The 72,089-nt window shown below is 37.1% G+C and overlaps 2 protein-coding genes and 2 pseudogenes across 3 annotated transcripts; 2 read left to right on the plus strand and 2 right to left on the minus strand.

Moving 5' to 3' along the window:
• The first annotated feature begins 11,397 nt into the window (after positions 1 to 11,397).
• LOC143529669 (uncharacterized) lies at positions 11,398 to 14,893 on the plus strand. The gene is made up of 4 exons (XM_077025411.1): positions 11,398 to 11,829; positions 12,709 to 12,799; positions 13,821 to 14,079; positions 14,656 to 14,893. The coding sequence occupies exons 1-4, from the start codon at positions 11,722 to 11,724 to the stop codon at positions 14,735 to 14,737; spliced, it is 540 nt and encodes a 179-aa protein (XP_076881526.1). The 5' UTR covers positions 11,398 to 11,721; the 3' UTR covers positions 14,738 to 14,893.
• Positions 14,894 to 22,279: 7,386 nt separating this feature from the next.
• On the plus strand, positions 22,280 to 23,661 carry LOC143529683 (uncharacterized; annotated as a pseudogene).
• A 2,568-nt stretch (positions 23,662 to 26,229) lies between these two features.
• LOC143529685 (microtubule-associated protein 70-5-like) lies at positions 26,230 to 32,112 on the minus strand (annotated as a pseudogene). Its single transcript, XR_013134710.1, has 10 exons — positions 32,016 to 32,112; positions 31,842 to 31,927; positions 28,843 to 28,908; positions 28,588 to 28,758; positions 28,308 to 28,478; positions 27,870 to 28,025; positions 27,633 to 27,779; positions 26,927 to 27,479; positions 26,385 to 26,533; positions 26,230 to 26,320 (listed from the first exon to the last, which is right to left on the minus strand). The product of XR_013134710.1 is annotated as a microtubule-associated protein 70-5-like (transcript).
• A 22,585-nt stretch (positions 32,113 to 54,697) lies between these two features.
• On the minus strand, positions 54,698 to 58,674 carry LOC143529686 (hsp70 nucleotide exchange factor fes1-like). The gene is made up of 8 exons (XM_077025422.1): positions 58,485 to 58,674; positions 57,624 to 57,715; positions 57,346 to 57,496; positions 57,106 to 57,233; positions 56,352 to 56,510; positions 56,082 to 56,267; positions 55,005 to 55,202; positions 54,698 to 54,930 (listed from the first exon to the last, which is right to left on the minus strand). Exons 1-8 carry the CDS (start codon positions 58,672 to 58,674, stop codon positions 54,910 to 54,912), a joined length of 1,125 nt encoding a protein of 374 aa, XP_076881537.1. The 3' UTR covers positions 54,698 to 54,909.
• Between the last annotated feature and the right edge of the window lie 13,415 nt (positions 58,675 to 72,089).

The raw sequence follows: 72,089 nt of genomic DNA on the forward strand, positions 1-72,089 counted from the left end.
TTTTCGTATTTCCATTTAAATGTGTTAGTTTGTTTTTATCTTGAAACTTTGTTGGGATATTTAAACTTTGGGAATAATGAAGGCTGGATAGTTTTTGGAGTTTAAAAATTAAACTTGTGTGTGTTTATCCACATCTCTCGGCTAAGGGGAAGTCTTGACCGGTTTTCTCTCCTTTGATCGACCAAAGGGAGGTACCAAGCTAGGGTCTCTAGCTTCCGTTTGTACGAATCCGTATCAAGTGGTATCAGCAGCTTCAGGTTCGCAGGATGTCTGATTTCCGGAGAGATCGTCGTCAGCTTCACCGCAGATTCGCCGCCGGAGGCAGCGGCCCTGATCAACGTGATCCGAAAGACATCGATATTGAACGTTTGCAGGATCGGATTCGTGATCTAGAGTTCAAAAACGAGTTTTTGCAGCGTGCCGACCAGCGCGGTGAGGAGGAACGAACCGTTACCGACTCCGTAGGCTGGGACGGGTATGATCGTCAGGATGATTTCCACAATGTCTTCGCTAGACAACCTCGACGCACAGCATCCCCTCCCCGAACACCTGTTGATCCGTTACGGGCTCTAGGGTTACGTACGGAAATCCCGGAATTCGAAGGTCGATTACATGCTGATGATTTTATTGACTGGTTACACACAGTCAATCGGGTCTTTGACCAACGTGACATTCCAGAAAATCTGAAGGTAAAAATTGTGGCTATTCGCTTTCGTAAATACGCTTCATTGTGGTGGGAAAACTTACATAAACAATGTCAACGGGAGGGTAAACAGAAAGTAGTAACATGGGAAAAAATGAGACGGTTGTTGAAGAATAAATTCTTACCCGTTAATCACAAACAGGATTCCTTTTTAGATTATCATAATCTAAAACAGGGTTCTTTAACGGTCGAAGAATTTATTAACTCTTTTGAACAACATCTCCTTAGATGTGGCATTGACGAGGACGACGAACAGGTCATTGCACGGTTTCTGGGGGCTCTTAGGCCGGAAATTTTAGATGTTGTCAGTTTACAGCAATATTGGTCGTTTGCGGATGTTTGTTTGTTAGCACATCGGGTCGAAAAGCAGTTAGCATTAAAAGGTAAATCCTTCACCCGCTTGCCCATCAATTGGACCGTAATAGCCCCTCCCAACTCCATTAAAACAGAGCCCACTAAACAGCCAGCCCAAAACCCGCCCGTAATCCCTTCTTCGGCTCAAACCCAGGCCAGCGGTGTTACAAATGTCATGGGCTTGGACACCTGAAAAGGGACTGCCCCAATAAACAAGTGGTTGCCCTCATTGACGACCCCAAACCGGTTTATGACTCCGAACCGGAAGTCGATAACCTCGACACCACCCACCTAGTTTTACCCGATACCGGGGAAGCGTTGGTCATTCAACGCGTCCTAAACACTGTCATGGCCGATCCCTCCGACGACACCTCCTGGCGTCGTAACACTATTTTTAGAACCAAGTGTACCGCAAAAGGCAAAGTTTGTACGATTATTATCGATGGCGGCAGTTGTGAAAATATTGTGTCCTCCACTATGGTTGAAAAATTCAGTTTACCGCTTCATGACCACCCGGACCCTTACCAAGTGACATGGCTGAAAAAAGGGAATCTTCTCAAAGTCACGCATCGATGCCTTGTTCAGTTTTCGATTGGAGATAAGTACGCCGATGAGGTTTGGTGTGAGGTCTTGCCTATGGATGCGTGCCATCTTTTACTTGGTAGACCTTGGCAATATGATCGTAGGGCCAAACATGATGGGTTTCACAATACGTACTCGTTCAAAAAAGACGGTATTAATATCACCCTAGCCCCTTGCGACCCACGTATAGAACCCGGCCACTCCACGGTTGTCTCAAAATCGATCTTCACTACACTTTTAAAAACAAAAACACCCCAAGTTATTTTCGGTTTGCTCCTGGCCGAACAGAACCACGCCACTGCCCCCATCCCACCTACGGTTGCCCCTTTGATGGCCGAATATGCCGATGTTTTCCCCGATGAAATACCCTCCGGTCTCCCATTGCTGCGGGATATCCAACATTGTATCGACTTTATACCTGGGGCGAGTATACCTAACAAACCAACTTACCGTATGAACCCGACCGAATTTAATGAGTTGAACCGTCAAGTGAAGGAGTTGTTGGAAAAAGGGTTGATCCGAGAAAGTATGAGTCTGTGCACCGTGCCTGCTTTGTTAGTGCCGACACCAAATGGCACATTTCGTATGTGTGTCGACAGTCGCGCGGTAAACAAGATTACAGTCAAATACCGTTTTCCCATTCCGAGGTTCGACGATTTACTCGATTATTTACATAGGGCAAAATTTTTTTCTAAAATCGACTTGCGGAGTGGTTACCACCAAATCAGAATGCAGGAAGGTGATGAGTGGAAAACGGCTTTCAAAACACGAGACGGCCTCTATGAGTGGATGGTAATGCCGTTCGGTCTATCGAATGCACCGAGCACGTTCATGCGCCTCATGAACCATATCTTCAAACCTGTGTGTTGTTGTTTACTTCGATGATATTCTTGTTTATATTCATAACGTTGAACAGCACTTGGGCCACCTCCGAAATATTTTTGACGTTTTACGCAACCAAAAACTATTTGCAAACAAAGAAAAGTGCCACTTTTTGCAAACGGAAGTTATTTTTTTGGGTTTTTTTATTTCGGGAGGAAGCTTACGTATGATTGAGTCGAAGTTTACCGCCATTACAACGTGGCCCGTTCCTAAGTCGTTACACGATATACGGAGTTTTCACGGTCTCGCGTCTTTTTATCGCCGGTTCATAAGTAACTTCAGTTCGATCGTGGCCCCGATTACCAGTGCTTGAAGAGTTCAAAGTTTATATGGACAACCGGGGCCCAAAAGGCTTTCGATACACTCAAAACCGCGGTCACGCAAGCCCCGGTTCTGGCTATTCCGGATTTTACACAGGTATTTCAGGTGGAATGTGATGCTTCGGGTCTCGGTATTGGGGGTGTTTTATCACAAAATAACCGACCCATCGCTTTTTTTAGCGAGAAATTTAGTGACGCCCGGAAACGATACGGCACCTATGATAAGGAATTTTATGCGATTGTCCGAAGTTTGGAATACTGGCGCCATTATTTATTACCAAACGAGTTCGTTCTCTTTTCGGATCATCAGGCACTAAAATTCATCCAAGGGCAGGCTAAGCTAAACCCGAGACACGCGAAATGGGTCGAAACGCTTCAGGATTTTAACTTTGTCATTCGTCACAAAGCCGGCACCGCTAATTCCGTAGCCGATGCTTTAAGCCGACGCCCACTGTTGGTTACCACGGCTCAGTTTCATCTTCGGGGATTTGACTCTTTCTCGGCCCTCTACCCTGACGATCTTGATTTTCACAATGTTTGGCAACTCATGACTACCGGGTCTTACAAATCGTTTGTTCGGCACAATGGGTTATTGTTTCACGGGTCTAGAATCCGTGTTCCTTTATCGTCGTTTCGTGAGTCGATCGTGTTGGAATATCATCAAGGTGCCTTGGCTGGCCATTTTGGTAGAGATAAGACCGTAGCACTTGTGAAGGAACGTTTTTACTGGCCGCACTTATCAAAAACAGTTTCCATGGTCGTCAAACGTTGTCGTACATGCCACCTTGCCAAAGCCAGACATTCGAACCAAGGCCTTTACACCCCACTACCGGTTCCGCAACACCCATGGGAGGACGTTAGCTTGGATTTCGTTGTGGGACTACTAATGACGCAACGAAAAAGAGATTCAATTATGGACGTCGTCGATCGCTTCTCCAAAATGGCACATTTTGTACCATGTGCTAAAACCTTTGATGCATATCAAGTGGCAAAGTTGTATTTTAGTGAGATTGTTCGGCTACATGGGGTTCCTAAAACCATCACATCGGATCGGGATGTTAAGTTCGTAAGTCATTTTTGGCGTACGTTATGGAAGCGTTTGGGTGCGAAGTTACAATTCAGCACATCTCACCATCCTCAAACAGACGGCCAAACGGAGGTAACCAATCGATCTTTGGGTAATTTATTGCGCAGTCTAGTTGGCGATCACCCAAAACAGTGGGATCTAGTGCTGCCACAGGCAGAATTTGCTTATAACCGCTCGAATAATCAAACTACGGGTTGCAGCACATTTTTTATTGTCTACGGTCGCCAACCGTTTACCCCGTTGGATCTCGCACCTTTCCCGGAGACGGAACATGTTAGTGTGGAAGGTCAACAACAAGCCGATCAAATAAAAGAATTGCATGAAAAGGTTCGTGATCAGATTGTCAAACACAACTTGCAATACTAGTCAAGAGCCAACGAACATCGGAAGCGAGTGGTTTTCAACGAGGGTGACCTAGTGTGGATATTTTTGAGGAAAGATCGATTTCCGCCGGGTCGTTTTGGTAAGTTACAACCTCGTGCAGATGGGCCTTTTCGAGTACTCAAGCGTATAAGTGACAACGCCTACAAGATTGACTTGCCGGGCCACTATAACGTGTCAGCCACATTTAACGTTGCGAATTTGTCCCCCTACGAAGGCGACGATTTACCGGACTCGCGGGCAAGTCGTTTTTTAGAGGGGGAGGATGATACGGATCCGGCCCACTACAACCAACCTCCACTCGGCCCAGATTTGGTATCAACAACAAATGGTGGCTAATGGGCCGAGCCTACACTACAAGAAATTCAGCTATTAGCGGCGACACCAATAGCGGCGACGGCCACAACCGTTGTCGCTATTGCCTTGAGTCGCCACTATTGGTGTCGTCGCTAATAGCTCAATCCTTGTGAATAAAGTGAGATTCATTCATGTCCATTGATTAAATCATCATCCAAGGGCCACAAAACCCCCCACCCAATCTTTATCTTACCTACCTCTCAACCCATTTCCTCTCAACCTTCATCATCCCTTCTTCATCTTCTCAACACAAACCAACACAACACAATCAACCGCCATTGCCGTTGAAGCCTTGCCACCTTGAAAGTAGCTGAAGCTTTGACACCGCTGAACCTCCGTCGCCATTGCAACCGGCTTATTTTGAAAGCTCCGACAATCTTCCGTCGCCGTATCCTACCACGGCGAACAACCACCGACACTCCTTTGTCGCCGTCAAGATCTTCAAGATACAACATTCAAGATTCAAAACCCTCAAGACCTTCAAGATCCAAGACCTTCAAGATAAAAGTTCCGTCAAGATTTTCAACCACAGCCACCATCTTCATCATCAAGCCACTGTTAACCACCATGGAAATTTTTTATAAATTATTTAGAAATTATGTAAATGAACAGATTTAATGAGAAATTAATCGTGTGGTGTTGTCATTTTAAAGCTTTATACGATTGATAATGTGTTTTTTCCGTTTAACACCAAGAAATCCGTCTTTGGCAAATTTTCTGGCAAAGTCTCCGGCGACCCAATAGCGGCGACGCGCTGCACTTTAGCGGCGACAACTGGAGCTTCAGCGGTGAGGAAACAGCGGCAACAAGGTAGCGGCGACATGTCGCCGTTATTACCTTTAGCGGCGACAATCGGGGGTAATAACGGCGACTTATGTCGCCGCTAAAAGCTAAATTTCTTGTAGTGCTAGTTCGAGAAGTCCTATCCAGCCGAAGTCGAGCCTGCCTCATCTTTTATTTATTTTATTTTCGTATTTCCATTTAAATGTGTTAGTTTGTTTTTATCTTGAAACTTTGTTGGGATATTTAAACTTTGGGAATAATGAAGGCTGGATAGTTTTTGGAGTTTAAAAATTAAACTTGTGTGTGTTTATCCACATCTCTCGGCCAATGGGAAGTCTTGACCGGTTTTCTCTCCTTTGATCGACCAAAGGGAGGTACCAAGCTAGGGTTTCTAGCTTCCGTTTGTATGAATCCGTGTCAATGAAATATTATAAATATAAAGGAAATGTAAAACTATTTTAATGTAATTTTGTAAATATCTTAATCATGCTAACCAAGATTTTAGCGGGATTATTTAAAAAAAAATACTTGTGTGGTCTTTTTATTAATCATATATATATATATATATATATATATATATATATATATATATATATATATATATATATATATATATATATATATATATATATATATTACAACCTTTCATCTTTCATCTATCTCTCATGCACTCTCTTGGCAGCAACTATCTCTCCCGGCAAAGACATCATTGAAGGCATCCGGCAGCATTCAAGCCATCCGTTACACCCTCAACCATCATTCATTTCAAGAAATCATTGAAAGATTATCACATGACAAGTGCATCTAGTTTCCTCAATTTAGGTAACAGGCTACGTTAACCTGAAATCCCAGTTGTTCATCAAGAGGCTGTTGCGTGAGGTATGTTATGTTCTTGTGTAGAGAACTTAGATGAATGCCAAGATTGGAACTTTTAACAGTTTTCTTTTACCTAAATTGATACCTGATTATTAATTTAATTGGTTGTTAATATTCATCTGGCTAGCATTCTGTTATTATAGTTAATGTTTATATTTTTAAATAATAACATGATATATTTAGTTAATTTTTAATGTCTAGACGATGTTGTTTACCCAGATCGACTCCTTCACTTGCTCTAACAACTGAACTTACTTGCTAGATGCTGAGGTATACCTTTTGATCAATTTGGTTTTCTTAATTATTATATTTTTGTTGACACTGATTCCAATTAATTCAAAAATATGAATATAGTTAATAAAGAATATAAGTAATGTTTCCTGAATTATGTGCATTTGTTGGATGGCATCACTTTTGTGTCACAAATGCGCGCTCGCAGATCACATTGTCGGTGACCTACAAGTTCAAAGGTAATACGATCAGTTGGTAGACGGTACACCGGATTGACTCAGATGTGTAACATCTGGTTGTGTTCTCGATGTGGTTTCGAAAAGATTGGATTCGCAAGCTAAACTCACCCTTGTACAAAGCCTTTGGTCAGGTTGTTGGTTTTGTAGCCGGTGATGGTGACTCCAAGTTTGTATCAGGGTTGGCCTCTTTACTTACATGTTATGCCTCTGATTCTTTAAAGAGTCGAGACAATGGACTCAAATGGGCTTTAGTTGAGCTTCTGAATGAAGTTTTACCATCAGTTCTTTGTGTTTTTATAAATTTTGATTTGTTATAAAAGAAGGTATGGTTGGATATAAGGATGACAAAATAATTTTGGATGCAAAGTGTGCTTATCAATTATTTCAATCAGGTTGCCTGAATATGCTATATTTCGGTTGGTGTTTAGGTATGATTGTTTCATCCGCACTAATTTTATGAAAGTTTCTGAAGCGTGTTCTGGTAGAATAACGAGTATGCGTTTTGTTGAGCCCCATCAAGGTATCTCCTTCAGTTCTTTCTTGATTTTTTTCCTTTGTTTAAACTAACCTGATACAAAATAACATTCTTCTGTGTTGCAGGTTTGAATTTTAGCTGCTTTTTCACACATTAACGGGCATACATATGTTGTGTTTAACTTGTTAAAATGGGTCATTTTAAAAAATTATCGACTTGGTTTGGGTCACAACGTGTTATTTTGAAAAGGTATAGATTTAGTCTGGGTCAAAACGGGCCATTTTAAAAATGTGTTGGTTTGGTTCAGGTCAAAACGGGCCATTTTTTTAAAAAGGTATCGGTTTGGTTCGGGTCATTATAAAAATGTATCAATTCGGTTCATTTAAAATGGGGTCATTTTAAAAAGATATCGATCCGGTTTGGGTCACGCTATTTAAAAAAGGTATTGATTTAGTTCGGGTCAAAATGGGCTATTTTAAAAAGGTATCGGTTTGGTTTGGGTCAAAACAGGCCATTCTAGAAATGTATCAGTTTGATTCGGGGCCAAAAGAGGCCAATTTATAATGGTATCACGGTTGTATCACAGCTGCTCGCTCGTCACATATGCAGATCTCATTGTTGTTTGGTTTTAACAACTTAGTATACTTCTCTCTCATTTACCTTGGTTTCTCATGCAATCGAGGGTCGGATGCCTCATGTATTTTTAGATATCATTCTTGCCTAATCCAATTGTTGGTGTCTATCAACCATATCATTCTAGCTAAAAAAAAGTTGAAGAAATTATGTGTAACTTCATCCCTCGTCTAAACAGGAAATCTGAATCAAAGACCTTATTGTTCACCCTAATTATTTCTTAGGACTTGAGGTTTCTTACTTGAACAACGCCTTCTGTTTATTGGTTGTGTTCTTTGGGCTGATCGGGTTGATAAACTTTGAGCATTAGATTAGATTTAGCATTTATGACTTATCTTGTAATTAGAAAATTTTTAAGATATTGTTTAAGCTTTGTATAGTAGAATGCCAATATCAACTTACTTAAGTTTAAAAGATAAGATTAAGATAACTTAAACTTATCACCGTATCGTAAATTAATTAAAACAAACTATTATGAATATAGATATTACTGTGTTTATTATTATGATTATCAACTACTAAATATAGATTAGCTTATTCTTTAAGCCCCCCCCCCCCCCTCTCCCTTATAAATACCTATTGGTATTTTATTGTGTGAGACAACAATTAATAATACAAACTTATTATCTCTCTAATTCTCTTCTCACTTCTTGCAAGTAGGCTTGTTACGAAAACACGTTATCCGTACGAGGTGCTTTTAGACTTGAGTCATTGTAAGGTACGCCACATAAATTAATACCTGTTTCTATCTCTCAACCTAATCTATGTTGTAATTCATACAATTTTGGGATTAAAGAGATTTATATTTATGTATTTAATATGCTTACTAATTTGATTAATCAGGCTTTCTTTTTCGTTAATAAAGTTACTATGAAAGTTGAAAACAAGTTTTACATGGATATTGGTGATTTTACTAATGATGATAGAAGTGTTGATATCCCGGTGGTTAAAAAGACCTTAATAAAGAAACTCACATGGATATTGGAAGTGTTGATATCCAGGTGGTCAAAAAGACCTAAATGAAGAAACTCATATGGATATTGCTGATTTTACTAATGATGCAACTAAATTGGATTATGATGATTTTCTTACTAATCCAGCCAATTTAAGTTATGTTATTTGCTTGATGTTTCTTTCAGACTTTATGTTTGAGATTATGATTTTGTTTCACATTATGTTTTGGGATTTCTTTTTATGCATGAAGTATCTTAAATGTTTTATTTATGCAAATTCATTTTATTTTATTTTGAAGCATATGGAGCGGTTAACTAAACTCTCTATTAATGGTGAATATATATTTAATAGACAGTGCAACTACACATACAATTCTAAAAAAAAGTAACTATTTTTCTAATTTAGTTAAAAAAGAGGCAAACGTTAGTACCATATCTGGTAGAACAAAATTAATTGAGGGTATTAGAGAAGCTTATATTGTGTTACATGGTGGAACCCAATTTAAATTTAAGAATGCTATATTTTCCCCATTGTCTCAAAGAAATCAAATAAGCTTTAAATATATTCGTCTAAATAGGTATCATGTTGAGACAATAAGTGAGGGGTATAATGAGTACCTTCAAATCATAAGTATGAAATCGGATGAAAAGCATGTATTAGAAAAGCTACCCGTACTTGCCTCCAGTTTGTATTGCACTAAAATTATTGCAATTGAATCTAATATGGTCATAAACAAGAAGTTTATGGACAAAGAAAATTTTTATGATTTGGCATGACTGGTTAGGCCATCCCGGTTATGCAAAAAATTACAGAAGATTCATGTGGGCATTCTTTAAAGAACCAAATGGTTCTTCAGACTAAGGACATTACATGTGTTGCATGCTCAAAAGGGAAGTTGATTACTCATCCATCACCAATTAAGGTGGGGACTGAATCCCTTAGGGGGTGTTTGGTACAGAGAATGGAAAAGGAGAGAAAATAGAAATGGAAATGGAATTGTAGAGAAAGAGAATTGGTATGGAGAATGAGAATCATTTCTCTTGTTTGGTACACGAGAAAATAAACAGAGAACTCTACCATACCCAACCCCACCTCCACCCAACTTGACACCACTCAACACCGCAGCCCCACCACCACAGCCCCACCACCACAGCCCCACCACCACCAGCCCCACCACCACAGCCCCACACCACAGCCCTTTCTTCAACCACAGCCCACCACCACCGGCTGCTGCCACCAAATCCCCTTCTTCAACCACAGTACACAAGAAATTAAAAAGATTCAAATTTTTGGAACATAAGATATAGAAAAAGGAGGCTCAGATCTGTCATCACTGCCTCTTTGGAGATTTTGTGGTGGTGGTTGTGGTGGCGATGATGATGATGATAATCAGAAGCCACCTGCGACCACCGCCGATTTCCACCACCACTGTCACCCACCTGCGACCACAATCACCCGACCATCTGAAAACCCTAACCTACCACGAACCACCACTTGAAACCCTAATCTCCGTTCACCCGTACCACCTGCAACCTACAACCGGTTACCATCTCTGTGTTCACCACTGCGAACAGCGGAGACGGGGTGGTGGTTGCAGACTTGGAGACGAGGTGGCGGTTGCAGACTTGGAGACGAGGTGGCGGCCGGAGACGAGGTGGTGGCCGGAGACGAGGTGGTGACATGCTATGAGGAGGCTGCTGAGAAATGGATTTCCTTTTGTTTTAAAGAGAAATGGAATTCTCTAGTTTTAGAGAAATAGAAAGAGAAATAGAAATGAAAAGTGGAAAACAAACAAAAGAAATATTTCTAATTCCATTTATCCCTAATCAAATCCCTCTACCAAACACCCCCTTACTTTATTGGAAAGAATACATGGGGATATATGTGGGCCCATACACCCTTCTAGTGGATCATTTAGATATTCTATGGTTCTAATTGATGCATCAATTAAATGGTCACATGTGTGCTTACTATCAAGTCGTAATATGCCATTTGCACGACTACTTGCCCAGTTGATAAGGCTAAGAGCATATTTTCCAAATCACCCCATTAAGAAAAATCGATTGGATAAAGTTGGTGAATTTATATCCCAATCATTTAATGATTATTACATGTCTATTGGTGTTTCATTGTATGAGACACTAATTAATAATATAAACTTACTCTCCCTAATTCCCTTCACATCTTCTTGCTAGTATGCTTGTTACAAAACACAAACTGCTATATAGGGATGAACGTTTTTGGTACGGGTACCGATTGGTACCGGTACCGAATTCGGTACCAAGTTTTGACTTTTCGGTATCGGTACAATACCAGTACCGAACCGATACCGGTACCGAACCGAACATTTCGGTACAGGTACCGATACCAACTATTTCCGAATTTCGAGATCAGGATTTTCGAAATCGGTACGATATCTATATTTTCGTTATAGAATTGTCATATCACGCGCGTGCTATATATATCTTTCCTCTTTGAGCAACCAATTATATAAAAAAGCAAATTAAAATAATATGGTACCTATAGAATAGAAATGGTCAATATTTTCTTGTAACTCTCTCCATAAAACTAGCCCCCATACTTTATAAATTCGACCCAAAAAAAATAAATCTATTAAAAATACTCAAACCACCCAAACCCATCCTCATCATAACTTGTGAATTGGGCCTTCTGTTCCTCCACTATATATTAAAAACCTTGTATTCTATGACCGCCCTATTTCACTTTCTATATATCACCACCAACACTTTCTTCCTTCATATTCGTTATCATCGAGTTCTTGTGTCACATATAATCTCTTTGTGCTTGCTTACTTACCTGGTCAGCTAAATTCTGGGATTCTTAGATTCTACAAAAATAAATTCATGCAAGGAGAATTATTAAGAAATATGAAAGCTGATAGCTTCACAGTGGATATGGAACCTTTCTCCCATCTCAGCCACAAAGATCTCATCCTTAGTTCAAGAATTATTGTAAGTCATTTGGGTTCTTATCTAGTTATCTAATAACATGGTTGTAGAAGTCGTTAAGCGCGAGTTAGAAGTACTCAGGAATTACTCTTCGAGTAATCGACCTAGACAGGAGTACTCGGGGATTACTGGTCGAGTACTTGGTGCTAGGCTCAATTATTGCAACCATGTCTAAGAAGATACAATTTGTGTTTTTACCAAAATTGTTGGAAAGGGTTGTGTTTAAGTCATCTTTATTTGAACTTTGCTGTTTTTGCAATCAAGGTAGGTCTTTCTTCCAAAATCCAAGGTTTAGTATTTTGATAAAAATTTAAGAAGATTTTGATTGTTACTTAATATAATAATATTTTAAAACTGAGAAAACCTAAAATAACAATGAAACAAGTCAACAACCAATTAACTACCTGACTACCAAGAACACCACAAAGATTATTATTTTCTAATGTGTACCCTATTCAAAGTCCTTGATTAGGTGTGTGTTAGGTTCTTTGATGGTGTTATGTCTCCTACGTGTTTTTAATATATCTGATATTTTTTTAATAACAAAATTCTTTAAGTTATTTGTCTTTACCAATAGACATCACCCTATCACCCTATTATAATATTTCTGATTATGTTTTGAAGTTTAAAAAAGTTATTCAATTACACTAGTTTTCATTTAAAATATTTGTTTTAGATGAAACTTATAACAAAGATATATATCATTAAAGACGACTTTTAGAGTAGTACACAAGTTAACCAAATCCTTCAAATACCATATTTACTTTTTCTTTAAATAACTTCAGACTTAATTTAAAGTAGATAACACGTTAATAAAAAAAATCTTTTTTCAAATGGTTTTACTTATTGTTTACTCAACATGTGGATATTTTCTAATTGCAGAGGAGTCCATCAAGAAAAGGAAGTGATAAGAAGATGATATCGAATTATGCAATGCATGACGGCGATGGAGATACTATCCATTCACCTAAAGGTTCTTCAAGAATATCTTTTTAATTATTATCGTTATTATATAATTAATTATATTTTGCTTTGTCGTTAATTAATAATAACGAGGCACGTTTATTGACTAGCAATTTGGCTTATCTTTCGAGTTTCATCACGTTCCAAAACTAACAAGAAAATTTTGTTTGACCAAAGGAATTTGATAAAGACTTATCGAATCCGAAAATTTTGTTTGACCAAAGAGAATGGTTCAAGCTAGCCATGAAAAGAGTAGTAAAATAATTTTACACGTGGGTTAGTGTATTAAGATTATATTATGAAATTAATATGAATTAAATTTCTTATGTGAGGTTGTGGTTTGAGTCTCACATTAAGTCAGGGGACTTTTCAATTATGGGTTTCATCTGAGTGGACGGAACAGGTCATCTTGTTTTGATCATGACCATGAAAAGAAAAGTAAAATAATTTTACATGTGGGTTAATCTATCGGGCTTATATTATGAAATTAATATGAACCGGACTTTTCTGGTCTGGGGTCGTGTGTTTGAGACTCGGCTAGAACATTTTGTTCTATGTTTAGTCAGGGGGGTTTATAGTTGTGGGTTTTCTTCTAAGTGGTTGAATCAGGTCACCATATTTTAATTATGTCAAGTCATGAATAGAATAGTAAAGTAATTGCACATGGGTTAATATATCGGGTATTATATTAAGAAATTGAAAGGAAAAAGAAGGCAAAGTTCATATTTGAAAGGAAGTCCACAATTACGACAAAATGCATGAGCAAAATGTACATAGATTGATTGTATAACTATTAGAAAGTAAATAATACTTAGTATGAAATGAACACATGTTTACTTTTGAAATAAAGTTTACGTAAATTGAACTGGATTTTTTTTGTAATTACTAGCTAATTAACGTCATAAAAAGATTAATTATAACCGCCTTTACGAATAACTATGATTGTAAAAGTTTAGTTTATATAGTTGAGATAAAAGAACACTGTAATTACTTTTTGTTTCTAAATACAATTTTTATTTTACAATGGCCAGCTTTTTTGATGGCGGGAACCATGCCAGAAAAGTTGATGTTGTTGGATCACACCGCCAACCACATCAACAGCCCACAAGTCCACCATCAAATTGCCATCATGACCGGTGGCACCACGCCAACCACCGCCACCTCAGTGGCCCCAACCAAAGCTCCCCCCGGACCACCAACCAAAAGCAGTGCTTTTTGGAAGAGATCAAGAAGTTTTAAGCAATCATCCATAATTAACCCCAGAAGAATTCTCATTTTCTTTGCCACCTTGTAAGTACAATATTCAATTTTTGATCAGTATAAAAAGTTAGCTCATTCTACGTACCTTTTTACTTATATTTTCAAGGCAATTTGGATTTTAATATTTCAAACCTAATAATTCATGCTAACGATATGACTAAAGACACTACTAATTTTCATTTTGGTTCATAGAGACACGCTAATTCTACATGCATAGTGTTTTACTCATATCTTCAAGCCAATTTACATTTTAATATTTCAAACTATTAGGCAATAGCTAATATAATAATCCATACTGATAATGTGACTAATAGCATTCATCACTTTCGCTTTTGCTGATAAAGACATTATCACTCTCACTAATAAGTAACTTTGTTAGTGCCTTGACTGATGGGTGATAAGTGGCACATGGAGTTATTTATTCGTTAATGAAAATGCAGAATTGATTGTTGAGCAACACTTCGTAGTTTGAATTATTAAGATCTATTTTCTTTCAATTTTCAAACAAAGAAGTAAAATTGATTATTTTTGTGTAATAAAATTTAAACTTTGAACATCTTTTCAGTAATAAAATTTATACGTGCTTTTTGTGATTATATTTGACAGGTCAAGCATTGGAACCGTCCTACTGATATGCCTAACTCTATCAGTGTCAAGGTACAATGAAGATGACAACTCGCACGCCTAAATCTAACAGACCAACACTAGTGACTGAGTGCTGGCAGTTTTTCTCTTTTTGTTTATAGAAAAAGAAGACAAGGATAAAGAGCACTATGAGTATAAAATGCTAAAATATACATGGGCCGGTTAGGATACCTTTAATTTGTGGCCAGAAATTGCAATATTTTTTGTACATCCATTTCTGCTTTATGAATATGCGGTTTTAACTAGTTTGTATCTCTCCTTTTTTCTCTTGCATATTGTGAGTTTTAATATGAATTAGATCTTAACTGAATCGCTTCTATATTGAATAAAAAATTGAGTGAGTGGGCTATAGGCAATAAAGCTTAATGGGTGATGACTGCATAAATCTAACCCTAATGGGGCTCACAAGTCACAACTCACTATATATAGTCTGCACATAAGAGTATCTTCAACGGATGCTATAAAGACTCTACCACGGCAAAAATTGTTTCACTCACCCCCCCCCCCCCACCCCCCAACTTGATGTCACATTCTGAAAGACGTCCAAAAGCTCTCTTGCTGATGCTATATCTCAAAAAACAAAAACCTATTAGGACCGAAATCATTATTTACCTGTTCTTATATTATCTCCTAAACTTAGGGATAATTTCTAACCTTCTTCTCACAATTATCTTTTGTTATCGATGTCAATCTCTATCATTCTTCATGTGATAAAAAGAATAAAATTAAAGCTTCATCAAATATATATAAAAGATAAAATCATCATGCCCTAAAATATGATAATAGTTGGTAAATAATGCATAAAACATGAATTTTTGTGCTCACCTAAATTCCCAAGCACAGCCACATGACAATAAAGCACATATTTGAGTCCAAATAGGTTAAACATGATGCACGATTCCTAGGCAACTTTAGAAAGACGATTTTTTATGAATGTCACTTTTGTAACCCCTACCAATCAAAGAGGACCTCCACTTTTCATATTCAACTTTCTATAGTAACCCTTTTCATATTAGTTGTCACATCCGCAATATTCTTGTAGCATTAATTTTTTTTAATAGAAGGCCATGGTTACTTTAGCACGCCAATGTGCTTAGTGATTGTTGCAAAACTCTCTAGGGTTGGAGTGCCATACTCAAATTAGACACCCACACCTACAAAAGGTGTAGCCCACTCACTAACTTAATGATTAGGTCGGTTCATAGAGAGATTGCAACCAGTCTTCATGATCAGAATGTCACTTTCGTAACCCCTACCAATCAACACATTTCTAAAAATACACTTCTTAAATTGTTGTTGCATCCCAATATTATTCTCCCAACTTTAATTTGATGTACATTAGGGATTCTGATCTTATTGTACAGTGTCTTCTCACGGATTTTACGTTTCTTTTTACTTGAATCTTGACGTATAGACATGATCAGTGGAGGATGCAGCAGACAAGCAGAGGTATCCCGGAATACCCATCAATTTTCTTAATGAAAAGCAAAATTAGTGGAAAATCATTTTTCTTCTTCGTTTTAATACACCCGAGTAAATATTATGATACCCTTAATCTAAATAAGATATTGTATGTAGCAAGTGTTAGAAAAAAGTAAGAATGATAGAAATGAGTTTACTAAATATTTCTCATATTTTGAGACTTTTGTCTTTTGGCAAGTTGTTGGGTTTCCCTTGACGAGAGGGCAAGAGATGGGCCATACGCTAGAGTTGAAATGGACTTTAAACTGCATGCTAAGAAAGCCTCCGTTTTCTTTCTACCTTTGATCAAAGTCCATCAACAAAAGTTTGATTTTTCATTGTAATAAAAACCATAAATAAACAAACTAAATAAATAGCAACAATAAACTTGAAAGACGATTATGGATGCCATGTTGAACATGATTGTTAGTGAACTTCGTTCTACCATCACTTCGAAAAATCTCAGCTTGCATTCAAATTGTGTAGTCACAAAGGGTAAAAAGGTCACCAAAACATTATAAAATCTGATTTTACTTTAAGTAGCTAGATAAAACCAAGTGAACCATGAGTCAGCATCTATAAAAGTGGGCACAACATGAGTAACCATCCATCTAACACCCCAAAGTTTCTAATAATCAAACGGATTCTAATTATTATGACTATTTATATTCTTGTAATGGGTTATTCGTTTAACGGGTTTATGAGTTCGGTTATGGATTAAGCAAATATAAAAACACAAGGGGCACAAGAGGTGATTATGTGAAAAAGGAATAAACCCTACAATTTACAACCACCCTCCCTCATTCCATTCAACTTATCTTTCAAGAAACCTTAGGAGAGAAAGAGAGGCTGGTCGGGTTAACATTTTGGGCTTGGATTTGGTATTTGAGCACACCATCATGTAGGAAATCACATTCATGAAGATTGGCTGGTGGAAATCGACAGCAATAAACTCCAACATCCTCAAATTGGTCGAGAAAGAGTCGAGCTTATTTAAAGGTAACAAACTTGTTTAAAGCTTGTTTTTTGCTAAAATACTTGCATGAGGACTCAAGTGTTGCTAATCGGAACCTAGGGATCTTTAAACTCTCCAACTTAAATCATTACAGGCATTAGATCGAGAAATATCAAAAATCAAATCTGGACGTCAATTTGATGATTAACAGCAGGTAGTTTTCGCTTTGCATGATTTTCGTTTAATGACCTAGTTCTTGCTTTGAGAATGGTTTTCGCAGAGGAGCACAGTTTTTGCATTATGATATAATTTTCACTTGGATCAAGATAGCATGTAATTATAGTTTTCGCATTTATGAAGTTTTTGCAAATGCCATATGTAAACTAAGAAATGCAAAAACTATGATAACACAATAACTAGGTAGGGGCTAGTGTAAATTAGTAACTCTCATGCGAAACCTATAAATTGTTGGTCCCGTTTGATATATTGTTAGGTTTTTGTATTAGATTGCTTTTGTAATATGTTTTATTCATATGTTTATGTTTAGCTTTGGTTGTAACTGGGCATGAGGCCATAGACAATGTTATTGTCTTGATGGGCCGGCCGAAGTGACCCATTATGTAATAACCTAGATATGGGTATAAATACACATGTACTCCATATTCTAGGTAAGCTTTTGGAAATAACAATTCTTTTCTTCTCCTAATTTCTCTCTCTATAGTGTGTTATGTGTTTCTTGACCCGAGATCCGAATATTCTTGGTGATTTTTCGCTCACCAAGTCTACGGTTTTATCTGAGATTAGTTATTAGATCCATAACGAGACCTACAATTGGTACCATAGCTTTCGCTCAACTATTGAGATTCTTGGGCCTTCCATCTTCGGGTTTTGATCAAGAAAGTCAGTGTTTGTTAATACATCTATTGTCGTCTCGTTCTTTGTGTTTAGTTTAGTAATTTATAATAGTCTGAGGACTAGTTTTGACAATAATCTAAGTTCATTCACTAAGCGATGTTAGCTAATGAACAGTTTTGGTTCCTCATACACTATAGGAGGTTAGCGCATGAGATGTTAATATATCAGGCCATTCGCTAGGGGAATGTCTAGCGAATGTGACTCATTCGCTAAGTCTGTTTAGAGAATGAGTCGTCATCTATATATACCCCTGTAACCTTATTATAATTAACAATCTGATTATTTTGTTTAATCCCGCTCGTTACTCTGCCCGGTTGTTCTCTCAATACATGCACAAACACACACCATAACCCTAATCGTTGATAATCGATCAAATCATAAGACTAGATCCTTCAATATACGAATCATGATGAACATCGTGGTCTCTCAAGTGATATTAGAGCTTTCTGGATGTTTTGATTGATCAATTTGTTAACTGATTAGTAACTAAAGTCTAATTGAATCAAGGATTGTGCGAATCAATTGGAATTAGGTATGGATTGATTGAATTGGACTGTTATGATCAATTTGGTTTGATTTGGATTTGGATTTGAACGGGAGTATACAGTATTTTGAACTTTGGTTTTGATTTTAATTAGTCAAAATTATATGAGTTATTGACTTATTTGTGGTTGGTCGTGCACAGATTGTGATTCAGAGTGTTTGTGGTTTGGTTTCGAGTGAATTGTTGATTTGATTTGGCGTGGTTTGTGCTTGGTAAGGTTATTGGGTTTTGAACTTGAGGATATGAGTTCATTCGCAAATTTCTTGAGCTTTGGTGAGTTCATACGCTATCAAACATGAGTTCATTCACTAAGCAGTTGTAAGTTTGTTACAACTGTTCTAACAGCTCATTCGTTATTTTCTAACCCATTCATTACCAGATTTCATTAAATCCATTCACCATTCGTTACTCATTCGCTATATCCATTCGTTCATCTGTTCATTTCACTCATTCGTTAAGTACATTCACTAAACACTTCATTTGTTATATCCTGACATCGGGATGTGGTACCCCAAGGACGATAGTTTCGAGCTTACTGCTTATACAGATTCGGACTATGGATGTTGTAAGATTAATTTCAAGTCTACCACTGCGGGTTGATAATCGGTCTTCATCAGACCAGTCAAAGATAAAAAGGAATTGTGCTCCTAATCATCTTAAACTAGTTAGGGTAAGAAAGGTGTCAAACCACGAAGAGTTTGTGTCGGTGATCTAAATTTATTTGATTAATAATTATGAAGTTTTTTAGGTAATCGTACAGAATAAATATGATTGGATTTGAAATAATTATTTTTAAGTTTTAATGAAAACAAGTAACGATTTTTAAGAAATATAATTGAGTTGTAAGCAATGATTATGAAACAAATCACACCTGGGTTTCAAGTTCTATAAGCATTAGGGTTACACACTATAAAAACGAGTTCATGCAATCACCATGGTTATTTAGGTTCAATAAATAATTTCCCAACAAAAAGTATCAATGCTCGTCTATCCTAGGCAAATGGTGCAAGAAAATCTCACACAAAGAATCTTGGATAGGTATATTCAATATATATTAAGAACATTAATTAACCCTCGCACACATCATGGACACTAGCAATTATCATCTTATGAGGTCAGTGGTGAAAGAAATACCTAACAACATATGTTCATAATAATGAGAAGTCACACAATTCGTGTTCAAACCAAACAATTACATAAAATATTATCTTAATTCGTAGATGTGAGAAATCCTAAAAATTACAGAACTCTACACCCAGGAATGATTACGGATGGATTAGCCTCATGGTTGTGGAGACCACCTTCAGTTTTCTTTTACAATCTTATCTTCAATTGGATGTCAAGTGATGACCTCTAATGGTGTTGAATGTTCCCCCCCAAAAAATAATTGTTCTTCCTTCCCTGATGTCGTCTACTTTTCGCCCGTGCCTAATAATGTCATTTTATAATTGGAGTCCTCCACCCTTTTTATTAACTAGGGACAAAAGAAAAACTCCTAAAATAATGTGGAGTTAAAGAAATAATTGTTTGGAGTCAATACTCTTCCGTTTTCCTTGTTAACCATCCCCTAAATTATTTAGCATCCAAAACTCTCATAAGATAGTTGGAGTCAAACCCCTCTCTACCGTATCTGGTCCTTTGTTTCCGTCTTCCATTCATTAAATCAAATTAACATAAATGCATTCAAAGGCAACAAACAAAATTTGATTTAAATTGGATGTCATTTAATAATATTGTTTCCTTGCGAAACATTTTTCTTAGTTTTATTAATTAAATACTAAAACAAATAATACTAAAAAGCAATATACTTCTAACAACATTAAATGTATATCAAGACTAGAAATAGGTAATTAACTATGATAAATACGAGTAATACACAAACCCATCACATCCTCTTACTTATTATTTGCCTGTCCTCAAGCAAACTCTTATGCAACACATCCGCCTCTATCATAGATACATCAATTAACTTCGTTAATGTTAGTAAGGTTCATGGTCATGCTTGATTTCCAAGGCTTACACTTTCTAGATTGACAGCCCAACAAATACATTTTGTGATGCGTTAAAACAATAGGATCCGCTCAAACAAGTTTCTTTGATTCCAGTTAAGGCACACATGATCACACCCCTCACAAATATATCACTCCTCTCGGTTTAATATCTGGACCAACATAAAATGTGCTAGCATCTCTCTGCCCTCAATACCAAGTATGAACACAAAGTAATAAGCTTGTAAGCCAGTCATATCTCCACCCATTAACCATTGGTTGCATAATGACGAGGACTGAAGGTTTTGCTGTGGCTATGACTCGGGTGTGGAATATGAATTATTTAGTAACTTATGGTGGATGAAATCCAATTGATTCAATCTAAACAAACAATCAAAACTAATGAACTAACTGCTATTTATAACAAATATTGACTCTTTTTGAGTTTTTCTGATTTTTTAACTTTTTTTTTCTTTTCTTCTTCTTTTTTTTTTGACAAGCAATATGATGCATAACAAATACAAGATAACTGAGACATATGTACATTGTGTAATATGTTCTACAAATTGAATGTAAACTATCCTAACGTAACGTACCAGATTTCATTAAACATGGTTAAAATAAAAGGCTTAGGCTAACATGGCTAGTAATGTAGGGTTCAAATAAACGAAAGGGAAATTGGCTCAAGATGGGCTCCTAAGGGATAATATAGGGTAAGGAGTTTTATTTAAGTAAAGCCTTAATGTGTGGGGTTTCTACAATTATAGTTCTCCATACAAGTGGTAGTATTAAGATCTCGACATACAAATGACAAACAAGTTCTAGATATCATGAACATACTGGTTACACTCATATGACATGTGTATTCATGTATATAATAATATGTGTATTAAATATGGCTAACTCACGCACACATGGGAGGAAATGGGCTGCTGATATGAAACATGTGTACATGTCCCCTTGACTTGTTATCTCCGTCTAAACGATCTCATTTTAATTTTTTCTTTTGAAAAACATTTGATGAGAAAACTTTCGAGAAGCTCAAAACAGACCATGACCAAAGACCTATAATTTGTGCACTAACAACAGTAATTAACAGTTAACAACTTCGGTTTTCGTGCACCGTCGACCTACCTAAAAGACAATAAAAATTTTTAATTTTCCACCGTCCCCACCCTTGAGGTTGTGCACTACCTAGACAATCAATTTTTTGTCTTGAAACACCATCTTCTCGTCGTTTATTTTTCGGGCGGGCGCCCGAACCTGCAAATTCGCAAACAACACAAATAAGTACCAAATACAACGAATTTGCATGAAGTTTCCAATAAGTATGGGGTTAATTCGATGCTAAAAGATGTACATTTTGTTTTACATCAACGGGTTTTGTTCAAAAGTTGTCTGAGCCAACAAATTTGGAACACGTGACCGGTTTTTGTTGGCTTAAATGAGACCTGCCAGATTTGGTTCAAAACTTATCTTTTCCGATAGTTTTGGATAGACATTTATAGAATTATTTCAATATTTTTAGACCATTTGAGATTTCTGTCTTACAAATGGGCTATTTAGGAGGCTAAACCCTGTCAATTATACACTTCTGTCTGTGTCGACCAAATAATACTCGATAAGGTTTGTGAAAATGGCTTACACATACGGCTTCTGTTCTTCACCTTCCACTCCACTCACCCAATCCTCCTTCAATCCAGAACAGCCCCTTAACTCCGAATCACCCAAATTTCACAACAAGATTCAGTTTCAGAAGTAACCCACAATTTATCAGACCCTCAGACTTCTAAAAAGAAAAATTACATCTGGGTTAACCCCAATAGCCCCAAAGCTTCAATCTTTAAGCAAAAGTCTTACGATTCCAGGTACACTAATCTTACCCATGTAGCGGAAGCCTTGAATTCTTGTTTACCAGTTCAAGAAGATGTTTTTAGTGTGCTGGATAGTAATTTAGGTGGTAGGTTGGTTGAGCAAGATGGTGTTATCATTCTTAATCATATGTCCAACCCGATAACTGCGAGGATTGTGGTCTTTGCCCGGTAAGGCGGTGGAGTGGTTTGAGAAGATGCTCGTTTTTGGTGTTCAGCCGGATGATGTGACTTACGCGGTGATGATTTATTGTTACGGGAGAGTCGGGAATTTTGACATGGCGTTGAGGTTGTATGACCGTTCGAGAACGGAAAAATGGCGGCTTGATGCGGTGACGTTTATGACGATAATTAAAATTTATGGGACGAGTGGGAATTTTGACGGGTGTTTGACGGTTTTTGAAGAAATGAAGGCTCTTGGTGTTAAACCGAACTTAGTTTGTTACAATACTTTGTTGGATGCTATGGGACGGGCTAAAAGACCGTGGCAGGTGAAGTCGATTTATCAGCAAATTTTGAGTAGTGGGTTAACACCTGGTTGGGCAACGTATGCTGCACTTATACGTGCGTATGCTAAAGCGCGATATGGTGATCCGTTCAAAAAGTTAACCCAAGGCTTGGTAACTTAATTGAGGTTGTAATGGATTCCAACATTGAAGATGAAGCTTTCAAGAATGAAGCTAAAGAAGTAATTAGTGAAGTGGGATTGGATGTAAGGAAAGCATATTGCAATTGCTTGATTGATTTATGTATAAATCTTGATCAACTGGAAAAAGCTTATGACTTGTTGGCTTTGGGGATTAATCTTGATATATATAGTGACATACAGTCGAAACGCCTACAAATTGGTCTTTGCATTTGAAGAGCCTTTCATTAGGGGCAGCATTGACCGCGTTACATATATGGATAAATGATTTGACCAAGGCTTTGGAAGAAGGAGAAGAGCTTCCACTGTTGCTCGGGGTCAATACGGGCCATGGGAAACACAAGTATTTGGATAAGGGTCTGGCGGGCGGGCTTGAGGCCCATTTGAAGGAGCTAAATGCTCCTTTTCATGAGGCTCCTGAAAAGGCTGGATGGTTTTTGACCACGAAAGTTGCTGCCAAGTCATGGTTGGAAGGTAGACGCGATGACGTGGCGGTTGCATCTTGAGTGCTGACTAGACCGAGTATGAATCACTATTCTATTTCTTAACCAGCTTAAGTTTTGGATGATTCTACTGTTGAGCTTTATTTTTTATTAGTGGATGTTGATTGAGGCTCAGACTGATTGTCTTATAATTAATAATATTGTGAAGTCTTTAAGGGGGTGTTTATATTTGCGGATTAATAATCTTATTAAGTTTTTTATTATTGTATGTTTGAGGTTTTTTTTTCTTTACTATTGCAACTAGGGGTGTAAACGAGCTTGAGTTCGGATCGGTTCGAGCTCTATTTCTAAAGCTCGAAGTCGCAAGCCTAAGCCAAGAAGGTACGAACGAAGTGATGGGCCCTTTCAGAGATAGGGGGCGGCTTTCATGTGCACAGTTTGCTTGTGCCTTAGGCAAATCTATCTTTCTTAGTTTCACGCTTGCCTAATAAATTGAACTAGTAACCGTCCCCGGGCGTTGCTGTTGCTGTGCCGGTCATCGTTGATATCAAATGATAAAACAACACGTACATAATATTCAAATGCATTACACGTTAGACAGAATTTTATATAAAACACAATAAGGTGACCAATAAGCATCTAGTCGAGAGTGTCGCCAAAAACAACACACACCCCTTCAAACCTCTTTTATGCTTTAACATCAAAAGGGTCTACATAAAGTAGTGCTATACTGTGGGAAGACAATAAATTTGTTTCATACAGTAATATTAAGATGCAATAAATAAATTCATATACAGGATAAAACTTAGCATATTTTCTTGTTGTAGACTGAAAACGCTTAAGGCTGTGATTGACTATATTGCTGCTACCATCCCCCATGTTGTCACCGAATGTGAGTTAACACTGTCATGAGTTCATGTGCATTTGATACTTGTTAGTAACTAATCCAATTCTCGATTCAATAGCAATACTTCAAATATATATATGTATATAAGTAATTTTTGGTAATTAGCTTACTGTTCAGTGCCTCCACTGTAATCCACATGGGCCATAAACGACAAAAATAACCACGAAAGGTACAGAACACACTCCAAAAGATGTGGACTAAAACTAAACTAATTATAACTAATTAATACAACAGAACATAAGCCAAACAACCTAACGTGTAGTCCTAATTATGTGTACGAAAACAAAATAAACAGAGCGTACCTCAAGCGACCTAATCTTCACGACAAAGCGCGAGAGATGAATTTAAATACCTGTACAACAGAAAAAATGTTTGAATTCATTGTTCCGTCCAACCTTGCAGCATAATCTGCTAGGAATACCAGGTTAGCGCAGTGACAATCAAACGTACTGATTATCTTGTAATATGTTAAAGTACCTGTTAGTGGTTGATCATGTTAGTGTGTGCTGCCAAGTCTTCATAGTTGCATAAGTTGAAGTACCAACAAAGGACAAATTTCCAGGAAAAATGACCCAGAAGTTGGTTCATAGGATACAGGGCCCAATCACAAAATTTACGTGTTAACTGTGAGAATCAAATAATGTAATTATATATACAACATAGTGTAATTATAGTGTAGTGTAATTACAGAGTAGTGTAGTTACACCACTTGATTCTCAAATTTAGCACTCTAATTTAATTTGGACGTTAACTTTCCCCAATATATTAAATAAAAATTAATTAAATACTAGGCTCAAGCTTGTTTCTTAAGCAAACTTATTTTTAGGCTAGAGCTCATTTAAGATGAGCTTGTTTTGAGCATCTAACGAATCGATCTCGAGCACTTGGCTTATTCGCACTCCTAATTGTAAGTTATAGTTGCATTTAAAACATGCATCCAAAACTCCCCTAATAGTGATTGTAATTTCTTAGGCAAATTCCAGTTAAACTTTTAAGTGGCTTTACTTTCATTGAAAGCATATTATACCTTGACGATAGACCGCCCAACCATATATAATTTGCTTGCTTCATGTTTGACCTTCAATATATATAACTAATATAAGTCCCCTTTATAAGAAGTCAACCTATAGGTTTATGCATTTTCAATTTAAACTGGAATTATTATCTGGTGATTGACTATTATATTTGTTATATAAAATCAAGAGAAACTAAAAGTCAACAGGTGATTTATTTATAAACCCCATGCGAGGTTCTTATGCTAATAAATTTGACTCATGAAAGTCAACCTTATCCTTGAAAACTAATAAGCTAGGAGTCAGATTGAAATTACTAAACAATTTGTAAGATGCTCTGCACGTTTGTTGCCTTAAGCTTTGACCTCTTTACTACATATATGCATATATATAGCAGCTATAGATGCATATATATATATGAAGTAAGAGTATTGAGGTGTAGCATCAGTTTTGCATCATGGGTAATTGCATTAATCTTATGCAATCTTCACAAAAGAAAATTAGTGTTCTTGAGTTTAACGGAGGAGAAGAATATATAAATCTTGATATACAATCGAAATCGAGGAAATCAGAGGTTAAACACGTTGGATGTAGGTAACGACAGAAAGTTAAGGTTGTGCTTACTAACACATTAAGGATAAGGATAATACCAAACATCATAAATTAACTCACTCCAAATTACAAAACAACAACCTTAAATGTTCAAATAATATATACATATATTTCCATATAACATGGATTGTTATAACTTATAACTTATAATCTGATGGTAATATGCGTAGGGTATAATTATCACAATAAGTCTTCAAGCCCCAATGAGTCACACATCACCCCCTTCACACTAAGATGCTTTTGCTGCCCTGAAAACTGTACAGTGAATACTCTATTCGTATATAATTAAAACTAATAATAAGTTAATTTTAATCGCGTTCAACGATTAATCATACCTCTTGGAGGCGTTTAAGTTCCTGACTGGTTTCTGTTCATCTGTCTTTATGGATGCTACATTCTTATCTTTTGTGGCTGCTTCTCTTTTCCATTTCTTTGACTCTACTTCTAGTGCTTTTAGCAAGTTTTCAACCTTCTTCATCAACACCTGTTTTTTGTTTGCTTTTAGAGATTTATACGTTCATTACGTAACACTAAATTATTGCGTAAACAAAACAAACAAAACAAAAAAAAAAAGCAAACATAAATCGTGTAATTATTTGATAATCAGTTTATTTTTCAAAATTTCTACTTTTTAAATACAAATTTGTATGTTATATGCCTAAAAAACGTACCATCAAACTAATTTGTACATGTGTTTTTAAAAGTTTTTTAACTGTACACCTACATGTGTGTAGATATGTGTAGGTAACATAACCTACACGTTACCTAACGCATGTGTTGTTTCTATATATAAACGAGAAGTTTGTTCACACACACATATATATATGTGTGTGTGTGTAGTGAGAGAGAGAGAGAGAGAGAGAGAGAGAGGGAGAACCTTGTTTTCTTCATCTTTTGCATTCAAAGTGGTGTCTTTCATCTCACAAAACTTCCTTAAACTAATAACCTCTTTCTGAAGTTTATCATACAAAAACCCTGAGACAACATCATCACCATCATCTGTGAAAGTTTTGGCAGTTATCCTGTCTTCATCCTTAAACTTATCAAACTTCAAACCACTAGCATTTTCAACAACCATTTCATTGTTTTCCTTTTCATCTCTGTCAACAACCTTACTTCTAGAAGCCCATCAACCTTTTCTAACCATATTATTATTATTAATATGTTTTGTTTCAGATTCAACGTCTGGTTTTCGTGAGCCCAACGACGAACCCCGTGGCTGTGATGTTGATCTCTTCCTTCCACCGTTGCTTGACAAAATCCCCAACATTTGAGTAAACTTTTCTGACTTTTGGTGATCCACAAGTTGACTGCTTTAATCCGTCTTCAAGTGTTTTGAGTCTTAGCTTCACTTTTTCTTTAAGTTGTGCTTCGCTCTTTGAAGTTCTTTCTGATATTGTCAATTTGTCCCTTTGCCGTTGCATTTCCTCCTGCATGAAACAGAAATAACTGATCTGTAACCAAAATAACTATTTGTTTTTTTGTTTTTAAAACTGAAACCGAACCAAACCAACAAAACTCTTTTAAGACTTTTCAATTCTTAACATATTTAACTTGATATAAAATAATAGTTTGGTATGTGCCTGCATAAGCCTCCTTTCTTCCAACCATTGTTTTACAGGCATAACTTTATCTTTCCCATCTTTCCATTCATTAGCAACTGTAGTTGCAACGCGATTGGCTGAAACATTTGCTCTTGCTAACTCCCTTTCCAGTGTTCTTTTCTCCTCCTAAATAAAAGATTAAGAAAACTCGTGATAAGTTATATAACCTAAAGGTAAGTGAGTTTGTAACGGTTTCTATCAAGTAAATTTTAGTACTTGAAGTTCAGAAATCTGACGCTTGTAGTCACGAATAGTGTTTGCAGCCGTTCCGCCTGCAAGAATAGCTTCCTCAAGTTCTTTGATCGTTTCACTCAGTTTTTCGACCTCTAAAACTTTTTGGCGGTTTGCTTTTTCTAAGATCTTGTTTTCCTCCTGTATATGTAGAATCTATATATTAAAACTTGCTCCATGTACAACTAAATAAGCTTTATTTACAACTAGAAGTTGCGTATCTCTTCTTTGTTTTACATATCAACCGTTTATAATTTTTTAATCCCTTATGTCAGTTTTATGTTAGAACCAGTTCTGGCTTTGGTCAACAAAAGTCAAAACCGGTTTTTGTTGTAAAGAAAATCAAAATTCTTAGCAGAACTATTCTGAGTTGACCCGAACCAATGTTTTGACCCGTTACGTGTAATAAAAATTCATCATTGCCTGGCAAATCTCGATTCGTCTTTGCAGCTCAATATTCTGATTCTGAACCTCTTCAACAATCAAAGCTCTTTCCAAAGCACTTGTTAGTATTCTCTCTGCTTCCAGCAAGGCTGCTTCTTTTGACTTTGTATGTCTTTCTAGTGTCTTTTTATCTTCCTGTAGGACTGCAATCTAGTATACAGCATACAAACACAAACCTTTAATAAAACGAAAAGAAAAGACAATGGCTACGGCTACGCTATATTTATTTGTTTTATACGAAGTATGCGAGTTGTTGTACCTCGTGTTTGTACATTCTAATATCGGCCTCGAGAGGAGCCATAATGGATTCGATTGGCACTGAATCGTCATCCTTTTGATTCGCGTGCACCCTACGAAGTGTTGCTTCGGCTGCAAATTGTGCTGCTAGTGCTTCTTTCTTCTCTGTTACTAGTTTCTTGATGTCTAAATTCTGAATATTTTATAAAAAGTAATGTAATTTAATTGATTATGGAATTTTAAAAGCATCATACAAAGATGATGGATGATAATTCACCTTTTGTTCAAGAAGGCTTTCGGTGTTCCGAATCTTGTTGTCTAGTTTTTCTACCATATTTCCCATCTGCAAACAACACAAGTATTCGGACCATGTTATATATTACTTGTAACATCCTAAAATTTATAATGTTGAATAAAGAAAGTTACGTTTAGTGATTTCGCGTTATTAATTAATTAATATCGAGTAAAGAACGGATCATGGACTTAGATTAATTGAGATGGGTTAAATGAGAATGGGCCTTAGGTCCATGGGCTTTAAGGGATATAAATATCCCCTAAACCAAGCTAAAACCCTAAACCCTCATTTCATTTCCATCTTATTCTCTAACACACTCCAAACACATACACTACACCATATTCGGCCGAGAGAGAGAGAGACGTCCAAGACCAAAATCGAGCCAACCATTATTAAATCTTCTATATACGAGATAACCAAGCAAACCGCGACCACACCGAACGTATAAAAGGTATGTTCTTGACCTTTAAAGTTTACGTTTTATTGAACGTTTAGCCTTTTGAATGTCCTTAAGCTTAAAGATCCAAGCTTTATAGTATATACGGGATATATATACGACCGAAAATGGTTAGGGAACGTTAGTGGGTGATGTCGAACCATAACAAGGGTATTAAAATCGCCAAAATGCTTGATAAAAACCAAAACCCGTAGCTGAACTGGGCAACTTCGCCTGCGAACTGGGCAACTTCGCCTGCAAACTGATAACTTCGCCTGCAAAAGCTTAACTTCGCCTTCAAAGCTTAACTTCGCCTTCAAAGCTTAACTTCGCCTACGGCCAAGTTCGCCTAACTGGTAACTTCGCCTAAGGCCAAGTTCACCTAATTGATAACTTCGCCTAAGGCCAAGTTCGCCTAATTGATAACTTCGCCTACGGCCAAGTTCGCCTAACTGATAACTTCGCCTAAAGCTAAGTTCGCTTAAGGTTTAACTTCGCCTAAAGCTAAGTTCGCTTAGAAAATAAGTTAAAAACCTAATGGAAAATGTGTTAAGACAGTTAATGGAAATAAAATTTTTCCAAGCTGACCTGGCAGCTCGACCCCAGCCAGGGGCTCTGCCCCTTGGACCCTACTAGGGGCTGCCGCCCCTAGACCCCGCTGCCAGGGGCGCTGCCCCCGGACCCCCGTTCGTTGTGGGTCATATAAAGATAGAAATACAACATGGGTAGTAGTAGTTAATTGATACGTGTAAATATTATACAGTTAGCCGTGCACAGCTCAAGAAGGGAATAACTATTAACGGAGAGCGTAACAGGATTCAGGTGAGTTTCTAGCCCCATTTATGTGTTATGTTTTCCGGGCTGTGTGCATACTCGATATGTTTGTTAATACGCTTATCCTAAGAGATAAGTGTATGCCTTATGTGAATAATGTGATATGTATGAATGATGGCTTGACGGTACGTGAACGATCTTTGGATATTGCACGTACTGTCAGGTTGTAACGCTAAGTATAAGGTAAGTATGATATGTATGCTTATGTGTACGAATGTGATAAAGTTAATAAAAGAAGGAAAGGATGGTTGTATGGTTACAAAGAGGGTACCGGGCCCTAATAATACGCGAGGTATGATGTATGGTTGTATGGTAACGAAGAGGGAATCGAACCCTACTAATATTCGAGAACTAGGGAACCGAACCCTACTAATATTCGAGGAAAGAGGGTACCGAGCCCTAATAATACTCGAGGAAAGAGGGTACCGAGCCCTAATAATACTCGAGGAAGGAGGGTACCGAGCCCTAATAATACTCGAGGAAGGAGGGTACCGAGCCCTAATAATACTCGAGGAATGTAGGGCGTAATGCTCTTTATAACGTAAGATATGAAAGTAAGTTAATACAAAAGAAAGTATGAAAGTATGAATGAAAGAAAATAAGTTTATGTGTATTGTATAATGTATGATTAACTAGAACTCACTCAGCGTAGCTGACTTTTAGTATGCACGCAGGTGAGTAGGATGAGGCAGCTCGCTTGAGAAGACACGTGGCACTGAATAAGAGGCTGGCATCGGAAGACTCAAGACGTTTAAGTTTAATGTTTCGTTTATTTTGAAAGACAAAATGATGATTTAAGACAAGACGTGTTTTGTTATGAAATGTTTTATGAAAGCTTTTATATTCCGCGAATGTTTTAATTAACTATGATATTTAGAACTGCGTTTATGAGTAAATCCAACACGAAAGTAGGGCTACCGGTAACGGGGCCTTACATTACTTAATAGTGTTCGTAAATCATTGAAACCGGCCAAAGCCAGTTTGAGATTTATGCAGATCGATTTACGGTTCGGTTTTGACTGTTTGACTGTTCTGAACATTTTATCATTTTTGGGATATGCAACTATATATGTGTATTATATTCATTAAACACTATTTTTAAACTTTAATAGAAACTAAATTTTTTGAAAAAAAATCAAAACCACCATAACGGACTTGTCAAAACTGCTAAAACCAGCCGGTCCTACCAACCCTACATGTTGTGTTAATTGTTCTTTAGGAATTGCATCATTTTTAAATTTTTATTACAAACTAACAATTTTATTAGAAAAAAAAAGTAATAAAGTTTGGGAGCTGTTAAAAAAGTAATTTATACAAAATATTGTAATTCAAGTATTTTAGTTTGAATGTGCAAAAATGAATTAAATTCATAATTAACAAAAAGATTTAGCCACAAATTTTTTATTTTGGACCAAATTTATTTCAACCCAAAACTTTAAAGCCCAAATAATAAAACCGAAAAAAATTGGCCCAAACAATGTTCAAAAACTTAAAAAATGATTTTTTTTTTGTTTTTTGTCCGGTTGTGCTTAAAACGAACTAAGTGCACCGCTAGTCAAAACGGATCCCTCAAAATGCTAACCGGCCGGTCCAGCACCCAACCCAACATGTTTGTTTATCGCTTTTGAAACCATATCTAGCAGTTTGTCCTATTATTTTCGTCATAACTGGCCAAACCAGACCGTGAACAAACGCTCAAATGCATTCGCACCTCTTCAAGTGATTTTTCTTTCAAGGCATCAGCAGCTTTCATGGCCTTGATTTCACTATGAGCAAGCCCCAACTCCCTATCTTTCTCTGCAATACAAACCAACCAAAAAAACATCAATTCGCAATCGTCGTTCTCGACCAACTTTTCTAAACAAAACACAATAGACTCACTCACCTTTAAGCAAGTTGTGCAACCTGTTGAGCTCCAGCACAACAGGGTCAGGTTGAGCAAGAAGCACACGCTCATGACCAAACTCTTCAAATCCCACCATTTTTTTGTTTTTTTTCAAAATGCAAGATGAAGAAACACTAATCGACCCCGGGCAGATTACGGATAATCTGGGGGTTAAATAGATGTTTCCCACGAGGGTTAGTTCCGGCAAAGATGGTTGTTCTTCTGATGACCTGCAAAACAGACACCGTGAGCTCGTCACTGAGAAGGGGGGGTACCTCCTTGTGACCACCCTCCGGCGTGAGAATCAGACTAGATTGCTCTTGAATATAAGTGTATATTTAGAGAAATGACTAGAGAGAAGATGATAATATATGAAGATATCAGATGTGATCAGATATGATACCGTTCCAAGGTATTGGAGTATTTATAGCCGAAGGTAGGTTTCCAAGCAGGTACAGCCGGCTGAATAGTATTCCTGTTCTACCAACTGTGGGCTACGCACGTGCCATGCTGATGGTTGGTGGGTAGGCAGCGGCTGATAGTGACCAGGCCGGCTGTGTACTATTCCTTTTCCACCAACTGCAGGCTATGGACGTGCCCCGACAGGGGTTGGTGAGTAGGCAGCGGCTGATAGTGACTTTAAGTACTAGAGCGTGCTGCCCGTCGTACTGTTGTCAGTGAGCTGTCGTAGCTTTAGTCAGATCTTTTGTCCATACCTTGGCAGGTACAGTACAAAAGATCCTCCAGTATCGTACGGACTGGCTCATTTGGGCGGGAGTATTCCCGGCTTTGGGCGGGAGTGTTCCCGGCTTGCTCATTCCTTCTTCAGGTGACTACTGAATTATTTGAGTTAGTGCCTTGTGCGTGTAGCCTTGCTGTGCGGGTTGCCTTCCCTGATGGCTAGTATCCGTAGCTGCGGGAACAGGCGGAGTACGTCGACCATTGGGAGGCGTTTCCTGCGAGAGCAGCTTGCGTACTGCGCGTAAGGACGTCGCGTCTCTGAGCATGGTTGGTCCTGCGGATCCAGTTGGTCTTTGCGCAGACGTCCCTCGAGTCTTGCGAGTTCAACTGCGCAGACGTCTCTTCGAGGTGAGTCTTGCGGGTCCAACTGCGCAGACGTCCCTGTTTAAGGAGTCTTGCGGGTCCAACCGCGCAGACGTCCCTGTTCAAGGTGAGTCTTGCGGGTCCAACTGGGCTCTGCTGGGACCTACCTCTTCAAGTCCCCCCAGTCCAATGTTATTCTCATGAATTGTTAATAAGTGAGGTGAACTTTTGGACTTAAGCAAGGGGTTTTGAAAAGGGTTTAGTTTTAAGGTTTTCCATGGGGATTCTTCCCGCGGAAGTCCTAATGTCACGTGCAGAAATTCCCGACTTTTCTGCTTGATCTTTGGGTATGATGCGGGTAGGTCTGTAACCTCCTCGCAAGTCAGGAGCGTTGAGTTCCACTTGTGTAGATTCTCCATGAGGTTTTGGTAGTTTTGAACATAGTGATCAATTATGTTAAACAACCAATTCCATCTTGGAGCTTCAAACAATCTAGTTCCCAACGTTCCCGCTATGCGGGGATGTTATTTCCGTTTCCGCAAGCATGGCCCAGAAGATCCTTCTTGGTTTCAATTCCCTGCGGAGTGCTAAGTATGTGAAGGGTTTTGCCTTGACACTGTACCCGCACTCGTCTTATAGTTACTTTACTTCCAATGTATTCCTGGCGTCAATTCCCTGCAGGTGCTAAGTATGTGAAGGGTTTTGCCTTGACACTGTACCCGTACCCGTCTTATAGTTAGTTGGTTGCCGAGGTATTCTTGGCTTCAATTTCCTGCAGGTGCTAAGTATGTGAAGGGTTTTGCCTTGACACTGTACCCGCACCTGTCTTATAGTTACTTGGTTGCCAAGGTAAGGGGCATAGTCCCGCTTACTTTTGAATCTTTTTGAATCTTTTTGAAATTCGAAGAGTTGGTGAAAGGATAAGAACAGTCCAACTGTTGAAGGGACGTCAGCGTGGTCTGACGGTTTCTTCTGACAGTTTCAGGACGTGCATGAAGTTATGGCGACGTGACAGTATATGGTCATTCCAGACGCTTTTTCAGGCGCGTGGGCGCGAGTTTTCGGGCGCGTGGCCGCGAAGTTTACGGCGCACGTCCTGTCGACAGCTGTTGTCAGCTTGCTTTTTCCACGTGTCATAGTTTCATTGCACCTGCGCTTTTCCGTCTCTCCCGCATTAAATTCATCGCATTCATTGCGATGAGTATATAAAGGGAGGAGAGGATGCATCTCAATTCGCAGTTTCACTTCTTCTTCTAAGCGATTTCCGGCGAATACTCTAACTTTTGTCGAGCATTCTCCCGAAATCGTTCTTCTTTCCATCTTCCAAAACATGTCTTCCATTCGTGATCCTGAGGCTATTGCCGAGGAGTCCGACGTGTACATCGAGAACCCGACGTCTGACAAGGACGATAAGAGTACTGCTGGGGAGTGCCAGTGTGCTCTTTCCGTCGACGTTTATCAGTACATCGTCAGGAATTTCATGCTTGAGCCTTTCGAGCCTGAGTTTCCTGAGCCTCATCAGACGGTGTACGATGCCCCCAAGGGCAAGATAGGGGTATATGCTGCATTCTTCGTCTATGGGAATATCAGGTTCCCATTGACGAAGTTTGTATACCGTGTTTTGGAAAGACACGGTGTGCACCTGACGGAGGTACACCCAATGGCGATCGCCAAGATCCGCCATTTTGAATGGGTGTGTCTCATTCTGGGTGTGGAGCCCCATGTCGACCGCCTGATGACCTTCTACTCCTGGAGGTGCATCCAAGGCTTGTACACCTTGGTCACCCGGATCAAGGGTTTGAAGATCTGTGCTACCGAGCGCAGTCTTCGGTCTTGGAAGCGGGAGTTCTTCTACATCTATGCCCGTGTCGTCCCCATAGCGATGACATTCAAGAACGGGAGAGCACTTCCGAGCCTTCACGCCTCCAACTACCAGGAGGCGGAATGGTTTTCCAAGATTTCCCGGATCCAGACTCCGGTTTACCGCTTTGCGGAGTCCGGGATGGTTATGCTTGGGATGAGTCGGGTGTGGAAGGATGCCGGGGCAGAGGCGCCACAGATTCCTATCGTCCTCGAATACGGTTTGAACTCTATCCCTTACGGTATGCTTCATATCTTTTTGCTGATTTAGGGTTTTTCTTCTAACTATTTCTGTTTATTTTAAGAGGGGAACAATTTGCAGTCGCTTCTGCAACCGCGTGAGAGCGGTGGTCCCGCTCGGCTGGGTACTCGTGCTCTCGACGAGAACGAGTTGCCCATCTTGGAGCAAACGGCGGATCGGTTTGTGGAGGTCTACCCGCCGGGCCACGAGATTCTGAGCGCCAGGCGGCCAGGTAAGGGATTATTTAACCCTCGCCCACTCAATGCTCAAACCTCTGCTGGAATTCCTCTAATTTTGTCATCTTCTGATGAGGAATCCGCAGATGGTCCTTTCTTCGCGAGGAAGAAGAAGGCTGCTGGCGGGAAAGGCAAGGCGAAGGTTGCCTCCGCCGATCAGGGCAACCGGTCTGACTCGGAGACCGAGAGCGAGGAGGCGGCGGGGAACCCTGGTGGTGGTAAGACCACTGTTCCGGAGGTTGAGACAGCTATTACCTCCGGGCAGCCCAGTGCGACGACGGTGACCGGCGTGAAGAGGCCGGCTCCATCGGGTTCGTCCCCGCCTGTCAGAACCTTCAAGCTCAAGAAAACTCGTAAGTGTAAATTAATCTTACCCGCAATTCTTTCCGCCATTGTTTTTAATAACTTGTCTTCATGCAGGCGTGGATGGTACTGCATTCCAAAGTGATGCGGGGAGGAGCAGTTCTGGACCCATGACGGTAGGTTTGGTCAACCTACCCGAGGCGATAACCCAGGCGGCTACGCCTGTTTGCAGTATTGGTTCAGTTGCTCATCCTGTTGAGGCAACTGTTCCAACTGTAACATCATCCCCGCCGGCTGTCAGTGCGATCTTCACGGAATCCTTCACTGAGCCGGCGGTGATTGTTTCCGCGGGCTCCTCCGCAGCGGCGGCCACGGTTGTGAGTTCACCTCCAGTGAGTTCACCTCCGATGGTCTCTACCGCGGCGGCTTCAACCGTGCCTCCGGCACCGGCGACTACCTCGTCCCCGGCCGGTTCAGCAGGTATGTTCGGGGCTTCTAGCCAATCTCTGTCTCCTTCCCATCTGCCTGACCTCTTGGATGGTTATCCGTTAGGTTCGGGTGATGGGTTTGGCAGCTACCGGCCTGTTGTCGACCCTACAGGTGCGTAGGGTTATTTTGGCCTTTTTATATTTTTATCATCTTTTCCTAACTGCCTTTTTGTTTTTGCAGTGTCGGATTCGAATGAGGTGTATGTTCCACGGTGGAACATCCGCCGGGGAACAACCCTTCGGACGGCTGTGGACTGCGTCGAGTGGGCGCGTCACGCGGCCCCAAGTGGCGCGTTGGTGGAAGCCATGTTTAGCTACCAGGAGGGTAGGCTGATAAATGAGCTTCGGATTCTCCTTGCCCGGATGCAGCCGCGCGTCGAGTTGCTTTGTCGTGAAAACGACAAGTTAAAGGCTGCGCGTATGCAAGAAGTGGCTCAGGCGCGGGCTATCCGGGAGGAGAACAGGAGACTTTCCGCAATTGCTGCGGAGAAGGAAAAGGCCTTCAAGGCCCCCGAGGTTGAAGTGCAGGCCCGGCTCGAGGCCCGTTCCAAGGCTACCCAAGCTGTTAACGAACAGCTTCGGTTGGCTAAGGAAACTGCGCGGAACGCGACCGAGAGGGCCACCAAGGTTGAAGCCGTTGCTGAACCTCTGCGCGCCGAAAATGAGGAGCTTAAAGCCAACAAACTAGAGAGGCTTCAGCAGGCTCATGATGCTTTGGCTATGGAAGACGCCAAGAAGCTTCAAGAGATCTTGGATCAGAGGGGTATGCTTGACCATACTGAGCGTAAGCTGAAGGGCGTTGAAGAGGCTGCTGCTAAGGAAGTGTTGCTTGCCAACCTTAACAAGAATGAAGCCGAACGCGCCCGTGACCTAGCTCAAGCTGCCCTCCAAGAAGCTCTGATTACCAAGGAATGGCTTCTACGAGAAGCGTTGTCGCAGGTATGCGTAGCATCATAATATCTTTACGCTTTTCTTTGTGCTTAGAAAAGGTTTTGATACTTTGTATTTTTTTCTTGTAGGTTGTGCATCGAGTCTTCACGAATACATCTTATGAGATGCCATGAGCGCAGCCCTCAACGCTTCTCATGAGGATGGGGAAAAGGCTGGCTTCCTGCTTGGTCTAGGGTTTGTTGAGAAGGGCATCCCGCCTTCCAACTTCCCTCTATATGATGTGGATACTGAAGCTGCCTATGACCAAGCAGTGAACCAGTATGCTGCCTTCCCGCATCCGGTGGTGGAGAAGGTGAACGAGATTGCTGCTGCTGATGATGGGCTAACCATTCTCAAGACTTTCCTTGAACCGCCACAGCCAACTGATGGTGCTGGTACAAGTGGGTTTGGAGGGAGTGGTCCTGAAGTTTGAACCTTGAGATCCCTTCCCACCGTTAGGATAGATTTATATTTCTGTAGGCGGGTAGATACCCAGCCATTCTTGTAATGTTTGAATTTTTTATGAAATATAAATGTTTGTGCGGGTAGGACCGCCAATTTCACTGGATGACTTGCTTTATAAACGTTTTATGACTTGCTCATGCATATTATAGGTTAATTTGGCACTTGTTTTGCCGCATAAACAATATATGATTCGCTTGTGCATACTTTAGTTTAACTTAGCAATTTTCCAAGTGTTTTGAATAAGTTAACCGTTCGACGCGTGGTTGTCAATAGGTTAGTGTTCAGTTTCCTTTATCATGATTGTGCGGGTAGGACCGTCACTTTCATTTAGTGGGATGACCAGTCTTCACCTATAACTGACCTGCGTGAAGGTTTGCCGTTTTTTGTGTTTATGCGGGTTTTGCCGCCGTCCACACGCAACGACGTCTCCACTTATTTATGCGGTGAATACCGGCATATCAGTGTTTTGAATAAGTTAACCGTTCGACGCGCGGTTGTCAATATGTTAGTGTTCAGTTTCCTCTATCATGATTGTGCGGGTAGGACCGTCACTTTCATTTAGTGGGATGACCGAACTTCACCTATAACTGACCTGCGTGAAGGTTGTCCTTATCTGTTATAAATTTTTATCGTTTTTTGTGCTTATGCGGGTTTTGCCGCCGTCCACACGCAACGACTTCCCCACTTATTTATGCGGTGAAAACCGGCATATCAGTGTTGAATAAGTTAACCGTTCGACGCGCGGTTGTCAATAGGTCAGTGTTCAGTTTCCTCTATCATGATTGTGCGGGTAGGACCGTCACTTTCATTTAGTGGGATGACCAAACTTTACCTATAACTGACCTGCGTGAAGGTTTGCCGTTTTTTGTGTTTATGCGGGTTTTGCCGCCGTCCACACGCAACGACGTCTCCACTTATTTATGCGGTGAATACCTGCATATCAGTGTTTTGAATAAGTTAACCGTTCGACGCGCGGTTGTCAATAGGTTAAAGTTCAGTTTCCTCTATCATGATTGTGCGGATAGGACCGGCACTTTCATTTAGTTGGATGACCAAACTTTACCTATAACTGACCTGCGTGAAGGTTGTCATCTGTGAAATTTTTGCCGTTTTTTGTGTTTATGCGGGTTTTGCCGCCGTCCACACGCAACGACTTCCCCACTTATTTATGCGGTGAATACCGGCATCAGTGTGGAAAGTTTATAAGTATAAATGTAAGATCATCAGCGTCAATGTGATAAGGAGAATCATTTCCATTAGAAGTGGCTCTAGGCCTTTTCTTTACAAGTTTGGAATTGATCTACATGCAGCCTGTGTAATTGAGCTCCCTTCCATGTTCTTGGGATGGGAGTGTCATCGAGCCTTTCGAGCCGATATGCACTTGGTTCGGAATCTCGTTGTTTACGCAGTATGTAGTCTCCAAAATTGAAGCTGCAGTTTTATTCGTGTTTTTCCCAACTGGGGTTCAACACGCATTAGCCTGCTCAGCGTTCATTACGCCACGAGGTGCGTGAACGTCCCATCTCTGACAAACGCTTCGATGATGTCCTTCAAGTCTAAGCATTCCTCGGTGGTGTGGCCTCTTGTCCTGTGGAAGTCACAGAATTTGCTTTGATCAGCGTTTGGACGCTGTCGGATAATTGGAGCCTCTGGCCATGGGAGCCTCTCAGTGGCGAATATCTCGGTGACGCTTTTGGTGAGTGGCGTCCATATTGAGTTCCGGTTCGACGACTGCATGTTGTCCTTTCCGCCTAACCGAGGGTGCGAGCCGGATGAGGTGTCAAAGTTTACCCTTGACTGCCAAATACCTAGCTTCCTCTTTTTGTTTAGTCGGGCGGTAAGGACGTTGTTTTCTCTTGTTTTCTGGGTGTAGAGGTTTGTACTTTGGGGAAGATCTCTACCCAGTTGCTTTTCCGTTTCCGCGAAGCGTTTAGCTGCTGTCATGATGGCATCCCATGTGGATGGCATGCCGTCTTTACCTGTTAAGGTGCGGATGAGCTCTGGATCTTTCGCGCCCTGGATGAAAGCAGCGCGAACAAGATCTTCGCTAATAGCGCCCAGACTCAGCTTCTTTGAGTTGAAGCGAGTGATGAAGTCTAGCAAAGATTCATCTTCCTCTCGGATGCAGTTGAGGATCGTCCATTGTTCTTCAGTGTACTTTCTTTATTGACTGAAGTGTTGGCTGAACTTCTGTTGGAAGTCTGCCCAATCGTAGATGTGGTGGACCGGTAGACGGTCAAACCACGCTCTAGCCGCTCCAACCAGCGTCATCTGGAACATATAACACCACGTGGGTTCCGTCCAGTTGCTGACGGTTGCCCCCGCTATGAATCTGTTCAAATGATCGTCTGGGTCAGATATACCATCATAAGTGCCGATGTTGGACATCTGTTTGGCACTTCTCGGGGCGATTGCTTCCGCAATGTCCCTTGCAAACTTGGATGTTCCCGCATTTGCAGCAGTTGTTCTAAAGGTTTTGAAGAAGTCGCGTGGGTTTCCCCCCGCGTTCCTTGGTTTGAAGGTTTCTTCGAAATTCCTTCTCGGTTGGAAGTCCGTTTCCTTACGCTTCCCTTTCGCTCTATGGCTAGGGTTTGTGTCGGTGTCGGATTCCTCCCGACCATCGTCGGAGTATTCGCACTCACTGCTCATGTTGAGCTGTTGTCGAGTGCTTCCAAATTCGTCAGCCTGTTGGATGGAACGTAGGCGTTCGTCCAACTCAGCTTGGAATTCCTTCTGACGTGCTTCCGCCCACGATTTAACTTGTTCAAGTGTTTGGCGGGGGAGCCTCGTCTGTTGTCTTTCCACCTGGGTATCAATGAATCCCAGGGGATGATTGTTTACTGCACTTGCCCCGGCTTGGGTAACCGGGGTAGTGTTCGTAAAATTTACTGCACTTGCCCTGGCTTGGGTAACCGGGGTAGTGTTCGTAAAATTTGTGTACTCGCCGGTGTTCCACCCAGTAGCTGGGGTTGTGGTTACAGGGGTTTCTTGGTCACTCGCTGGCTTTGGGACCGGAGTAACGTTAACCATCTTTCCAGAAGTTTTGAAAAAAACTGAAAAAGATTCAAGTTCTAACTTTTATGCACGGATGGCGCCAATGAAGAAACACTAATCGACCCCGGGCAGATTACGGATAATCTGGGGGTTAAATAGATGTTTCCCACGAGGGTTAGTTCCGGCAAAGATGGTTGTTCTTCTGATGACCTGCAAAACAGACACCATGAGCTCGTCACTGAGAAGGGGGGGTACCTCCTTGTGACCACCCTCCGGCGTGAGAATCAGACTAGATTGCTCTTGAATATAAGTGTATATTAAGAGAAATGACTAGAGAGAAGATGATAATATATGAAGATATCAGATGTGATCAGATATGATACCGTTCCAAGGTGTTGGAGTATTTATAGCCGAAGGTAGGTTTCCAAGCAGGTACAGCCGGCTGAATAGTATTCCTGTTCTACCAACTGTGGGCTACGCACGTGCCATGCTGATGGTTGGTGGGTAGGCAGCGGCTGATAGTGACCAGGCCGGCTGTGTACTATTCCTTTTCCACAAACTGCAGGCTATGGACGTGCCCCGACAGGGGTTGGTGAGTAGGCAGCGGCTGATAGTGACTTTAAGTACTAGAGCGTGCTGCCCGTCGTACTGTTGTCAGTGAGCTGTCGTAGCTTTGGTCAGATCTTTTGTCCATACCTTGGCAGGTACAGTACAAAAGATCCTCCAGTATCGTACGGACTGGCTCATTTGGGCGGGAGTATTCCCGGCTTTGGGCGGGAGTGTTCCCGGCTTGCTCATTCCTTCTTCAGGTGACTACTGAATTATTTGAGTTAGTGCCTTGTGCGTGTAGCCTTGCTGTGCGGGTTGCCTTCCCTGATGGCTAGTATCCGTAGCTGCGGGAACAGGCGGAGTACGTCGACCATTGGGAGGCGTTTCCTGCGAGAGCAGCTTGCGTACTGCGCGTAAGGACGTCGCGTCTCTGAGCATGGTTGGTCCTGCGGATCCAGTTGGTCTTTGCGCAGACGTCCCTCGAGTCTTGCGAGTTCAACTGCGCAGACGTCTCTTCGAGGTGAGTCTTGCGGTTCCAACTGCGCAGACGTCCCTGTTTAAGGAGTCTTGCGAGTCCAACCGCGCAGACGTCCCTGTTCAAGGTGAGTCTAGCAGTTTGTCCTATTATTTTCGTCATAACTGGCCAAACCAGACCGTGAACAAACGCTCAAATTCATTCGCACCTCTTCAAGTGATTTTTCTTTCAAGGCATCAGCAGCTTTCATGGCCTTGATTTCACTATGAGCAAGCCCCAACTCCCTATCTTTCTCTGCAATACAAACCAACCAAAAAAACATCAATTCGCAATCGTCGTTCTCGACCAACTTTTCTAAACAAAACACCATAGACTCACTCACCTTTAAGCAAGTTGTGCAACCTGTTGAGCTCCAGCACAACAGGGTCAGGTTGAGCAAGAAGCACACGCTCATGACCAAACTCTTCGAATCCCACCATTTTTTGTTTTTTTTCAAAATGCAAGAGGATGTTGTAAAGATGATATTTTAGGATATGGGTATTGAAAGAAAGAAAGAGTTGGGTTTTGTAAGGAAGAGAAAGTAAGGATGATATTTTGCCATAGTTTGAAGCAAACGCCATGAAAGGAACAAACCATGAAAGCCGGCTGGCATCTTGATGGTAATGTATCCATTTGTTTCATTTTCACCATATCTTTATTATTTTAATGCTAAGTTTATATTTAACCTTTTTTTAACATCTTTAATTATTATCTGTATGATGAACTGGAATCTTATTTGCTAGCTAGTGTGAAAGTAAGAAAGAAATAATATAAGGTGGTAGTACATGAACCAGCTTTTAATATCCAGTTCATTTCATCTAAGGTAAAACGCTATTTTTGTGCTGGATAGGATAGGGTGACGCCATCATCAATTTGCCGGCAATAGTTGAGCTTGCTATAGGCTACAGCATACTTTGACTAAACAGATTACAACCATGTAAATACAAAGCTAAATCTCCTATAGTTGTGGAGATGAAATCAATATTAAAATTATACAAATCATTCAATCAATCAATCATACCCGGTATAAAATCCCATCAGTAGCAAAGTTATAAGTAGGGTCTGGAGAGGATGGGATGTGGAAACACCGTACATTTATTCAACAGAATAGAGAGGTGGCTTTCAAAGAGACCCTCAGCTCTAAATATCATATGTATGAAAGAATATAAAAATAATCAAAGTTCAACAGTAATATAATTAATAATAACAGTTAGTAATAATAATGATATATATATAGATATAGATATATTGAAAAAAAACTACATAATATATAAAAAGAAAATAACATAATGACGTGTGATCAAAACAAAGTAAAGAGAAGCCCCTAAGGTATTACTTTCTTCCTAAAAATCATTAACCTTAATTCTACGTCTCTAAGAATTCCTTTCATCAACCATGTCTTCAGAGAGGTTTAGGTCTAGCAAATCATGCATAATTCTTTCATCCCAAGTCAATTTAGGTCGGCATCTACCACTCCTCCCCTCTATATAAATATGATTTGTATAATTATCAGTCATTAGACTTGAATATGGTATATGTTAAAGATATAAAATTTCAATGTTAGACTATGTATGGGCTAACTTGAATATGGTATATGATAAAGAGTCACGTCATTGTTATGTAGATATTGAGACTTTTACTAGCTCACCCTTAACTATGGTGTTGTGATTTAACTAAAAATCAATTGTTTCCTAATTATTGTTTTCAATTTTAATTTAAATATATTTTTTATTAAAAAATAATTTTTTATCATCGTCATTGGGCTCGTAATTCAACCATAGATGCTCTACTAAATCCGATAAACGATTTAAATTTGTGTCCATATGTCGTATTTTCATTAGAATACCTAGTTTTTCATCGTCATTTAGTTGTGTGGTCGGCGGTTGGACATCAACGTAATGGCCTTGAAATGGATTTTTCCAAGTCCTCAAATATGATATTATGTAAAATAATGCAATTATAAATAATGTTTCTTAATCTTTTCTTTGGTTGTACATGTGTTGGTTGAGCAATGACACTCCATTGTTTCTTAATACCTTGAATGTCAGTTCGATATCCTTTCTTGTCGACTCATGTTTTTTTCTTGAAACATATATGTTAATCATCATCCCAGCATGAAAAACTACTCACCAATGTAGATCACTCAGATAAATACCATCAACTAGATAATATCTGTAAACATACTCGACATCATTTGTATTGAATGATGCCCCGGATACAGCTTGTACGCCTTCGAACACATACGATGTTTGTATAACAACATTATCATTGTTTTCGTCAGCCATACCGAAGTGCACATATCAAATCTAAAGATCATATGATGAATGCTTCAAGCATTAACGATTGAGCTTGATGATCATCCCAATGATGACCTTTCAACCTATTGGAAAGACGGCTCACTCCTGGTGTGTGCGATTAAGGTTACCAAGCATCCCGGGAAACTCGTGTTCTTGTGATGGACCTCATACATCTTTTGTGTGTCGCTAAAGGTCAGATTTCTCATATATCTCTTTCTGTTGGGATCAATAACACCTAATAATAAAAATAGTAACAATAACGCATTCACACAAACATTGAATACTTTCTTGAGACACCTTAGTCCGGCATCTTTAACTACTCGTTTATTGCATCGCTCGAAGTGTCGTATACAGCTGACGATTTGCGACCGTGCATTTTTGCACATCAGAAAGTCTTCGTTTATGTCTAGTATCCTTCTTTTGTTGTAATAGGTATAGTAAACCTGGTGTAGATGTGTTGATGGCCCGACTCGAACACGAGTTTCTTTATTGCATTGCTGTCTTTTATCATACTATTTGAATCGACCAACCTGAATACTTTAACACCGAGTTTTTATTGATGTGAATGCCGAGAAAAACTAACACCAAATAAAGATATAAATAAACAAATAAAAATTGGGCTCCGCCTGTTGTTACCTTATCAGCATGTCACCATTTAATGCATTTACATTTTTTTAGCAGTTAAAATCTTATATATTCTCACCCTCAAAGGGGATCGAACCCAAGACCTTTATCATCACACCAAAAAAGTATAGGGTATTTAAAACATTTACATACTAGATAAAAATATCTAGTAAAATCAACTCATGGCAAAATCATCATCTTTACTCATCACACCTTATATAATTTGTTTAATAAAATTAGTTGCTAGATTTTCTTAGTTTATTTTATAAATTAAAAAAAGATAACTTTTATAATCTGTCTGGATATACATACGATGATTAAAGTAGATGATAGTCATGATACTATAAAATTTTAATGTAATGGCGATTTAGAGGATTAAATCCAAAAATAGATTCACGTGACCCAATAAAAATCCTCCAAATATAGGATTGACTAATATGGAAGTGTTAGAAATTTGATCCCCTAAAGCCATCACTATCATCAACTACAAATTACTGTTTTTCTTTTGACACGTTGAAAAAGTTGTTCCAAAAGGCAAGCTATTGAAAACGCTAACCTTGACATGGTTTGTTAAAGTCGATATTGATGATTAACATTAATCTAAGTGCGCACGGATTAGAGTCTTTGCACCATCTTTCTTGCAAATGCAAAGTTGAATTCGTCAAGAACATATGATTAATTAAATTTAAAAGAATCAATAATTTACGGGCCAAAATGCAAGGAATAATAGATGTATAGTTGTGTAAGCCAAAGTTAGGTTAAGCTTTAGGTTTAAGTAGATTAGTATCTGGATAGATTTCATATTTTCAAATTCAAGATAGGATGACGATGAATTTTATTTGGACAAAGTAAACAAATAAGCTTGAAAATAGATCAATTTGAACGGATATAATTTGAGTTAGGTTAGAATTAGTTGACCCATAAGTAAAGAACGGAACCGTCTCAATAGATTAAATTGTGTGGCAGTTGAAAATTTTGATTCAAATGGTAATTGCCAGTTTTAGATTAATCATTGAGTACATAAACATCTTATCTGATAGAATTATATGGCCATTGTCATTGGAATCAAAATAGATTAAAATTGGGATCGCCTCGAATCGAAATCAATCATTTAGAGCAGCTATACAATGATTTTCCCCACTTTTACTTAGTTTTTTATATATCTTCTTTTCTTTTCAATTTTTTTTGTGTGTGTAAAAATGTGTGAGTCTTGATTGAGTAGTTTACATATTTATTTAGAAAGTCGATTTAATTATTATGCAATCAATATAACTTTTTCATAAATTTCTTGACATATGAAGTTTAAACTTACCATATAAAAGAGAGTATGACGCAAAAATAAATAAATAAATAAAAATAAAAATATTCTTTAGTTAAGTCAAATCAAATTTTCTAATTCGATTCCCCTTCAAACTCATTCATTTTCGAAAAATCTAATTCAAGAAAACCGATTCAAATAACAACATAAAACCACAGTCTTTTAAACCCTAATCCAAAATTACTATACTAATTAAAAGAGTCCATTTACAGTTTGAGACTAAGTATTTGTTAAATTAATTATGGAATTTAATAAGTAGTAAATCAAAAAGAAATTATTGTTGATTGAAAGCTCTTTTTGTTTGCTTAACCAATAAACCCTCCTAGTGGTAGGAATCCATCTTTCAAACTAAATAATTACGTGTAAGTATTAAAAAAAAAATACAAATATTACGAAATATATTTAATGAAGTGGCTTGAAAGAACAAAGTTATATTAATTCAAGATAACATTTTGATCACATCATCTATGCTTGAAAGCCATGATGAAAAATATGAAAAACTATTGAAATAATTGTATAATTAAATTCAAGCCGTGACTGGATTACTATCTTGGAATCTTGATTAGTGACTAATAATGGACAAAATACTCCACATCCTTACCAACAACACCAAACACCAAATCCATTTGGACCATATACATATCCACTATAACATCGATCATCACACTTTTATACTTTATATGTATTCTTAGGTTTTGTGATGGTTTTCGAGAGAATATGACTTAATTGAGTGGGTTGATTTATCCATAGAAATGTGGTTGGATTTTGATGCTTAGAACACTTATCATAAGATATCAAAGATGCATAGATAGGATGATATATAGCTCCTGAATCCTGATATAACTTGAAATGGAACCGATGACCGACTCATAAATATATTTATGTATTGAAATATTTTGGAGTCGGTTGACTATCGCTACATAATAAGTTTTTATGTTCGGTCCAGTCAGGTCTTGTTAAAAAAATAATTAAATTAAATTTCATATGATCGAAAAAAATACATGAAATGTCATTATAAATGTAAATGATCACTACGAGTTTTATGCTATTTTATAAATTATAACCGTAACACCATTTATAGAGATATTCCTATGTCATTCTGGCATGCCGGACGGGTGAGAGGTCACTGGGCCAGACAATCAAAAATTAGAAGGCAAATTCAAAGTGACGATTGTCGGTGATTAGAAATCAGAAGAGGCCACACGGGCTGTTCACGGCTTGTGTATTTGTGCCAACCTTGATTGCAATGGGCTAAAGTGCTAAAGCCTAAACACCGGCTTGAAAGTTAAAACATAAAAACATGTGGCTTAATTAAAGTTTGACAAAACAGCAAAACTAATCCTTTATGTTTGAAAGTTTTTTCAATGGACGTTCTTTAGCAAAAGAAATAGCAGAAAACATACTTCATGTTTCAAATCCCTTGCACGTTACGTCCTTTGACACTAACCCGGTTAAAAATGTTCGTTAAATCTGGTCATGTGCCTTGTACATGAGGATACTTTGGTCATTTTACCCCTTTAAAGATTTGATCTTTTAATAAGAAAAATACTTTTATTTTCAATAAAATAACAAATATATAAATAATCTCTCTCTCTCTCTCAAACATCATCCACCGTCCCCTCCATATCATCACCGCCGGCGTCTCCACCCACAACAACCACTCACCGCCGTTTACATGTTTCTCTAAAAACCATCACCCACCATCTGCTGTCGTCTCCACCCACAACCACCACTCACCGCCGGCCGCCTCCATCTCAATCAGAATGTAATTTAAGGTTTTTATTGATGGAAGATTTTGGGTATTTTTGGTCAGATCTAGGTTTGAAACCAAATAAAAAACGATGGTAATGATTGACGGAGAAGTTCGCTCAAGGGAAGGTGTAAGTGTCGGAGCCGGTGGTGACGAGAACGGCGGGAGTGGTTGAGTTGGTGGTGGATCTCCATAACGTGGTGTCTGTGAATATGATTTGGGGGAAGGTGTGAGTGTTAGAGTCGTCACTGTTGCTACATCATATCTTCAAGCTCAAGGATGTGTATTGTGGATTTAGGGTTTTTAATTTGTGGGAGTTGCAGATGGAGGTGGCCGACGATGAGTGGTGGTTGTGGGTAGAGACGCCGACGGTGAGTGGTGGTTGTGAGTGTGAGAAACAATCCGTTCAAGAAGAAGGGAAGGGGGGGGGGGTTAGAGAAAGAGGATTTTTATCTTTATTAAAATTAAATGTTCTTTTTGTTTTAATTATTAAATAATGCGTAAAGTTACCAAATTACCCTCATGTGCATTGCACATGGTCAGGTTTAACGGAAAAAATTAACCAAGTTAGGGCCAAAGGACCTGACGTGGTAAGGTTTTTAAACAGAAAGGATGGTTGATGGCATTTATCTTTGGAAAGGACATCCACTGAACAATCATGTGAACGTAAAGGATGAGTTTTGCCATTTTGTCTTAAAGTTTTATATACATTATATTAGGGTTTAAGTGACATTAATTATTTAGATTTGAAAATTCATAAAATTATCGTTTGCCATTTAAAAAGGAGTTACAGCGTAGCTTGTTGTTCGTTTAAAAACTTGTATGTTTATAGTTTTATCTATAGTTTTTGAAGAAACTAAGACCAACTGTCTAGATGGGTCGCCCAGATCGATCGGCCATAACAATTAAGTTTGGACTAAGTTTTTCTGACACATAACCGTATGATTAGATCTTCAAACATTCAGTATGATGATAAACATTTAGTATGATGATAGACTTAAAAATACAAAACTTAAAGGGTTTAAAAGAAGGTATTACATGATATCTAATAAATTGTGTTTATAAAGGTTTATAAAGGTACTTGTACGTATTATAATTGTTGGATTCACGTACCTGAAAAATTATTTATCTTTGGTTTTTTTATAAGAATATATAGATTACAAAATATTATTTATTTATTTCTTGGCCGGTTTTATATCATAAAGAGAGAATTCCACAAATGGTACCTGTGGTTTGAGTCAAATTTTATACATGATTCCTATTGTTTAAAACTTGCGTGCACTGTCCCTAACTACTAATTTTGGTTTCATTATTAATCCAAAAAGATAACCCAGTTAACTTTTGGTGTTAAATGTTGCATTTAAGGGATAGTTTGGTTCATTTAATTATTTCATCCTTCTCTCTTTCCTCTTATATAACAAAAATTCTTTTTTCACATTGATCCCCAACCTCAAACCTCAAGATCATATCTTCTAATCCTAAAATCAAAGATTGTTCATTGTTAAAAAGATGTATCAAATCTTCACCATATATTGATTACTATGTAATTATGCAATTTGGCATTATGTGATTATGTCTTCTTTGTTCTAACTATCATGAGTGGTTTCATGGAATAAACTCAACCAGATTTTTAAACCATGAATCTGTTATCCAACCAAAATGTTTTAATAATCAAAAGTTATATTTAAACATATTATAAGCAAGAGTTAATTGCCACTAAATTAATAGTTGCACTTCTTTTAATATAACCTTCATTTAAACAAACTTAGCATAAACTCTCAATATACTTTGAAAGTTGAGTACAAATTCTCGCATATGGCCATTTAATTAATATGTGGCCACAATAATCAACAACATTTTAAATGCATCTTACAAATCCATCCCCAATGTCACACGCGACTGGAAATAAATGATCTCAATAAAATATCTTATTTACTTTACCGGAAACAATTGAATTGATAGTTAAAAGAATATCATTATAAGGTACGAAATTCAACTCAAGCTGGTACAATTTTTGGAACAAAAAAGAACGATAGAAAATAACGGGAGAAAGAGAAAGATGAAATACTTAAATGGACCAAATCACGTGCAATATTTAACATCAAAAGTTAACTTGGTTATCATTTTGGACCAATAATAAGGCCAAAGTTGATGGTTAGGGATTATACACGTAAGTTTTAAACATTAGGGACCATGTATAAAATTTGGCTCAAACCACAGCCCACATGAACCATTCATAGAATTCTCTCCATCGTAAACTGAACAGTGTTTTCAAACCGTAAGCCATAAACTGAATTGTATTATTCCTAACCCGATCTAATCCGCCATTATATCTCAGTTTAATCTGTTTTTGAACAATTAAGAGAATTTATTATTGTTTGCTTAAAGCCTTAAAACACCTTACAACTTTTCCATCATAGTATCTATCATACAAGATACGTTGAATCTAGACGGTCAGCATTGGTGTCACGTGCAGAATAAGACTGAAGCAACGTGTCAAAATTCTAAGATTCTTGTACTTGACTCTATGACCACATATGACGTATTTGTATGGTTTTTAAGAATAAGTTTAAATTGGTATGTCACCACCAGCTTAATTTATTTAATCTTAATTTATTATATGAATTAAACCATAAAAGTACTAATGCTATAAAAAGTGCTAATGAACGATGATGGTATTAAAATTTTACAAGTAAACTAAATTTTCTATCATACCATTTTAAAGGTCATATGTCCAACGCAAACGACGATGCATGGATATATATCGGTTAATCTATATTAATCTCATGTGAGTTTTTCGATGACAGCTCTCATGGTTATGTATAATTTGAACATAAATTATTAAGTAAGAGGTTATTGTTGCATTTTGTGGTTATATTAAAGCATACTAAAGAAGTAGATGAAAAGAGAAATTCACATTTCGTTCATATAGCATATGTACAAATAGATAGTTGTTGGGTAAAATTTGTAAATAATGGTGTCCATGGGAGTTTCCAACATGAGAAATATAAATTCATGTAGAGAATAAGACTAATGGAAGTTGAGAGGCCAAATGACTATTTTATCAAAGATAAAATAACAGGGCGGTTAATTTTATTAAAAGTTTATATTTATTTGCTTAAAGGGGGTCGTGAACACTATATAGGAGTGTTGGGTCATAATGGAATAGAATTTGGAAGAATTAGCAAACTCTGAAAATGCTCAATTATTTGATGTGAAAATCCTATAAAATAGGGATACATTAAAATTTAATATCCAATTTAAAAAGAAAAAAATATTTATAATTAATAAACAATTTTATAGTAAAAAAACATTAGCGGGTCATGGGTCACCAAATCCAGATAGCTTTTAAACGGGTTATAACATATCATTTATTTATGAAACCATTTCATAATCAAACCCTAAGTATATTATTAACTTTCTTACAATAAAGAAAATTAAAATCCAAAAAATAAATATTAAAAAACGAAAAATGTAAAACAACCATTCTCTCAAACCATCAAATTGCTTATTTGTAAATGAAGGCTTCTCACGCATTTGACCCGAATTCACGGGTAAAGGTCTCACCAAACGCAGATAGCTCTTAAACGAGTTATAACATCTCATTATATTAAAAATTAATCTCATCAAATATTTGATATGAAAATCTTATAAAATAGGGATATACTAAAAATTAATATCCTATTTTATTAAAAAAGGATATTATTTATAATTAAGAAACAATTTTATAATAAAGAAAATAAACGGGTAATGGGTATCACCAAATCCAGATAGCTTTTAAACCGGATTATCATATCATTTATTTGTGAAACCATTTCATCATCAAACCTCAAGTATATTAATTATTAACTTTCTTACAATAAATAAAATTAAAATCTATATAAACATTAAAAACGAATAATGTAAAATAACCCCCCGTAATACGGGGGATAAAATCTAGTTTATTATATAAATTAAACCATAAAAGTACTAAGGAATTAAACTATTAAAAGTACTAATGAACTATGATGGTATTAAAAATGTATAAGTAAACTAAATTTTCTTTCATACCATTTTAAAGGTCTATCTATCAAACGCAAACGATGATTTATTGGTTAATCTATATTAATCTCATATGAGTTTTTCGGTGACAGTTATTATGGTTAAAAAGAAAATGTATAATTTCAACATAAATTATAAACTAAGAGGTCATTGTTGCATTTTGTCTGGTTATATTAAAGCATACTAAAGAAGTAGATGAAAAGAAAAATTCACATTTCATTCATAAAAATTTGTAAATAATGGTGTCCATGGGAATTTCCAACATGAGAAATACAAATTCATGTAGAGAATAAGATTAATGGAAGTTGAGATGCCAAATGACTATTTTATAAAAGATAAATAACAGGGCGGTTACTTTTATTAAAAGTTTATATTTAATTGCTTAAAGGGGGTCTTGAACACTATATAGGAGTGTTGGGTTATAATGGAATAGAATTTGGAAGAATTAGCAAACTCTGAAAATGCTCAATTTTTTTTATGTTGACCACAGTATGAGTTTGACCACTTAGAACATCAGTTACGATAAATATGATTCTGATTATTAATCTAAAATGTGTATTGGCATATGACATGCTTTGTAAAGACATGTCATGATGCCAATGAATTTGGTCAATTGACATTTTACTTGTCAATATTAAAATACTAGTTTTAGAGCCAATCTCACACACGGGATAATTTAAATTATAAAATTATAAATAAAACAAATAATTACATAGCATATATGAAAAAAAAATGTACTACATCTATGCTTGTATCTATACAATGTGTATATAAATTGATTTTATTTAAATGTCACACACGAGATAATTTAAATTATAAAATTATAAATAAAATAAATAATTACATAGCATATATGAAAAAAAAATGTACTATATCTATGCTTGTATCTATACAATGTGTATATAAATTGATTTTATTTAAATGTCACACACGAGATAATTTAAATTATAAAATTATAAATAAAACAAATAATTACATAGCATATATGAAAAAAAAATGTATTACATCTATGCTTGTATCTATACAATGTGTATATAAATTGATTTTATTTATATCACAAAATTATTTTCTTAAATGAACTTAATAAAAAAATGCTCGTGCAATAACGTACCCAAGAATATTTCTTTCTATTGAAAAATTCATTCTCGGTGCCGTATATGTATAATTGAAAGACTTTTGGTTATGAACCATATTTGGAAGCTTCTTATTCGACAGTAGTTCTAACCACTCAGTTTAAATACAAAAGAAGCGTTACCTTTATTGATATATTTATCAATTTACCACTCATTTAAGGAAAGTAGAACATTAAATTGTAACAATGGATGTTCTTCAAGAGCTATGTTTTTCTGAGCTACACCATGAAAATGATTCTGATAAGTTTCAGAGGGCTTCTCGACTTTTTCATAATGACAACATAAAAAATAACATGTTAACCCATCCAATTTTGTGAATATTTTGTTTCATTTGAGCATAGTTTTCCATGACATGTTTCCCATACAACATTCTGATCACCATTGAAGGAAAAATTAATGTTAACATAAATATTTCAAAATTGATAAAAGTTAGAAGCATTAATAGGCATGAGGGTGGTATGTCAAAAGTGTTCGCGGTTTTTTTTTACATTTTAATAGTTGAGGGAAAAATAGTCAGTTTGCCAAATCCCGAACCTTTTGATTATTTTAAAAAAATGCCCTTAAAAATAAATTTGAAACCCGAATCATGTTTAAAATTATAACTTTCATACTTTTGACATTTCAAAGTCAACACTTTGAACCCATAACAAATTTGACGATAAATCTATTTTACATTTTCCAACTTTTAAAAATACTCAAAATTTTCATTCTTGACCCGTAACAAATTTTGACCTAAATGTAGTTAACTTGTACCAAATAATTTATTTACCAACTTTTGACCTATAATATCAAATTTAAGTTCCATAAAAAATCCAAAACAATTTTCATTTAAGAAACATGATTTGTTGTTGATTTTTGAAATTCATCAAGTATTTTGAAATATGTAGTAAAATAATATGTTAATATTTATATTTATAAAAATATATAGATATTATATAAATATAGTATAAAAGAAAAGTGAATAATTATTGATTTATTACATATATTAGGATAAATTAGTTTTAGCGGGAATAAATTGTGAGAATTAACCAAAACATGACAAGTGTCCACATTTATTTTACTTTATTAGAATAGGTAGATACGACATACGGATCAAGATTTTTTATTAAGTGTTGATATATTAGCTACTCGTCAATAAAAAGGAAAGTGACATTTTTATGCAAACTCAATAAGATTGATCAATTTGAAGATTTACAAAGCAATTTGTTGTTAAATAAGTAACATAGAGCATAGCTAATATCAATAGTCAAATGTATTCAATACTTTATTCAAAAACTAAACAGAACTTGATAATGGAAAATTTTGGTACCTGAACATATCATAAGCAAATTTAAAAACTGTACAATATCATGTTAGGCTCCACTAGAGGTGTACAAAACCGGTTTTTTTACAAAATGAACTGGTTTTAAAATCAAACCGGTTTGGTTTTTGCATATTCAAAATCGGTTCAGTTTAGAAACAGGTTAAGCATAGAGGTAGCCAAACTAATCCGGACCAGTTCGGGTCGGGGTCGCTATCTAGTATGGTTATCTAGTATTTACCGATGTGAGATACCATCCTAACTGAACCAAAGCCTAATGTGGTAGGCCCGATACATGTGAATACAATCTTTGGCACCTAAGTTGAAGATGACCTATCAAGATTAGACCCATGTGTAACCCTCTAATAGGCCATCTTTAACTTGGACATGTTGGACTCACATGTTCACAGCCTATCACCTCAGGCCTTGAATTTGTATTATCAGCTGGAATGCAAGATCATATGGTCAACGCTTGGTCAAACCGGTCAAGTTAACTCATATAAACAGATTCTGAACACCCGATATTTTCGCATACTCAAATGACAGATAAACAAGTGCTAAAAGTTAACTAAATAATGAAAGCACCTAACTTGTAATATAAACTTTTACAGTAGTAAAACAGTCCACTAATATCTGCAACTAACAACATTTCATGTTCCTGTTTGATTCGATTTAAAACTTATGCTCCAAAACTCAACTGAAAACCAAACATTAGATTTAGTTATCATGAAATAAGACCCAAATTTCAATTCTTGAAATTGAATTTTGTCTGCTTCAGCTTGCTTTCCAGTTCTCAGAAATTACTAATCATGTTGGAACCTGTGAGACCTGCAGCCATCCACCAGTAAATACTAGATAACGATACTGATATATTTTTACAGTTAAGTCCATGCAGATGTTACCTTATTAAGCTTTTCAAGATAGATCAAATTAACTTCTTTGCAAAGCCCTTCAACATCAGCTGCATACTCTTTTCTATCTTCCTCTTGCTGCAATTGATGTCTCGTTCTTTCAAGTGCTCCTTTTAATCCACAGAATCCATCAACGACAAGAGATTCAGCTGATTTCAGCTTCAAAAGATTCTTCACAGCAACAAGTACCTAAAATATACCAAAACAATTTGTTACATATTACATGCATACATATAAAGGTTTGGTTTCTAAAGGCGTCAAAATCATAAATAACGTAAGGCATCAAGAGGTGACACGTGTATATGCGTGAGTTTTAGGGGTGAAGGGTATTTATGTCCATTTATGTACATGAGTTTCTGGCAACAATAAACATAAGTTGGATACACTATTGTAATGGTTAGATGGTAGAAACTCATTACAACACTGAATCAACACTAACAGTTAGACGCAACGTAGCAACCAACGGTGCATCAAGTATTTAAATATTTCTAATTTATACTCAAACATAAGAGAATAAATTTTCAGATATCTTATGTATATATATTTTTAAATTGGGGCATATAAAATCATTTAGCATTAAAGAAAAATGATGGGACTAGATGTCTAGATATAGATGAAAAGTTATATATAGGGTAAGGTTTAGTAAGAACACTAAATTATTGTAATAAACAAACCTAAATCACTTATTTTTTTTTATCTATTGCTAATATTTTTATAAATTTTCTTCTTACACAGGTTATATGTACAAAAAAAAAAAGTAATAATAAAAAAAATACATTAAACTATATTTTTCGTGTGTTTAAAAATTTTTAAACTCCTACCTACACATGACTTGCACAATTGCACACATGTAGGTTCTATAAATAAATGAAATTTGTTTATATTTTTATTTTGAATTTAATGAGTGATGAATAAGCATTGCATTTCAACTATCTTCTTATATTTTAAAATACAAAGATTTAAAATGTGAGTTTTCTGTTCTCGGAAAACACTGTGTTCCGCCTAGAACCCTCCCCCATGTATATGTGTGTGTGTGTGTGTGTGTAGAGAGAGAGAGATAGAGAGAACCTTCTCCTGAAGATCCAAATCATCTGATATTGTCAAATCAAGGACAGGAGTCACCAGTGCACAACTACTGAAAAAAGGAGGCTCGGGCCTGCTACTATATTCCAATTGATGTTCAGCCAGATCACCAACAAGTGACACCGATCTTCTATGCAGTCTAACATCAGCAGAAGCATTGCTCAAAACACCCTACAAGAACAAAGTTTTAACATCCAATTAAACAAAAAACTTAATAATCTTATTTTTCTCAATCAATCTCCCCACCTACATTACCTGAATCATCAAGTCTCCACCTTCTGAGTAGAACAGCCCAATGCCGTTCTGGTTGTTTCTAATAACTGATGAAACAGCATACAGTGCTTTTATGGATTCCTCTACGAAACTGGATTTCACCATTGTTATTAGTGTCGGCAATGCTCCTAGTTCAAGAACCTAAAATCCACACATATAGTTACTGCATCACACACAGTTACTGAGTTGCCATAGCCTAAATGATAAATGACCTTCTAGAAGCTGCTAATGAGTTACTCGACATCGGTTCGCTAAATGCTCAAATCGAGCTGAGCTTAATCGAGCTCAAGCCTAAAAATAAGGTTGTTTAATAAACAAGCCCAATCCCGAGCTTCACTTATAGAGCTCGAGCGGGCTCGTAAGCCTAAACGAGCTTATAAAAAATTATACAACAACAACAACAACAACAACAATAATAATAATAATTATTATTATTGTATTTAAAATTAAGATAAAATAACTAAAAACTATACATATAAAAAATTATTATCACAATCTGTCTAAAAAGTTGATATAAATATACATAAATTAACTGATGAAGAAATGAGCCGAGCTCGAGCTTGAATAACTATTCACAAACCAAGCTTGAGCTTTGGATAAAGAACTCGAAATGAGCTGTACATGAGCTCGAGCTCTTGTAAGTTGAACGAGCCGAGCTCAAGCCTAGTATCACTCGGCTCATTTACAGTTTACACCCCTATGAGCTTCAGATCACATAAGTAAGAAATTAGCAAACCTGTGCCTGAACTAAAGGATTGTTTTGACTGGCTTTACCAATAACCCATGCACAAGCCGTCCTTATTCCGGAATCTGAGTTAGTAAGTTCTCTTATAACCACAGAAAGATCTCCCATTTTGTGCAAATCTGAAAGTCGGTTCAACCGTAAGGGCATTGCCATTTTAGTGTTGAAAATGAGGTTTATAGTTAAAAGTTAAAACACTAGACAGTGCGAGACAAATATTAAAAACGCATGTACCGTTAGCGTTATCAATCGCCTCAACAAGTATCAGAAGTTCCTCTAACGCACGGTGATGGTCTTCCAAGGTCAAAGATGAATTGTTCAAGTCATCAATTGCAATTTTCATCAGTTTTGCGTCAGATGGCATTTCTAATTTCTCCACAAGTTCCTAAATGTTGAAAACAAGCACATGGTTATCATTTTCATAAATGTGCAGCTTTTATTTTAAACATTTGGTTTCTTTAACTATTAATTATTCCTGTAAGTTATCACATGTATGAATGTATGATTCTAACCTTGAGTTCCATTTGACGTTGATGCAGCTCATCCGCAGATAACTTCTGGACATCATGTGCTTTCAATTCTAACTTTGCAGGATCAGAGTGACCTGCAAGAAAAAACAAATATGAGACTCAATTGTTGTACTCATCTTCAAATTTTTTAAGCTAATTTGGTTTCTGAAGATTAGTGACCAAATTAAGATCATTCTCTGTCGTGTCCTAACTCAAAATCTATAAAAAAAAAAAAAAAAAAAAAAAAAAAATCCCGGATGCACTGCACATACGTCAAAAGTCATCTACATTGCCATTACCTACTGCCAGCTCCTTAACAAATGCTTCTTACTATACAAAGCATTTTCCAACTTATGTCTAGAAACCAAAAGTAAGTACTAGAAGTTGGAATGCGAATTTGTTACTAAACCTTCCATGGTAGTTAAAGTGAGTAGTGACAGGAAAGATAAATTCGACAAAACAATCATTGTTGTAAATTATATCTATTCAAAGCCAAGTTAATCAGACTTCTGTCCTGCTTTCTATTAGTAAGTTGCATGTTAGTAAGATCTAGGATGCTCAGTATTTGAGTCGGACTTGAAAACTCAAAATTCAATTCGAACAAATTTCGAATCAAGTACGGATTTGTAACTTTGATTTGAGTCAAATCGAATTTCGAATTCAAATTATGCACTTTCATTTTATTTTATACACACACACATAATTATATAAAATAAATCAAATTCGCATTCAATTATCAGAATAAGATATAACTAGCAGTTATGATCAAAATAAGCAGTTAAACATCTATTAATATTCCAATTTGCACCAATAATAATAATAATAATATTATAAAGAGAATAATGAGGTAGTAATTGTTTATACCTATGGCCCACTGTAACATCCCATCAAGGGACGGAAACCCGCCGTCAAGTTCTTGGTGATCATTTAACGATTCATCGGTTTCGGTGGTTCCAGATGACCACAATAGGCCGCCGGAAGCCGAGTTATTAACCGTCTCAGCCGCCGTTAACGCTAGCAGTAACATTAAAGTCAATAGCCTCCTCGGTTCCATTACAAGTTCCAACTCGATGATTCACTGGCTGTTGTGATGCGTAGTAACTTATTACTTCTCTAAGTTGTTACTGATTTGGGATTGGGATTGGGATTGGGATTGTTTATATGGGAGCAACTTTGTGTGTTTCTCAATGTCATAGGAGTGAATACCCACCAATCATATCTTGCCATGTGGCAAATTTGACTCAATATACCATCATCAATCCACATTTTAATTTTAGAAAATTTTCTAAAATAAGTGTTTTGAAAACAAATTTATACTTTTAGATATCATTTGTAAAAATTATAGAAATAGGTATTATAAGCTAGTTGTAACAAGTAGTTTGTAGAATAATTAAAAGTTGCCACGTGTCTTTAAATTAACCGTAAAGAACACGTTCACTAATTATTTACTCGTCACGACTAAATAAGTTTCATGCCTCGTAATCAACGCACACGAGTTATTTATAAATCCTTTAGTCGCGACGACTAGTTTACATTCCCTACACGAGTAGTTTATTAGTAGTTAACTCGCCACGACTAGTTTAACCTTATATTCTACTCGTCGCGACTAAATGACTTATGAATTAGTCGTGGGCATTGATTACGAGGCATGCAACTTATTTAATCGTGACGAGTAATTGATAGTGAACGTGCTCGTTACGGTTAGTTTAAGGACACGTGGCAATTTTGAATTGGTTTTTGCAAACTACTCGTCACGGCTAGTTTATAATACCTATTTTTAAAATTTTTTACAAATAGTACCTAAAACTAGAATTTTGTTTTCATAAATGCTTATTTTAGGAATTTTCCCTTTAATTTTTAGAGAAAGTTACTGTTTTTGTCAATGTGGTTTTAGGGTGGAGGCACAATGAGTCCTTAAAATTTTTTTTAACTGGTTGAGTCCCTGTGGTTTCAGAAACGAACAATTTGAGTCCCTGCGCTGTGTAATTACTAGTTTACCCTTTTTATGATCCGTATGAGTCCTTGTGGTTAAGTGATTGTTCAGTTTTAGTCATTCTTTAAAAATTTTCTCCAAATTAAAGAATTAACCACCAAACTATAACCGATCAAGCCATAATCAACTAACCAAATCATAATCAACTAAAAATAAATGAACCGAATTTTTTTTAACAAAAATAAAATATCCAAACTTTTTTTTACAAAAATAAACAAGCCGAACTAATTTTTTTTAACATAAATAAACGAACAAAACTTTTTTAACAAAAAAATACAAACCAAACTATTTTTTAACAAAAATAAACGAATCGAACTACTATTTAACAAAAATAAACGAACCAGACTACTTTTTTAACAAAAAAAAAGAAAAAAAAAACGAATCAAACTACCTTTTTAACAAAATAAACGGATCAAACTACTTTTTTTCTAAACTAAACGAACGTAACTACTTCTAAAATAAGTAATAGAATCGAACTCCACCTTAGTGCAAGCTACGGCGATATTTTTGCTAAAAACAAGTTCGGTTAGCTTATTTTTGTTTAAAATAAATTTGGTTCATTTATTTTTGTTAAAAAAAATTAGTTTAGTTCGTTTTTTTTTGTTGTTAAACATAAGTCTGGTTCACTTTTTTTTAAAGTAGTTCGATACGTTTGTTTTTGTTAAAGCGAATTGTTCAGTTCGTTTAGTTTAGTAAAAAAAAGTTGTTCGGGTTTATTTATTATTAAAGAAAAGTATATCGGTATTTTATTTTTGTTAAAAAAGTAGTTCGGTTAGTTTATTTTTCTCAAATAATTAGTTCTTTTAGTTTATTTTTATTAAAAAGTTGTTCGATTTGTTTATTTTTGTTAAAAAATAAGTTTGTTTCGTTTCTTTTTTGGTTAAAATGTAGTTGGATTCTTTTAATTTTGTTAATCGAAATGAACTAAACTGCTTGTAAAAAAAGTGGTTCAGTTCGTTTAAAAAAAAGTAGTTTGATTTTTTTATTTTTGTTAAAAGATAAGTTCGGTTTGTTTATTTTTGTTAAAAGTAAGTTCGGTTCGTTTATTTTTGTTAGAAATGTAGTTTGATTAGTTTATTTTTGTTAAAAAATGCGTTCGGTTCGTTTATTTTTGTTAAAAAAATTAATTCGATTCGTTTAGTTTTGTTAAATGAAATGAACTACTTGTTAAAAAAAGTGATTCGGTTCGCTTAGTTTGATAAAAAAAATTAGTTTTCGTTTTTTTTGTTAGAAAGTAGCTCGGTTCGTTAATTTTTGGTGAAAAAGTGGTTAGGCTTGTTTATTTTTGTTAAAAAAATTAGTCTAGTTTATTTATTTTTGTTAAAAGGGGAAGGGGACTCAACGTGACCAATTATGAAAGTTCAAGGACTCAGAATGACAATGTATATATATAGAAGTAAAATGTCAAATTTACCTTTAGAACTAACACAATTAAGTAAAGGAAGGGACTCAAATGGTTCATTTTTGAAACCACAGGTACTCAACCAGTTCAAAAAATTTTCGGAGACTCATTATGCCTCTGCCCTAAAACCACAGGGACGTAAACAGTAATTTTCTCTAATTTTTAAGCTACTCTATTTTTAATAATATGTTTTTATTAAAGGGAAAATTCCCAAAATAGCTCTTTCTAAAGAGAGAAAGCCCAAAGTAGCCTTTTTTTTTTCTAAGAATTATTTAGAATTTGAACTCTTAAAACGCATTGAGAAAAGATAAGAAATATGAGGGAGCAGACTAACTCTTTAAAGAAAGTTAGGGAGCAGACCAAATTTGGGAAAATATTCAAGGTAAAGTCCAAATTATTTTGAAATGTTGGAGCAAAAGTTCAAATTTTTCATAAACTTTTTTTTCTTCTCAAAAACAGTTTCTCAAGACTGTTTTTTTTATGTTTCCTACATTTTCTGTCTAAATTTTCAAATTCTAGGAAAAAGAGATTTTTAAATCTCGTCTTGAGAGACGAGATTCTACCACCACTACCCACCGTTCGCCTTCTACCACCAGCACTACCGCCACCATCCACCACCACCACCCACCATTCGCCACCACCACCATCCACCCCCACCACCCACCCACCGTCTGCCACTACCATCGATCACCACCACCACCATCGTCCGCCACCACCACCCACCGTCATCCACCACCACCGTCTACCACCCACCTAGTAGATTGTTTTTATTTTGGGAAACTCCTTAAGAATTTCTTAGTTTTATTTTTTTAATCCCGTACCTTAGCGTAAGGGAGTATGACAAGTTCACGTAGTAACTGGAAGGGGGAGAGAACTGTGAGTCGAGACTTGGCAAAATGATCCGAGAATCATAGGAAAGATGATAACCCGACCACAGTACTTGATTTTATAGGTCAAAGTGGAACAAATGTCATACGACAAAACTTTAAGTGGTCAATGTAACCGGTTAAACGGTTACATTCCTTACACAAAAATCGAATTCACGGTGATACATGGCTAAATTCGGAAAATTTTCCAATATTTATATTATTTTTTTTAAAGTGTTTAGTTTGGTGAAAAATCCATGTCAACCCATGGACACTCCAACTATCCATTTCTCAACCCGTTTTTGATTTGAAATTTGGTTGGAACGTATCGTCCGTGGTGGTTCACGAGATACTCCAACTACGCAAATTTGAATTCGTTAATTAGTTGGATCAGTTAAAATGCCATGGAACGCTCATGGGCCGACCAACTCCATTGCTATGATAATTCATTATTTAGTTGAGTCAGTTAAAATGTCATGGAACGCTCATGGCTGACCAACTCAATTCTTTTAGTAACTAGTTAATTTGTTGGGTCATTTAAAATGCCATGGAACTCTCATGGGAGGGCCAACTCATGAATCGATGCTATATTATTTTAATTGGGCCATTTAAATTGCCTTGGAAAGCTCATGGGAGGCCCAACTCATGGGGTATGCTTCGTTATGTACTTTGGTTCTCGAGCTACTATGGAAAGCCCAACCCAATAAAATTTCATTTTGAATTTTAATTATTAAATAAACTTTGTTTATTTATTTAGATATATCCAAAAAATTTTCACATTATTTTAAATTTTGACCCATCCTCAAGTTATGATAAGTCACTAACACAATTTATTTGAAATACATCCCTCCATATTTTACATCAACTCGTGAAATTTGCACAATTTAACCTTTATCTTATAAAATTTAATCTTTGTTCCTCGTAGAATGTCTTCGGTCCTTGCATAATGTCTTCCTTAAGAAACCATCATCGTACTCAACGTTGTTCATCTAGTTCTGATGATCGCCGTCTGGCTGCTAAAATCGCCAAGGAATTTGCTGCTGCTATGCCTACTATTGTAACTCAGATCCAGAGTCTCAATTCGAATGGTTCTGCTATTTCGGCTGCTCCAAACAACTTTCACTTCAAGAACTTCACTAGTGCTAAACCACCCCAGTACCTTGGAGAAGAGAATGCCACTAAACTCCTCCAATGGTTTGAGAAAATGAAGAACATATTCATCCATTGCAAATGTCCTGACGAAAAACGAACTAAGGTCGCATCGAGCGTCTTTGAAGAGAGGGCTCTCACTTGGTGAAACACTTTGAAAGCCACCGTAACGCCCGCAAATTCCTGGAAAATGGAAAACACTTGTATGGTCTTGAATATTGATGAAAATTGTTATAATTTGAAATTGAGGGGGGCTATAGTTATTTTTTTAATTACGCCATAATAACTTTGGGAACAAGGAGAAACTTTTATCAATCTTTAGGGTCCAATAGTATAATTTTTGAAGTTAAATAACAATTGCCTTAACCCTAATTACAGCCATTCATAAATTAAGTTTTTGGGTGATTTGCAACTATGGGAGAGTGCTTTAGGGTCAATATGAAGAAAGGGGTTAACCTTAACAAAATCCGGCAAGTTCTCAAGGTTTTCCGGTAGAAATCCCAATGACGGCTGATGGTATCCATGGTACAGGTTGGAATTGCTTGGTGACACGGTTGCGTGAATATATTATTTGCTCAATTTCGAGTTCGTAGGACCAACTTATGAGTAAAACAAGAAAGGGTTCGCATTCTGGCTGACGGTTCAGTTTTCTGGCCACTGTTTGGTTTTTCGGTAGAAATTCCGACGATGGCAGATGGTAGCCATGGTACAGGTTGGTATTTCTCGGCGACGTAGTCGAGTGGATATATTGTTTGCTCAATTTCGAGTTCGTATGACCAAGTTATGAGCAAAACAAGAAAGGGTTCGCATTCCGGCTGATGGTTCAGTTTTCTGGCCACTATTTGGTTTTCCAGAAGAAATTCCGACATTGTTGATAGTAGTCATGGTTCAGGTTGGTAGTGCTTGGCGACTCGGTCGCGTGGATATATTATTTGCTCAATTTCAAGTTCGTATTACCAAGTTATGAGCAAAACAAGAAAGGGTTCGCATTTTGGCTGACGATTCAGTTTTCTGGCAGACTGTTTGGTTTTCCGGCGAAGGTGGAGGCATTTTCCGGCTGCGGGAACTGGTGGCTCTGGTGGGGCTCGGCGAGAAGAATGCATGAATATATTATTTACCCAAAACGGAGTTTGTTTGATAGGGTTTGAGCTATTCGACTATTAATGTGTAAAACCAAACGAACCTGGAGGCTTTTTTTGGTTCTGGCAGCTGTGGCGGTGGAGGCAGTTTGCGATTGTAATTTTGTAAGGTTCGACATGTCGAGATGAGTTCGTGGATATGCGATTCGCGCGAATCAGAGTTTTTATGGTCAAGTTATAACCATTTCAGTTTTTGTTCGCGTCAGTACTTTGGGATGCTGTGCATATAAGTTCAGTACTTTTATGTATTGTTTAGTATGATCATGTGATGTGAGAAAATTTTTTGGGAATGACGTTTGAGGATGTTTTTCGGTAACATTGTTTATAGGTGATTTTTACGCTAACGGACTCGTCGGTTGTGCTAATTGCAAACCTTGTGAAGGTTTAAATTAAGGATTTTCTTCTGATAGCTCCTAAGGTATGTCCGTATCGTTATGCTTGAATATCATAGTCATTAGATTTGATTTGGTCGGTTAATTGCAAAGATTGTAAAATTAGGGTTTCAGTTTAACTAGATTTGTGGATTTTGTGATTCGTGTGTTGTGTGACCAAATTGACACCCCATTCAGTTCCTTATAATGACTTATTGTATTATATTTTAAGACTTTTTTCATGATTTGGGGCTGAATTGGTTGGCAATCACACGATCGAGTTCTTAGCGCACGAATTCAGTATCCTTGATTTGAAACGGGTGTAGTATTGCAATCCGTTGTTCACAAATTGTTTTAGTTGCTAGTTCAAAGTAATATTTAAATTATAAGGGGTGATGTTAAAGGATTTTGTATGAGATAGGGCCTCTGGTCAGTTAAACCTTATCAGAACGTTATTTTCAAGTAAACAACCCGTTATGGTGTTCTTAAACCGTAAGATGATAATTAAAGTTGGAAATGGGTCGAGTTGCTGTTAAATGGTTGAATTAGGTCTTGGGTACTTAGAATTGTTTTTGGGAACCTCTTAGGCCATTAATAGAGGAATGGGTTGCAGGTTGTACGGTATAGAACTGTACCAACTTCTGTTATGAGTTATTAACCCATTTGGCCTGTTTTACTATTCATAAAGCTAGAGAATGGAATATTCATATATATATATATATATATATATATATATATATATATATATTACTACGTGGCAGATCTTGATTGTTATGTGTTGCTTGACGGTTATTTCGTTTGTCTATAGGCTTGATTGGCACATATGTGAGTTTTATGATGTCGCTTTTTAAATATTTTTATGTTTTGGGCTAGCGTGCACACGCACACCTTACTACGTTATTACCCGCTTAAACTATTTGGATGATGCTTCATAGACTTTACTATATTTGCATATTTTGAACTTATATATATTTATTTATTGTCTATGCTTGAGGATTTTATTTAGTTGACGTTTGACTAAATTGTATGTGTGTGTGGCCACCGATGTGAATGCTTTGTTAAGTTGTGACCGGGTCAAATAGAGGATAAAAATTCCTTATTCCCCTTTTGCGGGTTAATGTGAGGAGTCCCCTAAGGGAAAGAGGATAAATTACTCGAGTCCTTGACTTTGTGTTTAGAGATTTGAGGTGAGGAGGCCCGTGTTACGTGCTTGACTGAGTAAAAGATTATTTTATCTTATTACTTTTGAAAGTTGTATATTATTTAATTGCTCGACTTCTAATAAATTTCATTCTAAAAACATGAACTCACTCAGCCTAAGATGATTTTGTGTGCATCTTGGATTGATTGCAGGTTAGATGGATATTTTGATCACCACTTGGATGTGCTCGAGGCTTCCCGGCATTTGAAGATGACATTTCTAGTCGAAGACCATATTTAATTAGTTAGACTTTTGACATTATTTATAAAACGCTGGTTAAAGATTATGACATTTTATATTGAGTGAGTTTTATGATATACAATTTATTTAACTAGATTTAAATTGTTTTGCTACGTATACTCAAGTTTTGAATTAAATAAAGGTACAATTTATTTCAAATTTTTTTATATTCAATTTAGAATCTCCCTGTGCTATTTGGGAATTTGAGTTTGAAAGACATCTGATGTATGTATTTTAAGGTTAAATAATGGTGTCAAAATTTTTTGTAAATCTTGTGGTATGAGAATTCCAACTGTTGGACTCTCGGATTTCGGGGTCTTACAACTATCCAAGGAATCGAGTTGGCTATGGCCATACCTTAGGATGAGCTCAAGGAAGCTATGAAGAGAGAGTTTTGACCTGAACATGAGTTGTAAAGGCTTGAGATCGAGTTTTGGGAACTCAAGCAAATTAGGGGTGATAACTCTACCTACTCGAACCGTTTCAAGGAACTCATCTTGCTTGTACCTCACCTTGTAAGACTGTGAGTCGTGGTATTCGGAAGTATATTCGTGGGTTACCAACGATCTTCAGTGATGCTGTGGTTAGTCGGACCCTCTCTCCATAGGTGAGGCTATTACCCTTGCTGCTGCTCTTTCAGATGACCATGTTAGGGATTGAACCCTGTCTTGATAGGACTCTAAATCTACCCTTGACAATTCTAAAACCGAATCCTCAACTGATGCTAAGGCCGAACCCAAACCCAAACCCACTCCGCTCAACAACACTTCTCACCACAACAAGAAATATAAACCCAACCACGAAAATTATGCTATCAATCAAGCACAACCCGATCCAACAGTCTCAAATAAGAAATCTTACACCGGTTCATACCCGTTATGCTCCACTTGCAACTATCATCATTCGTCTCAATCCCCGTGTCGTTTTTACACCCAATGCAATTGTTACGGTCATCTTGTTAATACTTTTCGTCCACCACTGATGTGCTGAGAAGTAATTATATAAAAGCACGCTAATCTAGACACTAAGTAATAAATTCTAGACTCTTAACTTAACTAAAACTACTAACCGGCAAGTGAACCGGTCAACTCTAGTACGGCTAAGTAAGTCCGGATATCGAACCCATGAGACTCTTTAAATTACATAAACTAGCTAATTAAACTCAACTAATACCGACACAACTATTTGTTCGTTTAAAGGGGGGTTTTGTTTAAAATACTAAATTAAAACTAATTAAGAAAAACAAGTAAATTAAACGAAAACACAAGTTTGATTAAATCAGATGATGATGAGAAAACTACCTAGGCTAGAATCCTCTAAATTTCAGTTATTAATTAACCAGGAAAATATTTAGTTATGGACTAGGATCGTAAAATAGACACTTAAAAGAAAACCCGAACTGGACCCCTGGCCCTCCTCAAGAGACACCTATGGGTTTCTAATAAGTTTTAATGCACACCAGTATTAAAAATCAAGTTTCCTTACGGTCACCTAATTAATTATGACTTAGTTCCTTTATATGAAATTCTACCTTACAGCGCGGAAATCAAAGGCAGTTTAATATATTTAATTGATTTAATAGACAATAATAAATAATAAAACATAGACGGACTCCTTACGAAAAACTAAATCTAGAAAGATTAAATAATAAAGATCTATCAATAACCTAGCACTTTACAGATTTTAGGTTAGCAACACACTTAGGTTTATTTAACTAATAATTATTATTCATATGATCTTATTGCAAATCAATCACAAAATAATCAAGAACACAAAGTAATTGACCTAATAATAACCTATCATAATGACAAACAATAATCAAGGCAACTATAGAATAATATCAATCAATCAAACAATCCTAAATATCCATATGCATCAATTCAATATAATTAAACCTATTACTAAATCATAAAACCATAATGATAAATAAATCCCAAATCAAATCACAATGTCAAAATAAGTTCATCATAAGCATAGACAGTCTATAATGTTTAACCTAGCATCGTAAAATAAAACAAAACAATGATAAAGGAAATCATGGTGAAAAACAAGAGAAACGAAAGATTAAAAGTGATAAAGCCCGTGGTCTTCGTTCTTGATTGATAAACATGTCACCGTATGATTCCAAGCCTCCAAATCCTCCAAAAGATCACCTCTTGAGCTCCTAAATTCGTCCAAGCCAGCTGGGGTTCGTAGGTTATGATTAAGGTTGAGTTTAAGGGTCTTTAAATAGGAAAATACCAAGCCCAAACCCACAAAAACCAAGTTTCTAGAAAATTTGTTTTACCATGCCGCGCGACGGGCTCTTCTCCCCTTGGTCGCGCGGCTCTGGCTAGGGGAGGGGGTGGCCCGATCTGGTTCATTCAGGTTCATTTCCTGATGCTCCGGTGTCACAGCCCCGACCCCTATACCCCGGGAGGGGAGCCGTGAACGTTGAGTGGTGGTATCGATGTTTATTAAAATAATTTGCAGCGGAATATTTCATCAAAACCGTAGTTAGGAAAATTAATCAGAGTTATAAAAACACCTTAATTCTTCTTTCATAAACTGGGATAAAAACCCATTTTTATACAAAGATAAGTTTTATAGGGATAAACCCTAATTTATAAAACACGTTTCTTTATTATGGTGACAAGCCACTTATTTAAGCTAGAAGCCCGCAGGCATCATTCCTTTGTCTCTAACAGGTCACCTGAAACATGTTTAAAAATATTTGATCAGCAGGAAATACTGGTGAGTACATTCATTTATAAATGACACATTTTAAAGTTACAACATTAAGATGTTTTTACATCGGCCTGCTTAAAAATTACCGAAAGGTACTTGTCACTCGATCGTATCTGTGACTGTGGTCATATTACTTATTGGCTAACACTTGTCCAATAAGTAACGAGTAATAGCCCAGTAGGCAAGCCTTGTATACAAAACCCCACAATACCAGTAGTAACCATTCCGTAAGTCTACAGAGACTTAATCGTTGTAATGTATTTAAAATCGTTTGAAAATATTTGGAATATCTCTCATGAGTTTAATGGATTTAGAGAAGCATCATAATAGCATTGAAAAATCAATTGTCTCACGCAAATGTGAGTTGTGCAAAAACTCGAATGTCTCACCTTGCAAGTTTATATTTAGCAAGCCTTCTGATGTTAAGCACCTAGATTAAATACAATGTAGTATATCTCTATTAGTATAAACCCATAATCATAACGATAATCATGAGACATGAAACTTTACATGATGGCACAATGTCATACTTTGTTAAGGTAGAGCTTTTGGATTCGTGATATAAGTTCCTTTCGATCGGAGAGGTACCGTTACAACTACTCGGGTATAATACCAACCTTATATATATAAGAAATATTTGAGAGAGAAAATGAAACTGAACGATTTGTGAAGTCCAGAATTCCTCCCTATTTATACTTAAAATTGAGCATCTTCGCGTATCGCGAAGCTGTAGTAGGGTTGCCGAGTCAGCCCTAGCTATGCCACGTGGCTCGACACGTGTCAGGCTACGTGTCAATGTTGCGTAGCTTTCACGTCACATCTTCGCGTATCGCGTAGAAGCTTAGGCATACTCCTTCGCGTATCGCGAAGGTGCAAAAACATTGCGAGCATGCGAAGTGCAAAGTGCGCCATCAAAGCGCCACATTGCGCCCATCGCACTTGGCCCGAGCCCGGGCCCGTGCGCGTGAGCGTCGGGTGCTTCGCACCCTCCGCTAGGACTACTGGGTGTGATTTGGCACATAAGAATATTATCATGTAAACTCTCTTCCTTATAAAGAGCTTACAAGTTTTGTAATCTAGCGATGTGGGACAAGAGCTAGAAATCCTATTTATACCATGGTGAAAGCCTTCCATTTTCTTTCTTCCACCAATGTGGGATGGAATTTTCCTTTATATTTTCCATTCTTCCTTTTACTTCCTCTCTTTTCTTTCTCATTTCTTCGTTTCTTTCTTTGATTATTTTATTCTTTATTATGGTTTGTTATAGTCTCCCCTCCTTATTTTAAATCTCGTCCTCGAGATCTATTGAAATAGGTGTGGGTATTTCTGCTTCATTTCTGATTATAATTCCCAAGTATATTCTGGTCCACGTTTTGAATCCCATTTTACTTTGACCAGAACTATTCTTTTATGCTTGAGATTCTTGATATTCCTATCTTCAATTTGTAACGGTTTCTTAACGAATTTCAAATTTTCGTTTACCTTTATATCTTGTAGGGGTACTTTTAATGATTCTTCAGCTAGACATTTCCTTAGGTTGCTTATATGAAATACATCATGTATACCGACCATTTCTTCTGGTAACTCCAGCTGATAGGCTACCGGTACAATTCTTTTAATAATTTGGAATGGTCCAACAAACCTTGGACTTAACTTTCCTTTCTTACCAAATCGGACTACTCTTTTCCATGGAGATACCTTTAGTAGCACTTTATCTCCAACTTGAAATTCTAATGGTTTGCGTCGATGATCTGCATAACTCTTCTGACGATCTCGTGCGGTCTTTATCTTTCCTTGACTTGAATTATCTTGTCAGTAGTTTCTTGTATGATTTCAGGACCTGATAATTGTTTTCCTCCTATTTTTGCCCAACACACTAGTGTTCTGCACTTTCGTCCATAAAGTGCTTCAAATGGGGCAGCATTAATACTTGTATGATAACTGTTGTTGTAAGAGAATTCTATCAGTGGTAAATGGTCATCCCAATTTCCACCAAAATCTATCACACAAGCTCTTAGCATGTCTTCCAACGTTTGTATGGTCCTTTCACTTTGACCGTCAGTCTGTGGATGGTATGCTGTGCTCAAGTTTAACCTTGTTCCCATCGCTATTTGAAAACTCTTCCAAAAATGAGAAGTAAAACGACTATCCCGATCAGATACGATGGATACTGGAACTCCATGTACTGAGACAATTTTGTCTACATACAGTTTAGCTAATTGTTCCATTTTAAAAGTTTCATTCATTGGTATGAAATGAGCTGACTTTGTTAATCTATCCACAATCACCCAGATTGTGTCATTACCTCTTCTCGTTGTAGGTAATTTAGTAACAAAATCCATTGTTATTAATTCCCATTTCCATTCTGTCATTTTTAATTGTTGAAGTAATCCTGATGGTTTTTGATGTTCAGCTTTAACTTGCGAACAAGTTATACATTTCGAAACATAATTAGCTACGTCCTTTTTTATTCCTATCCACCATAGGTTTTCTTTAAATCTTGATGCATTTTATCTTTTCCGGGATGCATCGTATACTTGGATTTATGAGCTTCTTCGAGAATCCTTTCTCGTAAATTTCCAATGACTAGTATCCAAATTCTATTCCCGATTTGGAGGATCTCATCATTTCCTTTTGTCAGTTGGTCAATTGTACCATTTCTTTTTTCATCAGCAATGTTATTTCCTTCCATGGCTTGTTTTTGAGCATTTTTCACTTCATCAATTAAATTGAGTTGAAGTTCTAATCTTAGAGCTTGTACTCTTTTAGGTTTCTCGTGCTCTTTTCTACTTAATGCATCGGCTACTACATTCTCCTTTCCTTCACGATATTGGATTTCACAATCATAGTCGCTAAGAATTTCCATCCAGCGTCTTTGTCTCATGTTAAGCTCCTTTTGCCTAAATATATATTTTAAACTTTTATGATCTGTGAATACAGTAAACTTACTGCCATACAAATAATGCATCCAGATTTTTAGGGCAAAAATTATTGCTCCCAATTCTAAATCATGTGTTGTGTAATTCTCTTCATGCTTCTCAATTGTCTGGATGCATAAGCAATAACTTTTTCACGTTGCATTAATACACATCCCAATCCTGACTTGGAAGCATCACAACAAACTGTGAAATCTTCAGTTCCTTCTAGTAATGCAAGTATTGGGGCATTTGTTAACTTTTGCTTCAAAGTTACAAAAGCTTCTTCTTGCTTATCTCCCCATTCGAACTTAACATTTTTACATGTTAACTTTGTTAACGGAACTGCTATTTGGGAAAAGTTTTGAATGAAGCGTCTATAATATCCTGCTAATCCTAAGAAACTTCGAATTTCTGTAGGATTTTTAGGAATTTCCCATTTAATGATTGCTTCTATTTTGGCAGG

This window comes from Bidens hawaiensis, unplaced genomic scaffold (assembly GCF_021521415.1).
Source record: "Bidens hawaiensis isolate Kalapana, Puna unplaced genomic scaffold, B.hawaiensis_p1.1 tig00008636_1, whole genome shotgun sequence".
Lineage (NCBI taxonomy): Eukaryota > Viridiplantae > Streptophyta > Magnoliopsida > Asterales > Asteraceae > Bidens > Bidens hawaiensis.

Coding starts and splice junctions, on each gene's coding strand:
- LOC143529669 (XM_077025411.1), top strand. CDS start 11,722: ATGCAAGGAGAATTATTAAGAAATATGAAAGCTGATAGCTTCACAGTG. Junction 11,830..12,708: donor TCCTTAGTTCAAGAATTATT/GTAAGTCATTTG, acceptor TTCTAATTGCAG/AGGAGTCCATCAAGAAAAGG. Junction 12,800..13,820: donor TACTATCCATTCACCTAAAG/GTTCTTCAAGAA, acceptor TACAATGGCCAG/CTTTTTTGATGGCGGGAACC.
- LOC143529686 (XM_077025422.1), bottom strand. CDS start 58,674: ATGGAACCGAGGAGGCTATTGACTTTAATGTTACTGCTAGCGTTAACG. Junction 57,234..57,345: donor GGCGATTGATAACGCTAACG/GTACATGCGTTT, acceptor ACCGACTTTCAG/ATTTGCACAAAATGGGAGAT. Junction 56,511..57,105: donor ATCCTTTAGTTCAGGCACAG/GTTTGCTAATTT, acceptor TGTGGATTTTAG/GTTCTTGAACTAGGAGCATT.